Source organism: Budorcas taxicolor, chromosome 11 (genome assembly GCF_023091745.1).
Source record: "Budorcas taxicolor isolate Tak-1 chromosome 11, Takin1.1, whole genome shotgun sequence".
NCBI lineage: Eukaryota > Metazoa > Chordata > Mammalia > Artiodactyla > Bovidae > Budorcas > Budorcas taxicolor.
The window spans coordinates 62,278,745-62,336,510 of NC_068920.1; the positions used below are offsets into that span (position 1 = coordinate 62,278,745).

Below are 57,766 nucleotides of genomic sequence, written 5' to 3' on the forward strand. Positions count from 1 at the left end.
TTTGGATATCCTGACAAATTGTGCTGTCACCCTCCAAAGAATTCTGACTCTTTTTAGAGAAGAACAGCAGCACACTGGACTTCCCTGGTGGCTCAGCGGTAAAGAATCTGCCTGCAATGTATGAGATCCAGGTTTGATCCCTGGGTCAGGAAGATCCCCTGGAGGAGTGCATGGCAACCGACTCTAGTATTCTTGCCTAGAGAATCCTATGGACAGAGGACCCTGGCAGTCTGCAGACCACAGGACACGACTGAAGTGGCTAAGCAGCAGCAGCAGGACGGTGAACCCAAATCTGGTCTTAAACATATGGATTCAGGGACTTCCTTGGTGGTCCAGTAGTTAAGTCTCTGTGTTTCGATCTAGGGGATGTGGGTTCAATTCCTGGTCAGGGAACTAAAATCCCACATACTGCATAGCACAGCAAAAAAAAAAAAATCGTGGATTCAAATGTGTTTGTGCAACAGAGTAAGTGGGCTTGTTGCCCACTGTACATGAAAGCCCAAATATCATTTTGGGCATTTTTTTTTTTTTTTTTTGCTGAAAGAAAAAGGCTTTATTGCAGGGCAGCCAAGCAGGGAGTGAAATCAGTCCATCCTAAAGGAAATCAACCTTGAATATTCATTGGAAGGACTGATGCTGAAGCTGAAGCTCCAGTACTTTGGACACCTGATGGGAAGAGCCAACTCACTGGGAAAGCCTTTAATGCTGGGAAATATTGAAAGCAAAAGAGGAGGGCGACAGAGGATGAGATGGTTAGATAGCATCATCAACTCAATGGACATGAGTTTCAGCAAACTCTGGGAGGGAGTGAAGGACAGGGAAGCATGGCATTCTGTAGTCCACGGGTTTGCAAAGTGTTGAACACGCTTAGTGACTGAACAACAACAAGCAGGGAGACAGGAGGCAAAGTTCGGATCTGTCTCTCCCATGCCTTGTGACTGGGATGTTTATTCTGAAAGTGGCAACTTATAAAGGGAGGGGGCTGGGAAATGATTGGTGGAAAGTACGTTTAACTTTCTATGTAAATTTCAAGAGTTCTCTACGGGGACCCCTGGTGGTCCAGTGGTTAAGACCACCTTCCAATGCAGGGGGTATAGCTGGATCCCTGGTCGGGGAGCTCAGATCCCAGGTGCCTCATAGCCAATAAGCCAAAACATAAAAAACAGAAACAATATTGTAATAAATTCAATACAGACTTTTAAAATGGTCCATATAAAAAAAATCTTTAAAAAAAGTTCTCTATGCAGGTCCTTTAAGCCTCTCCTCTTCACGGATTGCATGTGCAGCTTGCGGGGAGCAGTTCCTGTGTAACACGTGGTGGATTTTTGGCCTGTGACCCCCCAAAGTTCACTCGCAGTCATTCTAGGCCCTCAGCTCATCTGCACGGTGCTCAGTCAGGAGGAGCTGTCAGCAAGCTGTTTGCTTAGCTTTCTCTGTGTGCTGTAGCTTCAGTCGCGTCCAACTCTTTGTGACCCTACGGACCATAGCCCACCGGGCAACTCTGTCCATGGGATTGTCGAGGCAAGGATACTGGAGTGGGTGGCCCTGCCCTTCTCCAGGGGACCTTCCCAGCCCAGGGATCGAACCCAGGTCTCTTACACTTCCTGAGTTGGCAGGTGGGTTCTTTGCCACTAGCGCCGCCTGGGAAGCTGGTACTCTGCAAAACAAGCTTGGTGCTCCTGGGGCACCATCTTGTTTCTATCTTGTTGCCACCTTAAGCTACAGGGTGTAGGGTGTGGTTTCATTTGCCTGTATGTGGCTGAGGTGGCAGGCTGCTGTGCGAATTCACAGACTGGCGCTTGTTTGGGACAAACTTGGGTGCCTTTGGCAGTGATGTGCGTCTTCTCTGTCTGCCCCTGCCCACCCTCTCTCACCTTTCTCTCCCAGCTCTGTGCCCTGGGGAACTGGCCCTGAAGGATTAATTCAGAGACTCGCCTGTCCACTGGCTTCCAACTGGTTTTGGCCAGTAGGAAGCATCAGTCAGAAATCAGTCTTGAGAGAACTCAGCTCTTTTCCTATGGGGTCCCAGAGGTACAGTTTCATCCTCTCAACTGAAGGCCACATTTTTTTTTTTTAATCAGATTTTCTCCAAGTAACTACTCTTCTCAAGTTCTAGTAACAAATCACTGCACCCTCCTAACCCTTACCCAGAGCTGGGCTGGCTCCAGGAACAATAGCCATCCCTTGCACGCATGCATGCTAAGTCACTTTAGTCATGCATGACTGTGTTCGACCCTATGGACTGTGGCCTGCCAGGCTCTTCTGTTTACGGGATTCTCCAGGCAGGAATACTTGAGTGTGTTGCCATGCCCTCCTCCAGGGGATCTTCTCGACCCAGGCATCGACTCCAAGTCTCTTAGGTTTCCTGTACTGGCAGGCAGGTTCTTTACCACTAGCGCCACCTGGGAAGCCCGTTATCCCGTGCAGCTTTCCCCAAATCCCCACCCTTTTTGTTCCTTTCTTAAATTCTTCTCAATTACCCAGCATGAGGATGCCATCAAATCCATCTGGGAACCCTGATACTACAGTTTCAGGACTTACTTTTTAAAAAAACAACTGATGTTTTAAAACTTTTCTATATTTTCCAAGCTTTTCAAAATTATCATGGTTTGCACTTATGAGTTGTTAAAATATTATCCAGAAACATCATACACATTCTTTTTTGAGGGTCATCTTGAGCAACTGGTGTTCCAAAGGGCACATTTTTGGAAATATTAGCACAAGTCACTTCTAGAAGGTACTCCCAAAATCTCTAACACTTATCTCTGGGTCAGGGGGTGTGAGGGTAGCTTCTTTATTCTATTCCTCCTATATATATTTACAACGAGCATGTGTCATTTTTACAAAAAGATAAAAACTTGAAAAATTTCTAGGGAAATGTATATATTTTGATGCTTAAAAGCGAAAGTGAGTTAACTTTTTCTGTAAATGACCAGATGGTAAATGTTTTAGTGTTGTAGCCAAGAGGCAAAATGAAGAATATTATCTAAGTGCTTACATAATCAGAGAGAAAATAAATTTCCATGAAATTTTCTATAAAGTTCATAATAAAAATAATCAAGTGCATTTCTTTTGGTAATATGGGCCTACTAATGGAAGAATTATTCCATGATTATACAGTGGAAGTGACAACTAGATTCAAGGGGTTAGATCCGATAGATACCTGAAGAACTATGGACAGAAGTTCGTGACATTGTACAGGAAGCAGTGATCAAGACCATCCCCAAGAAAAAGAAATGCAAAAAGGCAAAATGGTTGTCTGAGGAGGCCTTACAAATAGCTGAGAAAAGAAGAAAAGCTAAAGGCAAAGGAGAAAAGGAAAGATATGCCCATCTGAATGCAGAGTTCCAAAGAATAGCAAGGAGAGATAAGAAAGCCTTCCTCAGTGACCAGTGCAAAGAAATAGAGGAAAACAATAGAATGGAAAAGACTAGAGATCTCTTCAAGAAAATTAGAGATACCAAGGGAACATTTCATGCAAAGATGGGCTCAATAAAGGACAGAAATGGTATGGACCTAACAGAAGCAGAAGATATTAAGAAGAGGTGGCAAGAATACACAGAAGAACTGTACAAAAAAGATCTTCACAATCCAGATAACCATGATGGTGTAATCACTCACCTAGAGCCAGACATCCTGGAATGTGAAGTCAAGTGGGCCTTAAGAAGCATCACCATGAACAAAGCTAGTGGAGGTGATGGAATTGCAGTTGAGCTATTTCAAATCCTAAAAGATGATGCTGTGAAAGTGCTGCACTCAATATGCCAGCAAATTTCGAAAACTTAGCAGTGACCACAGGACTGGAAAGTCAGTTTTCATTTCAATCCCAAAGAAGGGCAATGCCAAAGAATGTTCAAATTACCACTCAATTGCACTCATCTCACATGCTAGCAAAGTAATGCTCAAAATTCTCCGAGAGGACTTAACAGTACATGAACTGTGAACTTCCATATGTTCAAGCTGGATTTAGAAAAAGGCAGAGGAATTGGAGATCAAATTGCCAACGTCTGTTGGACCACAGAAAAAGCAAGAGAGTTCCAGAAAAACTCTACTTCTGTTGCGTTGATTACACCAAAGCCTTGACTGTGTGGATCACAAGAAACTGGAAAATTCTTCAAGAGATGGGAATTCCAGACCACCTTATCTGCTTCCTGAGAAACCTGTATACAGGTCAAGAAGCAACAGTTAGAACTGGACATGGAACAATAGACTGGTTCCAAATCAGGAAAGGAGTACGTCAAGGCTGTATATTGTCACCCTGCTTATTTAACTTGTATGCAGAGTACATCATGTGAGATGCTGAGCTGGATGAAGCATAAGTTGGAATCAAGATTCCCAGGAGAAACAACAATAACTTTAGATATGCAGATAATATCATCCTTATGGCAGAAAGTAAAGAGGAACTAAAGAGCCTCTTGATGAAAGTGAAAGAGGAGTGTGAAAAGGCTGGCTTAAAACTCAACATTTATAAAACTAAGATCATGGCATCTTGTCCCATCACTTCATGGGAAATAGATGGGGAAACAGGGACAGATTTTATTTTCTTGGATTCCAAAATCACTGCAGATGGTGACTGCAGCCATGAAATTAAAAGACACTTGCTCCTTGGAAGAAAAGCTATGACCAACCTAGACAGCATATTAAAAAGCAGAGACATTACTTTGCCGACAAAGGTCCATCTAGTTAAAGCTACGGTTTTTCCAGTAGTCATGTATGGATCTGAGAGTTGGACTATAAAGAAAGCTGAGCATTGAAGAATTGATGTTTTTGAACTGTGGTGTTGGAGAAGACTCTTGAGAATCCCTTGGACTGGAAGGAGAGCCAACCAGTCCATCCTAAAGGAAGTCAGTCCTGAATATTCATTGGAAGGACTGATGCTGAAGCTGAAACTCCAATACTTTGGCCACCTGATGCGAAGAACTGACTCATTTGAAAAGACCCTGATGCTGGTAAAGATTGAAGGCAGGAGGAGAAGGGGACAACAGAGGATGAAATAGATAGCATCACTGACTCGATGGACATGAGTGAGCAAGCTCCAGGAGTTGGTGATGGATAGGGAAGACTTGTGTGCTGCAGTCCATGAGGTCGCAAAGAGTCAGACTCGACTGAGCGACTGAACTGAATGGAAGAATGGAATTAAAAAAAAAACAAACATGTCAATGAGCTGGGGCTCAAAGTTAGTGTTCCCTATCATCCAAATTGATTGCAAATTTCATCTGTAAGTGCTGATCTGTAATGAAATATTACATATTGCTTCTTTTTCTGTTGAGGTGTGGTTGATGTACAGTATTATATGTTTCAGGTGTATGATACAGTGATTCAGTTCTAAACGTAACATTTCATTTACAGTTATTGTAAAATATTAGCTATATTCCCTGTGTTGTACATAGTATTCTTTGAAAATATTTTTCAATACAGATAAAGATTGTTAATTGATATTAATCCACAATTTATGATTTTAATTGAACATATTTATTCTTATATGGAGAAGGAAATGGCAACCCACTCCAGTATTCTTGCCTAGAGAATTCCGTGGACAGAGGAGCCTGGTGGGCTGCTGTCCATGGGGTCACACAGAGTCAGACACGACTGAAGCGACTTAGCAGCAGCAGCAGCAGCAGCAGCATTCTTATATAATTAGATTTATCTCGATATTTGACTTTTAGTATGTCATTACACTGCAGATTAATCAGATTACCTGGAAGATCCTCAAGTAAAAGTTAACAACAAAGTTAAATGGATTCTGAAATATGGAACTGTTCTTTACACTTGCACCAATATCTGGCAAACTGCTGGAACTGCAGTTCAGAAATAATTCAGAAAATACATCTACTGCAGATTTATGTGGGAATGGACATCCTGCTTCTTGCTTTATCTTTTGACAGCATGGGAAGTGTATTGAGCAGCTTGCTATTACTTGTGATTCAGTTTGTTGAAATGACTTTATCACAGAATAAATTTCACATATGCCATTTTGCCTTGTAATTTTAGGTTGACCTCACTATGAAACAATATCAAGTCTGCAACAAAAACTAATTTCCAAAGCCACTCAGTGTTTGAACAAAGTAGTTGAGGACAGTTTCAGAGAGAAAAATGTTAATCTCAGCTCCAATCTTGAAAAAATTGCAAACTGCTGTGTGGTAGGGCAAGTCAGTATATTCAGCTTCTTTTTCTGAAGAAAATTCGCAGAACTGATGATTTTTAAGTCCATGAGAATAAACTAAGTTCACTGTTGACACTGTTGATCACTGAAACATGATGGATTCAAATATTTTCCACAAAGTACCTGCCGATGAATAATAGGATGAATAACCATGGACTTTACATACCTTTTCACTAGTTTTGTAAATTTGTTCATCAAAGGCTTTCCCTGTTCGACAAATATTTTTCCCACCATCAGATGTAACACATATTAGCAGATTCTACTTCAGGTTATACTGAATGAGTGTTTTCTCAACTTTGAAATATTCTTACCTCTAGCTGTTCCATGCAGATATTCATGAAGTCTACTTCTTCAGTAACTACAAACTCTGCTCTGGCTTCTTGAATAAACAGCAACAATTGAACAGTATCAATAAAACCTGTAGGTCCATCAGTTCTGGGAAGACCACTCAAAATCGTTTGCCTTGTTTTTTAATTATTGATCTCTCTGCGAATGTTTTCAAGTCATTGAGCAACTGTTCTCATTGGTACAACAGTTTTCAGTAAATTTTAGATTTTACAGGCTAGGAGGCAGAATCGAATAAATTATTTAGGTACTTTCTGCATATTCATTTTTTAATGATGAAAATAAATTTATTAAATATACTTTGGGGGAAAGCTACTATATATATATTTTTTACTATATATTTGTTAAATGAGTGGCTGCTGCTACAGTTTATTCATGTGTCATTTGTATGCAATCACCAGTTAGTGTGACTGACAAGGCGTCCAAACAACTTGGTTTCCTACCAGTCCCACTGACTAAAGCCAACTTTATCATGTTGAAGAAGAAAAATCACTAGAAATCAGACCAAGAAGTGTTCACCGCTAGAGGGCTTTTTGTTGATGTGCAATCTATGTGAATTCTCCAGGCAAGAATACCAGAGTGGGTTGCTATTCACTTCTCCAGGGGATCTTCCCAAAATAGGGATCAAACATGCATGTCTTGCATTGGCAGGGACTTCTTTACCATCTGAGCCACCAGGGAGGCTCTTAAATGGATTAGTAGGTCTCTAATTTGGAGTCTCTAATTTGGTAAAACATTTAACTTCACTTCTGTGCAGACCATCAATTAGCAAATGTCTTCTAACCTGACAATCATTTTAAAAACAAACCCTTAGCTGATCATGAAAACACACCTTTAAACACATGACTTTAAAACCCATTGTTTTGCCCACTTTGAAATGTATTTTTTTCACCCTGACATTGTCATGTCATCAATTTTAAAATAATAATTTCCTTATCACTGATTGATTGCATTGATGCTTAGTAACAGGAGCCTGTGGTCTATTCTTCATCATGAAAGTTTATAAAGAGTAACTTTGGAACTTCAGTAATGGGCAGTGAGAAGAATCTTTCCCCGTCCACCATAAGTCAGTATTTTTGGAAGTACCGTCTAAGTTGTTTGACATCCCTTCTGCCTAGGGACATTCTGCATCCCTTGCCACTGGCTAGGAGGTGTGAAATTTATCTTTCAGCAGAAGGATTTCAACTGGTAATTATGGAGAGATTATGAAATCTTCCTTTTCTCCTTGGACAGCCAACACAAGACAGAAAGGCTAAGATTCCTTCTGAGTCTCTAAAGATCCTTTTCTTTATTTTTTAAAATTTTTGGCCACGCTGTGAAGCATACAGGATCTAACCCCAACCAGGTATTGAACCTGTATGCCCTGCAATAGAAGCACAGAGTCTCAACCACTGGACCACCCAGAAAGCCCCTAAAGATCCTTTCTAAAAAGCCCATTCCATTGGCGAATCACAGGCTCATCTGGTCTTGACACTTTGTAAAGATCTTTTTCACCCACTCATCTCACCAGCTGAACTACTTGGTATAGATTTAGGATTCTTATTCCAAGTGGCTAGTGAGTGGTGAGTAAGGCCTCCAGCCAAGTCTTTGGGTGAGGTCTGGGCCTTTCATAAGTTACTTTGATAAGAAAAAGGAGTTGCAGAAAGACACCCGAGTCTGGGTGTTGGCTGGGAGTGAGGCATACTAAGGAAACCTCAGGTGCTGTACTGACTCAGGCTAGGAGCTGGGACCCTTTGCTGCAGTGCTTGCATCTGGAGAAACATCTCCTCTGGCAACAGAATACAAAGAAACCATAAGCGACTAAAAATAGCTACATGCATGCTGCAGTTGGGACAATTTACAAACAGCAAAACACAAGAAGACCAACAACCCAGCTGCCACTTCTGAGGTTCCCCAGCAAGTACAGCGTTCTGGGCATGATTTCTGCACGTGGTGCCACCAACGGGATGGGCAGACCACCGGGCCACCACTCTCCCCAGAGCCCTGGACCTGCCCCTACCCTCATCCATTTAAAGAACCAGCTTGCCGCTACCCCCGCAGCTACCCCCCACCCCCATGGAAGGAGTAAGGGAACCTGTTTTCTCTCTCCTGCTGCAGCAGAAGTCCCGATACAGCCTTGCCTAAATTTCTCATCTGGCCTCATTAATTTCTATTGATTAGAGTTCAAGGACCCAGGTTGGTAGCTACCATTTTGCGCAGTGCCAGCTGCAAGTGGAAATGCTAAACACCCCCCCCCCCCGGCCCGCCAGCCCTTTTTGGTTATGCCACCATCATCTTTACTGTAAGCATATTCTAAATTCCCATTAAGTATATTCTCCATTGAACCCCGCTGAGTGGAGTTGACAGCCGGCCCTGCAGTGCCCCCTAGCGCCAGCTTAGGGAGGCTGACCGGCCAAGACGTGAGTGCCCCTCAGCTGCGAGTCTGGGGCCACAGCCGCTCCGCAGGGCCTGAGGAGCGGAGGCGGCGGACATAAAGCTCCGGTTTCGACGGCGAGGTGGGTCCCCGGGCCCCACTCCCGCCGCGCGGTCGCCGGGCGGCCAGGCACTGGGAGGGCGGGGCTGGGCGGCGCTGGGCGGAGCCTGGACGGCGGGAGCGCCTAGTCCGGCTGGCGCCCTCGGAGCCGCCCGAGGCACCGTGGGGTCTCGAGGCCTGCGGCTCACGGGCTATCGGACACTCGGGCGAACACGATGCGCTCCCCGGGAGAGGGCAGCGGGACCGCTCCCGCGGGCGGACTCGGCGAGGAACCCGGAGCCCCCGCCGCGCGGGGAAGAGGGCGGGGACCGTCAGGCCGCGCGGGCTCTTTAAGACCGTATCCGTGCTAACACCGACTGTGAGTAACCTGGCCCCGGGTCCCGGGAGAAACCGTGAGTTGGCTTGGAAAAAATAGACGGATGAGAGTTCAGATCTCTGGGCGTGGAGTTTGGGGAAGTTATGAATGGCGGCCCGGGGCGGGGGAAGGGGTGTGGGTGGTGGTGTACGACTTTGATCCAGACCCTAGGTACCTTGTAAATGTTAACAGGGCTCCTGGAGAGGGCGGTGAGACTAAGCAAGGACAAGTTCCAAAGGGAGGAGAGCCCCCCCCACCTGGCTTCAGGGCCCACACGTTGTAGTCCTTCAAGATCTCGGTAAGGCCTATAGCTTGTGAACAGGTTGGGTGGATTCAAGATCCAGGAAGCGTTAGGCCACTGCGGTGGATGGAGAGGCAGAGGAATCCACCACCGTGGGCTGTTGGGAGGCCTGGTGCTTCTGGTCTTCAGGAAGTTTCCTGGGCTGAGAGATGGAGCTGCGGCTGCCTTTGGGCCTGGCTCACCAATGGGGCATCCCGCAGCCCCCTAAGGATCTCAGAGAGCACAAGGGCGGGGGTGGAGAGGTGACTGGTGGCTCTGTGTCTCCTTGGCTCCCACTGGGGGTTGGTCTACCGGGCCCTGGGAAGAGGAGAAGCTGAGTGGTCTGATGACACAGGGTGTGCCGAATGAGGATTGTGAAGTCACAGAGGAAGTGGGGTGCTACAGCCGGGCCTGGGGCTGACCTGGGGCAAGAGAAGGAAAGGTGTTGCCCAGGCAGATCTGTGGAAGGGACTCTGGGATTAGCGGGGCACACCTGGTGCCCACGGTGGACTGATGAGTCGGGTGAGGCCACCCTGGCCCAAGGGTCCCCCTCCCCCTCCTCCTCAGAAACGCAGACAGTTCTGTGGTCCACATTCTGGAAACCTTAACCACCACCCACACCATGTGGAAGGAAAGCAGTTGAGAGACTGGGTGGCACATCTGGTTGCTCCCCTTTCCCTCCTCCAGACTCCTCCCGGGCACACCGCCCTTGCTCTGCCTAGCCCCAGCTCTGTGAGCTTTCTGTTCCTCCTGAGTAGCTGACCTCCAGGACCTGGGGTTCCCGGACTCCGGGGAGTGTGCGCCAGAGAGCAGAGGCGTCCTGAAGAGCACCACTGACCCCCACCCTCCTACTTCTCCAGATGCAGGGGCCTCCATGGCTGTGATAAGCCTTCTGTTCTTGGCAGTGATGTACGTCGTCCACCACCCCTTGCTGGTCAGTGACCGGATGGACTTGGACACGCTAGCCAGAAGCCGGCAGCTGGAAAAGCGGATGAGCGAGGAGATGCGCCAGTTGGAGCTGGAGTTTGAAGAGAGGAAGCGAGCAGCGGAGGAGAAGCAGAAGGCAGAGGACTTCTGGAGAGGGGACACTTCTGGTGACCAGCTAGTGCTGGGGAAAAAGGACAGGGGGTGGCTGTTCCAGGTGGACGGCCAGGAGGGCCCCCTGGGCTGGATGCTAGGAAATCTGTGGAATGCTGGCCTCTTTTGCATTTTTCTCATTTTTGAGCTCCTGCGACAGAACATGCAGCACGAGCCAGCCTTTGAGTCCAGCAGTGACGACGAGGAGGAGGAGGTCCGGGTGGTGCCCATCACCTCCTACAACTGGCTCACTGACTTCCCCTCCAGGGAGGCCCTGGAATCTTTCCACAAACACCACGTCCAGAACGTCACCCGGGACCTGCCCTGCACCTGCGAGTTTGTGGAGAGCTTTGTGGATGACCTCATTGAGGCCTGTAGGGTGCTCAGCCGCCGGGAGGCTCACCCACAGCTGGAGGACTGCCTGGGCATCGGGGCGGCTTTCGAGAAATGGGGAACCCTCCATGAGACCCAGAAGTTTGACATCCTGGTGCCCCTCGTCCCCCCACAGGGCACAATGTTTGTGCTGGAGATGAGGGATCCGGCCCTCGGCCGCCGCTGTGGCTGCGTGCTGGTGGAGTCAGAATGCGTGTGCAAGCGCGAGAAGCTGCTGGGGGACGTGCTGTGCCTGGTGCACCACCACAGGGACCACTCGGCCCTCGTGGGTAAGTCTAACAGCTCCATCAAGGCGGCGCTCTGCACCGGCTCCCACCTGGACGTGTACAAGACTGTACAATGGTTCCGGAACATGGTGGGCAATGCCTGGGCCCTTGTGGCCCACAAGTATGACTTCAAGCTCAGCTTGCCACCATCCACCACCTGCTGCAAGCTCAGGCTGGACTACCGCTCAGGCCGCTTCCTCTCCATCCACCTGGTCCTGGGGGTGCAACGGGAAGACACCTTGGTCTACCTTGTGAGTCAGGCCCCCAACCAGGAACAGGTCACCAGTGTGGACTGGCCCGAGTCCTTTGCAGCCTGTGAACACCTGTTCCTAAAGCTGGTCGGGCGTTTTGCTCCCGAGAACACCTGTCACCTCAAGTGCCTCCAGATCATTTTGAGTCTCCGGGACCTTCAGAGTTTACCCCAGGGAGCGTCCTGCCCCATCCTCACCTCTTACCACTTCAAGACAGCCCTCATGCACTTGTTACTGCGGCTCCCCCTCACAGACTGGCAACACGACATGCTCTCCCAACGACTCCAGGACATCCTCTGGTTCCTGGGCCGAGGCCTCCAGCAGAGGTCTCTCCATCACTTCCTCATCGGCAACAACTTTCTGCCCCTGACCATCCCAATTCCCAAGACATTTCGGAATGCTGAGCCTGTCAATCTCTTCCAACACCTGGTGCTAAACCCCATGGCACATTCACAGGCAGTGGAAGAGTTCCACAACCTTCTGGCCCAGGTGAAAGCTCTGCCCTGTTCCTCGCTGGCCGGGGCACATTGACTCATATACAGGCCATTAAAAAGGGGGAGACGGTATTTCTGATTCCTCAGGCGGCAAAAAGAGTTTTATTTCTCAGACACATCAGTGATATGTGTGACCTTCACCTTGCCAGTAGGGGGTTATGATAGATTAAGACACTTAGGTATACATGAAGCAGTTATGAGGGGTCCAGCCTGCAGGGGCTAATCTAGGGTGGGTCTTTGAAGTTTTCTTCTCCTGACTTAACTTTCATCATGACCCAAAGAGGGCCCAGGGAAATGGATGTTATGGGATTGCCTTGCTGCTAAAGAGTTGAGATCTGGAGGGGACCTGTGAAGTTGGGATGTGTAGTAACACTGGAAGTGAAAGAACCAGAGAATACCTCCACTCCAGCTTATTTGTGTGTGTGTGTGAATGACTCCACACACATCCCTTGTAAACTGGCTTCCTTACTGAACTCAGCCCAATTCACAGCCAAGCTGGTAGCACCCCATTTTATCCCAAATACTGTTATGGTAGCTTCTTGTTATTTTAGGATCAGAGTTTTCAGACCTTCATTATTTGAAGATATTTGCCATTTTCTTCATTTAGCCCTTTCTTCATGTTATGTGAAATGCAGCTGTTTTATGCATCTGAAAAAAACTCCAATGCTACCCAAATAACTTATTAGCATTGATTCACAAACAAATATTAAGTCGACAATGGCCTGTCCCATAATTGAGATGATGTGTATTCTAAAGTTAATGACATTGCCAACATCTGATGGCCAACTTCGTGCCTGGAAACATCAAAAAACCCTTAAGGAGGACAGTCTCTTGGGAGACTTGGAGATGAACAATTCCTGTTTCTGAGGGGAGTCACTTGTTTGTTAAATGGAAAGGTTTAGCTACCACATGTAGCTGTCCTTCTTTTCAGTCTGGTAATGCCTTTGTATTCTCTCTTCAAAGATGACAAGGTATTATTTGAACTATGTTTGTGGGTTTGCAAAGCGGGGTCATTGCAATCCAGGCCCATTGCCAGGGCTGGACAGGAAGGGGCTGTGAAGCTGATCAGCTCTAACAAAGCCATGATTCCGGAGATGTGATTGGTATATTTCCCCATCTTTCAAAACCCTGGGTATCCTGGGGAGGAGCATTAAGAAATGTGACTCTAGCTGTGGGTGTGGTTGTTTTGGAAATACCAGTGCTATTCCTAGCCAGCACACCAGCACTGCCAGGAGAACCGGGCCCCAAGTTTACCTTGACCTTGGGTGGTTGGACCTCTGGGGGGGTTAGATGCTGGCCGCAGAGGCTGTGCTTATAGAATCCACACCCTCCCTTCCACAAAAATAAATGACAGGGGTCCCAGATGCTGATGCCAGCCAATATTTAGGGCCCCCACTGCTGCACAATAGCTGCTGTGTTCTCACGCTGTCTGTTGGTATCGGCCAGGTACTGCTTTCAAGTTCAGATGCAGTGATGTTGGTCCTCTGCTGGTGGGATTCTGGTGTTTTAAAAACATCCATATGCTTTTGTTTAGAAAGTAATTTGCTGATGTTTTACTTCCAAATCAATAAAGGAGACTATTTTCTGTATCAGCTGGAATCTGGTGCAGTAACACATAGCAGATCAGCCTGTTTCTTTCATCCAGGGCCTCCTGGTGTTTCTCAGTGTATGCGGAGCCAGTCTGCCCTGTGGCTTCCCATCAGCGTGGCCAGTAGCCAGGAAAGAATAATTCAGAATCTTAAGGAACACCTAAGTTACATATTTTCAGGATGCCCACACCAAAATATTCAGCCACATTGAAAGGTCTTAATGTCTACAAGCAATATATATAGACTCCAGAAGGCATATGTCTGTCAGGTAGAAAGAAGGTGGATCCAGGACTGGGTGGTTTCTGGTCTAGGAGGAGACACGGAAGAAAATGTAAAGTTATGAGTGGGCAGAAGAATACAAAGCGAATAGTCAGCAAAGCTTGGGTGGGGCAGAGTGTGTAAGAGAGTATAGGAAAAACAAGCACTAATGGGAAGAACAGAGCTGTTGTGCTCTGGGAACATTTCTACAATAAAAGGGGAAACTTCCAGATATTTAGGAAGCTAAGTTTTATTCTCAAACAATATCTGGCTAGTACCCAGGATACAACAGCAGTTATAGTAATGGGAATACTTAGTGTTCACTGAGCATTGCCAACGGCCCAGACACATCTGGTAATTCATTTAATCCTCACACTATAACCCCGTGAAGTGGGTGCTTTAACCCCTCATCTTACCTAGAAGGAAGCTGAGACTCAGAAGGAATACACAGGGACTTTCCTGGTAGTCCAGTGGTTAAGACCCAGTGCTCTCAATGCAGGGGGCCTAGGTTTGATCCCTTGTCAGGGAACTAGATCCCACATGCTGTGCCTGAGAGTTCACATGTCACAACTAAAGATCGTGCATGCCACAGCGAAGAACCCAAGTGCCACAGCCAAATACATTTTTTTTTTAAGAGGATACAATTTCTCCCAGTAACATAGCTCGTAAGTGGCAGAGGCTAAAAGAAAGTACCCATCCTACCACCTTCCAGCATAGTCCTGGGAATAAATCAAGATGTAGGGTTTACAGAGTTTTGAAAAGCAAAAAGCACTATATTAATTTTAAGATAAAAGGTGGTATATTATTGTCTGGGAATTCTGGAAGATAGAAATTGTTGGTTCTTCGTTCAGTCTTTAGGTCAGGAATTTCTTTCCACATAGAAAAAGGCATTTGCTCAGAGCCATTTCAGCTACATGTTGAACCCCAGTGACTTGGTGGTTTATACCAGGAACTACATTATGTACACTATGATATGAGCCAGCTGCAGGCTGGAAGATCTGGGCAAATTTAAGCTGAAAGGTTGTTTGTACAGATAGCCAACTGAGAACACTATTATTCTCACCTAAACTAAGGCTGTTTGGCATTCGGCTTGAGGAAGCAGAATCTGGGTGAGGAGTGAAAAATAGGAAAGGGGAAATGGCTCCAGCAAGTCTCTGGCCAGTGAGGGGTGGGGGAGGGGCCCCAGTACTTTCACTCTTGTAGACAGCAGAGCTGAGTTTTGCACACCACTGATGAATCCATCTCTTGGCACCCGCTGTAGTCCTAATGCCCCCAAACAAAGACGGCATTCACAACGGGAGGTGCAAGACCTGTCTGCAGCAGGCGGGCCTGGCTCAGAGATGCAGGGGGTGGAGCTGGCATTGCCTCCCTGCATGTGGAGCCCCCAACAGTCTGCTCAAGAGCTCCGTTATAACCAGCGGACAGCTTTATGGGTCTGCTAGGAGCCTTCCTCTGCCACACGTTCCAAGCTGGTTCTTCAGAGGCTCTAGGTTCAGTACCTCCCAGCCTCCCCAACCCCCCCTGCTCTTAGATGGTGCATGCAGGGAATCCAGAGGATCACACCCATTCCCACTTCCTGTCACAAATGCACATAGAGAACGATAGCTGGGACCCTAGTGTATCCTGAGTCCATGCGCTCACAGGATCTATTATCTAATTCCTCATAAAGCCTTGTGAAAGGGGGGTACTGGCATCACTGCTTTATAAATGGGGAAGAACATGTGGCCCAGAGGTGAAGATGCCCACCCCAGGATTTTAAATTGTCTTCCAACTTTGCTCATTCAATATGTATTTAAGCACTTGCTGTGTCCAGGGCTAGCACCAAGCTCTGGGAAAACAATGGTGAGCAAAGACACGCTTTGACCTCATGGAGATGACAGTCTATGGAGGAGACAGATACAAAATAGTCACCCCAGCAGATGTAAAATTAACAAAGGTAGGGACTTCCCGGAAGTCCAGTGTATAAGAATCTGTGCCTTCACTGCAGGGGGCACGGGGTTCCATCCCTGGTCAGGGAACTAAGATCCTGCATGCTGCGTGGCACATGGCACAGTGCAGCCAAAGAAAAACACAAAAACAAAAAACCACAAGGGTGACAAGTTCTACTGATGCCTCCAGTAAGGACGCTTGAGTGTATCAGGGAAGGCCTCCCTGAGGAAGTGACATGAGCTGAAACCTGATGGGAGTTAACTGGGTGAAGATGAAGATGAAAAGGATCCTGAACTTAGGAAACATCACCCTGGGCCGGGGGTCAGAGCAGGTTTGTGGCTGCTGTGGACCAGCAGGAAGGAAACATGGATGAAAAGAGATGTAGGATTGAAGAGACTTTTAGCAACTAAAGAGAGTCCAGCAATGGATCGAGCAGATAGAGTGAGGGAGAGGGAGGTGCCCAGGATGGCTCCTGGGTGCTGATTTCGGTTCCTGGGTAAACTCATTTTATTTCTTCTATCGAACATTGCCTTATACGAAAGATTTGAAGGTGGTCACTGGGAGCACAAGTTTGTGCAAAAAGTAAATCGGCCTAAAAAGTCGTTTTCAACGGGTAGTACTTTTTTTGGTTACCAAAATGACTGAAGGGCATTCAGTGAGCAGATGGTGTCAGGGACACTGAACAGTCCTACAAAGAGGGCAAGAGTGTCACATGCTAAGAACTGTTTCACCCTGAATGCCAACAGCACCCTTGCAAAGAAGCACTGTGTAAAATGTCATGTGTTAAGAAATTATAGGATGCTCTAGGAATATTTGAGGGAACAGCCTTTTCTCCCATAATACAATTCTTTGGTTGCAATGAGTGGAATGGACAGACAGGCAGCACAAAAACACCTGTCTCACTTCCAATCTTAACCTTACTTTTTTGGGTATAAGATAGCTAGGAATCTTTTCGCAAGAATATATACTAGCGAAAGTCTTCATTAAAGTACACACAACATCTTCCATCAGTTCTTCCCCGGCCTGCAAACGCTCTGCATTCCGGCGTCCGCTCCCTCTCACCTCCATCCCACACCCAGTCCATCACTTTCCCCCTCCTTAGTGAGTGCTCTGCTGCCCTCACAGCACAGGTCGCGATGGCAAAATCAACCTTTGTTTCCTTGGTCACCTGCCTCCTCCGTTAGTGAATTTCGTGAAAGCAAAGGTGCCGCCCGCTCAGCTCCACGCTCGGTTCTTAGGGCCCAGTTTCGCGTCTAGCGCTTGAAAGGACGGAGTCTCCATACTATTTCGTGAGGTGGGGGCGTGCGCCACAGATCCACTACAGTCCACCCTCACGACTCGAGCCGAGAGCCCTCAATACTGATTCCTCCCTTCCACGCGGCTGGGCCGACACTCCTCGCGCGGAGGACCAAAGCGGTCTGCGCAGGCGCGCCTCTGGCCCCGCCCACGTTGGCGTCATCACGGCCGTTACGGCGACCTGGCGTCTCGGCGCGCAATTTAAAACCAGCTCTGGCGACGCGGAGGACAAGATGAGACCTCCCTGCCCTGGTGAGGCTGTGTGGCGGGGAGGCGAGGCGGGAAGGGCGCGGTGCGAAGCGGGCGGGTCTGAGCGGGGAGTGCGGTATTCTCGGCCTTGTCGTTGGTTTTGTTTTCCCGGGGCTGAGCGAGAGGCCGGCAGGCTGGGAGAGGAGGGCCGGCGCGGGGTGGGCAGGCGGGCAGGTCCGGCCAATCAGGACGCGGCGTCGGCCCGGGCTGCTCTTCCGGCCTTGAGCCGGATACCAGACTCCTTTTCCTCGGGCTCTTACACCTTGGGCGGTGTCTCTTCGTTAAAAAAAGAGGTTTTCCCGGAGTGCACGTTTGTTCAGGGCCATAGAAGTATGGAGGTTACCGCTATATGGTTATTACGCTTGCATTTATTTTTACATCCTTTCAACAAGTACCCAGTGTCCCCATTGGGCCAGACCCTCTCTCAGATGTAGAGATCGATTACAATAAACAAAATAGATAAGATCCCATCCTCTTAGAGCATGTGCTTTAGTTCGGAAGAGAGGAAACTAAATAGTTACAGATGAGGCTGAGTGCTCACTTTGAGAAGAGCAGACTCGGGGGAGGAACTCAGAGATCTTTAAGATTCTGGAAAACGAGTTCCAGGCAGAAGGAGCAAGCACACAGAAAAGTAAGCGAGAAAGAGCCTTACACGGGCAAGGACCATGACATTGTAACTGAACATCGAGTGACGTCCGACCGGTAGGCGGGGCTTTGTAGGTCTTGTGACGAGGTTTGGAAATTGAGAGTTACTTTTTTTGGACGTGGTAAGTGACTTACCTGAGTGGGTCAGGTGAAAGGGTCAATAATCACTTGGATAAGAGTTTGACACTAGGGGCAGTGATACGAACTGCTCAGGGAAGTGGCCTATGGACCGAGAAGTAAATTTGGTCATCATTACTGTATAGCTCCCAGCTCGTTGGTGGCTCAGATGGTAAAGAATCTGCCTGCAATGTAGGAGAGGCAGGTTCGATCCCTAGATCAGGAAGATCCCCTGGAGAAAAGAATGGCTACCGATTCCAATATTCTTGCCTGGAGAATCCCATGGACAGAGGAGCCTGGCGGGCTACAGTCCGTGAGGTCACAAAGAGTCTAAGCTCCAGGCCTGAGCGACTAACGCTTTCACTTTCATTGTATAGCTGGCAAAACCATGGAAATAGGTGAGAACACCAGGAACACCCTGTAGAGAAAACACTTGGGACCAATGTTTAGAAGCTGATTAGAAAAGGAAGGGCTGGAAAAACTCAGAAAAGAGTGGTATAGAAGCCAAGAAGCCTCGGAAATCTCAGAGGCAGAGTGTTGTCAGCTCTTTCAGGTTCCGTTGACTCTCAAGAGGGACGAGGCCTGAAAAGTGACCATTGGGTTTGGCAGCATGGAAGTTGTGGGTGATGATGATGAGACAGTTTTCATACAGTGGTGGGCATGGGAGCCACACCAGAGGGGTTGAAAAATGAGTAGGAGGTGACGAAGTGGATATACAAAGTGTTTTTGAGCTCAGTAATCCATCTGTTGAAAGAATGGATGCATAATGTTAAAGGGAAGGAGAGAAATTTGAGGAAAGACAGTTCTGAGAAATAAGGTGTGGCTCAAATTTCCATTTTAAGTTTCCCTCTTAGATTCCTCCTTTAATGCTTTCTATATCTGTTTTTCTTCTGAGGTCCAACTTCCTTCCTTAGATTGGTTGCAGTGCCCACATTCAAGTAGTCACAAGTCCTCTTGATTTAGCTTCTAAAAGTGTCTATTGCGTCCTTCATATGTTTACTTTCTTTTGTTTTGCCCTCAGCTGAAGGTTCTGTTAATCATACTCTTTAGCTTGTGGGACGCTATCAGGGAAACTTATAAAGCTGTATTTTTAATTCTCTTTTATCCCCAGTCATCATTCCTTTCCTTCCTCTTGCTTGGGCAGCCTTTTAAATTTATATCATTATTTTCTTTTTGGACGTGCTGGGTCTTCGTTGCTGCGCAGGCTCTCTGCTTGCAGCGAGCAGCAGCTGCTCTTTGTTGTGGCGTGCGGGCTCAGTAGTGTGGCTCCCGGGCCCTAGAGCCAGGGCTCAGTGGTGTGGCACAGGGCTTCACTGCCACTCGGCGTTGGGATCCTCCCGAGCCAGGGATCACAGCTGTGTCCTCCATCCGCAGGCGGGTTCTTTACCACTGAGCCACCAGAGAAGCCCGTGGGCAGCCTTTTAGTGTTTGTTGTGTGTCACTGATGTGTTTTTATGAAACTAATGTGTTCTTATCTAACATGTGTTATATTGTGGGGTTTTTTCACATCACCAGTTCTGAGCCAGCCGAGGTATACATTCTTATTCTCATTTGGAGGATGAGGAAGCAAACCTTTAGAGCATTTACTTAAAATTTCTCCAGCTGGTAAGTGATGGAGCTGGAATTTGAAGCCAAGTCTTGTGATTCTTAAATCTGAAAACTGCCCCCAGGTTCCTTCACCTCTCCCCTCCAGTGATCGTTCCTTGGTCTGCTCTCCTCGGCGGTGGCTATTCACCCTGTTGTCGTTCCCTAGACCTTATCTGCCACTCTCATCCCAGTGCGCCCTGCCTCTCACACACGCCTGTCGTTCCAGCTTACTCCTCGTTCTCCAGCTCCAGCAGTCCTTCGACCCAGCAGACCTGTGCTCTGCTCTTCCCTGTCTCTCACCTCTCTCATGCCCTTGTTCCCTTCCTACATAGCTTACATTCCGTGGTCAATCAGTGTAATCACTTCCTTTCTTAACACCCATAACCCCTTACCCTCTTCTTGCCTCTTACACTTGCTTGTGACAAAATCACAACTCTGATTAATCCCTACTCGGCCCCAGGCCCCTTGCACCCTGTCATCCCAAGGGGACCCTAAAGATGCCCAGCAGCCATGCTGTATTCCCTGGTTCACCCAGTGTCCTTCTAGATGATGACTTTCTCTTTGTTCCTGGCACTCTGGGAAAGCTGCTCTTGTCAGTAACCTCCAGGTCGCTGAATCTAACGGTCAGTTCTCCATCCTCGCTTAATTTGACCTGTCAGGTGCGTTTGATGTAGTGCTTTACTCCTCCCTCCCCTGAAATATATTCTTCACCTGACTTGTAGAACACCACCCTCTCCTTCGCTTGTTATACATTACCCATCTCTTCACTGACTCCTTGTGGTTTCCTTCTCTTTAAACTTGGAAGTAGTCTAGGACTTAGCCTTTGGCTTTTTTCTAACTGTCCTCATGTTTTTGGTCTTCTCATCCCCCACAGCTTTGAATATCCTTTCTGTGCTTACAACATCCACATATATATTAATAGATCCAGCCCAAAACTTTTCCCTAAACTCTACATGTAAATATCTGACTCTCTACCCCAGTTGAATGACTAGTAAGCCTCTGAAGCCCAGCAGGCAGCACACTGAGCCCCAGTCTTGCCTCCTTTCCCCGCAGATATGCTTCTTCTGTAGTCCTACTCTCTCGGGCCCTGGTAACTCCCTTCCATCAGTTGTTTAGAGCGGTGTTGTCACTACCCTTTATTCTTCTGTTTCCTCTCGTGCCGCACATGTAATCCATCAGGAAATCATTTTGGCTCTACTTTGAGACTATATCTTGTTTGACCTCTGCCTACCACCTCCACGGGCTTCCCTGGTGGCTCAGACGGTAAAGAATCTGCCTGCAGTGAGGAAGGCCTGAGTTTGATTTCTGGGTCCGGAAGATCCCCTGGGGAAGGAAATGGCAACCCACTCAGGTATTCTTACCTAGAAAATCCCATGGACGGAGGAGCCTGGCGGGCTACAGTCCATAGGGTTGCAAAGAGTTGGATACGTTTGAGCAGCTACACTTTCTTGCTTGCTTGCTTGCTTTCTCTCTCTCTACCACCTCCACCATCCCCTCTCTGGTCTGAGCCACCAGCATCTGTTGTCCTGGGGTTGGTTGTTGTTTGGTTGCTTAGTCGTGCCTGGCTCTTTCAGCGCCATGGACTGTAGCCCACCAGGCTCCTCTGTCCATGGGATTTCCCAGGTAAGAATACTGGAGTGGCTTGCATTTCCTTCTCCAGGGGATCTTCCCGACCCAGGAATCAAACTCGTGTCTGCTGAGGAAGGCTTTCTTATCTCTCCGTGCTCTTCTTTGGAACTCTGCATTCAAATGGGTATATCTTTCCTTTTCTCCTTTGCTTTTTGTTTCTCTTCTTTTCACAGCTATTTGTAAGGTCTCCTCAGGTAGCCATTTTGCTTTTTTGCATTTCTTTTTTGGGGGGATGGTCTTGATCCCTGTCTCCTGTACAGTGTCACAAACTTCTGTCCATAGTTCATCAGGCACTCTATCAGATCTAGTCCCTTAAATCTGTTTCCCATTTCCATTGTATAATCATAAGGGATTTGATTTAGGTCATACCTGAATGGTCTAGTGGTTTTCCCCACTTTCTTCAGTTTTAGTTTGAATTTGGCAATAAGGAGTTCATGATCTGAGCCACAGTCAGCTCCCGGTCTTGTTTTTGCTGACTGTATAGAGCTTCGCCATCTTTGGCTGCAAAGAATATAATCAGTCTGATTTCGGTATTGACCATCTGGTGATGTCCATGTGTAGAGCCTTCTCTTGTGTTGTTGGAAGAGGGTGTTTGCTATGACCAGTGCGTTCTCTTGGCAAAACTCTATTAGCCTTTGCCCTGCTTCATTCCGCATTCCAAGGCCAAATTTGCCTGTTACTCCAGGTGTTTCTTGACTTCCTACTTCTGCATTCCAGTCCCCTTTAGTAAAAAGGACATCTTTTTTGGCTGTTAGTTCTAAAAGGTCTTGTAGGTCTTCATAAAACCATTCAACTTCAGCTTCTTCAGTGTTACTGGTTGGGGCATAGACTTGGATTACTGTGATATTGAATGGTTTGCCTTGGAAAGAAACAGAGATCATTCTGTCATTTTTGAGATTGCATCCAAGTACTGCATTTTGGACTCTTTTGTTGACCATGATGACTACTCCATTTCTTCAAAGGGATTCCTGCCCACAGTAGTAGATGTAATGGTCATCTGAGTTACATTCACCCATTCCACTCCATCTTAATTCACTGATTCCTAGAATGTCGACGTTCACTCTTGCCATCTCCTGTTTGACCACTTCCAATTTGCCTTGATTCATGGGCCTAACATTCCAGGTTCCTGTACAGTATTGCTCTTTATAGCATTGGACCTTGCTTCTATCACCAGTCACATCTACAACTGGGTGGTGTTTTTGCTTTGGCTCTGTCTCTTCATTCTTTCTGGAGTTATTTCTCCACTGATCTCCAGTAGCATATTGGGCATCTACCGACCTGGGGAGTTCATCTTTCAGTGTCCTATCTTTTTGCCTTTTCATACGGTTCATGGGTTTCTCAAGGCAAGAATACCGAAGTGGTTTGCCATTCCCTTCTCCAGTGGGTACATTTTGTGAGACCTCTCCACCACGACCCGTCCGTTTTGGGTGGCCCCACACAGCTTGGCTTAGTTTCATTGAGTTAGACAAGGCTGTGGTCCATGTGATCAGATTGGCTATTTATCTGTGATTGTGGTTTCAGTCTGTCTGTCCTCTGATGCCCTCTCTCAGCACCTGCCGTCTTACTGGGGTTTCTCTTACCTTGATGTGGGGTATCTCTTCACGGCTGCTCCAGCAAAGTGCACCCTCTGCTTCTTACCTGGGACGTAGGGGAGCTCCTCTCGGCTGCCGCCCCTGACTTCGGACATGGGGTAGCTCCTCTCGGCTGCCGCCGCGATCTTGGTCATGGGGGAGCTCCTCTTGGCCACCGCCCCTGACCTTGGTCGTGGGGGAGCTCCTCTCGGCCACACCTGCGCCACGCAGCACTTGTGTCTGCAGGTGGGTCCTTTGCCACTGAGCCAACAGGGGAGCCCCTGGTTGTTGGTAGTTCCCTACTAATTGGTCTTCCTGCTCGTCCTTTCGGTCTGTTTTCCACAGAACAGCCATAGGGATCTTCATGAAGCATAAGTTAGATCACTTTATGCTTTTCTCACCATGTTCAATCACTTCCCTTCTCATGGAGGCCAAAGCCTTTACAGTGGTCCATAAGTAAGGCTCATACACCCCTACCCGTTTTCCCAGCCTTACTCTGTTGGGTGCTCCTGAGCTACCAGGCCTCGCAAACATGACACCCTGTGAACTCTCTCACCTCCCCCACATTCCTCTTGCACCACACTGGCCCCCAGGTGTGCCAGGCATGTTCCTGCCTCTACTCGCTGTTGCCCCTGCTTCCACGTGACCTCCCACAGACATCCACATGGTCTTGATTCTGATGTCATGTTCTCGCTGAAACATTTCCTTGACCACTATATTAAAAATGACCTCCCACCTCCATTCCCCAGTCCCGTTCCCTTTCCATGCTTTACTTTTCTCCAGAGCTTGTATCTCCATCTAACATGCCATCTGTCTTCTAACTTCCTATTATGAAAATGTTCAAACATACCAGGGACATGGAAAGACTAAGACAGTAAATAGTCTCACACTCACAACCTAAACCCCACAGTTGTTAACATTCTGCCACGTTTACTTTTCTTCCCTGTCACATGGTACTTCATTGCAGGGGCACAAGTTCAATCCCTGGTCGGGGAACTAAGATCCTACATGCCCAGAGAAAAGAGACATTTTTCCCTTTGCAGTTAGTAAGTAATCTGTGGGTGACTCCTTGGAATATTCTATTTATTTTACATATTTGTATTGTTTATTCTGTCTCCCTGCTGGGATTAGAACCCAGTCTGTCTGACACGATAGCGTGTACCTCACCCTTGTCTCAGCATCTCATCTTCTCTGTCTTGCCTGGCATTGGGGTTGAACATGTCTGTTGTTCTGCTAGTCTGTGGGCTTCTCAGAGGCAGCGACTTTTTCTTACCCACCTTTACATCCCGTGCGGTGCTTTAGGCTCACAGTAACTGCCCAGTGAGTATATGTCCAGACTGGCAGGAAGCGTCAGAACCCCTCACTCGCCAAGTAACTCGAACTATAGAAGTTCTGTGTGTGTGTGTGTGCGCGCGCGTGCGCGTGCGTGCGTGTGCGTGCTCAGTCGTGTCTGACTCTTTGAGACTCCGTGGGCTATAGCCCTCCAGGCTCCTCTGTCCATGGAATTTCCCAAGCAAGAAGACTGGAGTGGGTTACCATTTCCTTCTCCAGGGTTCTTCCTAGCTCAGGCATTGAACCCACATCTCCTGCACTGGCAGGCAAATTCTTTACCGCTGCACCATCTGGGAAGCCCATAGAGGTTCTGCTGCTGCTGCTAAGTCACTTCAGTCGTGTCCAACTCTGTGCGACCCCATAGACGGCAGCCCACCAGGCTCCCCCGTCCCTGGGATTCTCCAGGCAAGAACACTGGAGTGGGTGCCATTTCCTTCTCCAATGCATGAAAGTGAAGACGCTCAGTTGTGTCCAACTCTTAGCGACCCCATGGACTGCAGCCCACCAGGCTCCTCCGTCCGTGGGATTTTCCAGGCAAGAGTGCTGGAGTGGGGTGCCACTGCCTTCTCCGATAGAGGTTCTAGCCATAGAATATTGGAATTGGGAAAGATCTTGTTGGGAAAGATCTTGGTGGGAAATGCGCAGTGAACGTCCGCCCTGGGACAGGCTGCGGCCCCCCTTTAGACATGGGGAGTGTCCTGCTGGAGGTTTCCTGAGCCAGTGTTTCGTTCCCTCGCCCTCAGCCACGATGAAGAACTCTCCTGCAGGGCCCCGTGGATGCCACCACGGCACCGTGTCACCTGCAGAGTGGGCGTTCCCCACGGCCCTGCCGCGGAAGGCCCCTCTCAACACTCCTGGCACCCCAGTCCTTGAAGACTTCCCTCAGAACGATGATGAGAAGGAGAAGCTGCAGCGGCGGCGCTCCAGGGTCTTTGACCTGCAGTTCAGCACGGACTCCCCACGTTTGCTGGCCTCCCCCTCCGGCAGGTGAGTGGGCACTGGGCCGCCTCGTGTGCACCGCATCGTGGATCTCGCGCGTCTGCATCACCACAGTAGCTCATGGTTTCTAGGTCTGGATTCTCAACAGCGCCCACTTCGTTTGTTTTCCCTTTAGGGATGTTGGAGTTTCAGCTACAATGCCCAAGTTTACGAACACACAGATTACTGAACATTATTCTACCTGTATCAAACTGTCTACTGAAAATGTGAGTATCTGCTGGTTTAATCAGTGAAGATTTTGCAGCCTGGTCAGAGAGGAGATCTAGCCTTCTTGGTTCTGTAGAGGATGCACGGTCGGTGATGGCACACTTACATTTCCAGTGACTCTTTGAAGCTGGTGTTTTCAGTGTGGTTTTACTGTTTCTTATAGACCATTGCCACCCCTGTGACAAGTTGCCAGACCCCTCTAGTGTGACTCGAGAGGCAGCATACTAGAGTTAGTAGTGTAGTTCTGGAGGTAAACAGTAGATGGATCCTAGGCTTGTGGGCTTGTTGTGAGTCCCAGAATTAGCCTGAGTTGAAATTCTGTCTCAGCCACTTACACGCTGTGTGGCCTTGGCAGGTCACCCAACTGTTGTGCCACAGGGTCCTGCTCTGTAAAATGAGAGTGAGACTGTCCCTACCTCAGAGATGTTCTGAGGGGGCACTGAGCCCCTCTGTGTCAGCGCCTAGAACAGGGCTTGCACACGGGATCACTCAGGAATTGTGGTGTCACTCCAGACCTCGAGAACGAGACACGCACACAGGGACTTCGCGGCATCCACCAGGTGCTGGTGGGATTGAGATGTGGGCTATTCCTGTTACAAACTTAGCTTCCCCTCGTCAGGGCAGCGTTGTCTACATGAGCCTAGGCTCTCAATGACAGGCCTTTCTGCAATTTTCTGTTTTCAGAAAATCACCACCAAGAATGCTTTCGGCTTGCACTTGATTGATTTTATGTCAGAGATTCTTAAACAGAAAGATGCCGAACCAACCAACTTTAAAGTAAGAAGGATGTCCACCTGCCCTTGCGTCTGAGTGAATGCTGATGAAGACTAATATTTAGCACAGCACCATAGTGGCTTCTACAGATGCACGCGGGGCTTCCTCGTCTGGGGCACTGTATTACCTACTTTACCTTCTTTCTTAAACTGATGAAGAGCTGATGTCTCTCCACTACGTTCTGTTTATTCCCTATCAGTTTTAGGGGCATCTTTGTCATTTTTTTCTTAAGGGCAAGTAGATATTTGATGCAGATTACTGTGTTTTGCCAGCTCGCTGCTCCTCTCTCTGATCCCCACGCGTACACCTCTGCTTGTTTGACCAGGTAGCTGCCGGCACTTTGGATGCCAGCACCAAGATCTATGCTGTGCGTGTGGATGCCGTCCATGCCGATGTATACAAAGTCCTAGGGGGGCTGGGCAAGGATGCGCCACCTGCGGAAGAAGCAGAGGACCATGGGGCAGGTATACGGGCTGGGATCTGAGTATAAGGGGCTTTTTAGAGGGCGTAGCAGGTAGCATTCGAGTAACAGACTGGAATGAAGTCACAGGAAGTCAGTTCCCATTCTGTTGAAGACATGGACATTTTTCAGAATTGTATTTCAGAAGATAATCAAACACTAGATTTGCTTGTTTGTTTTGGAAAAGAGAAGGGCCTTATAAAGCTTTTTGATTTTATTTAGAAAAGATTTAGTAAACATCACCAACTAGGGAGCTTCTGATCTGGGGGGATGTGTCTGGAAATTGACTTGTATCAGAAGCCAGATACTTAATCTAGTAGCTTGGTTTCTCCCTCACCTGAGGATTAGATGTGCCTGCTGCTTTGAGGGGATGGTGTGTGTTCCCGTGATGATCACTCTTTAGAGTTTGAAGAGCCTGTATTGATAGATTTAGTCACATGCTCCAAAGCAGCCCCTACAGTGCACAGTCTTACTCCTTCTCACAGATGGAAGTGCAACTGAAACAGGAACAGCCAAGAAGGCCCCAAAGCCAAGGAAGAAGCACTCGTGCAAAACCATCGAGCAGAATGTAAACAACCTCAATGTCTCCAGCGCTGATCGAAAGTGCGAGGTGAGGAACTGTGTGCCCAGTGTGGTCTCTGACTAATTCAGAACCTCAGAGGTGGAAGTGCGCTGGTCTGTGCTTGTTCAGGCCTCAGGGTAGTAAAACATTCAGCTGGTCTCTCTGCAGTGTCATCCTTCAGCTTTTCAGTGAAGACAGAAGAGGGCAGGTCCCTGTTTTCCCCCATTTTCAGAATGATTGAGGAGATGGCAAATGCCTGAGAAAACCAATTGATTAAAACATGTATTTTCTTCTGTAGTACATGCAGCAGCGGTGATGACAGCTGACGTTTATTGTGTGTCTACTGGGCACATCTTGCTGCCCTAGGCCTGTGACAGCCCATTCAGTCCTTACAACACCCTTGCTCCATTTTATGAAGAGGTAATTGAGGTGCATGAAACTAAGCGGTCTGCCTCCAGAGTCCTTGCTGTAAACAGCCTTACCCGATATAGCAAATCCAAGGAATCTGCTTAAAGGAATGATTCCAGAGGCTTCTTTTTAAATTAGCAGTTAATTTAAAGCAAACAGATGTTGCTACAAATTTTTTAAAAAATTTGTTATTGAAAACAGTTTCAGTGAACATTCTTGTACATATTTGCATTCTTCTGGGAGTATATTTGTAAAAAAAATTCTGAGACGTGGAATTTCTGTTGCCCTCAGAAATGGTTGTATCAATTTACTTTCCCACCAACAATGGGCTCAGTTATTTCTCTTACCTGCACAACATTAGTAGATGGTGATTAATGTCACGAGAGTGGAATTGATCACCAGGGGAACAAGTGGACTTGGAAAAAGGGCTAGGGCTCTGGGGTACCCCTATCTTAAGAGTTCAGAAAGCTGACTAAGAAATGCCCAGTGACTGGGGGGAAACTAGGAGAGTGTGGAATTGAAATGAGAGTTTCAAGGAGGAGGAAATGGCCAACTGTGTCAAGTATGGCGGCCTTAGGCCTTGGTGAGCTTGGAGAAGGGGCCCTGGGGAGGTGCAGCTCAGGCCTCCAAGGAAGAGGAGCTCCTTGGCTGAGTTTGAAGGAGGGGCCTGGGGCTCAGGACCCAGACCCCTGAGGAGGGCGTCCCTGCTGGTACTGGTGTCTCTTACTGGCTCTGGATAAGGTTGGTCCTGTGAGTGTCAGTAGAAAGCTCAAGCGAAGTTCGGCTGCTGCCACAGGTGGGCCGGCTGCTGCCACAGGTGGGCCTGCTGCTGCTGGGGCGGGGCGTCGCTGCTGGCTGACACCCCCAGGAGCGGGAGTCCTGCCGAGAGAAGCGGTTCCTCTCCTCCTCCCAGCCCTACCGCCTCCCTCTAGTGCCTCCTGTCGGTGGAGCCCAGTAGGGAGCTGCTGACACAACTGAGATGTGGCCTCCGACCCAGCATCACGGGGCAGAGCATAGGTGGTAGGTTTGGAGCTGAGTGGCAATAGTTTAATAACTGGCAGAGAGCCAGAGTCTTGTAATACTCACTTTCAAGAAGATTCTGTTGGTCGGGGGACAGGGAGAAAGGAAACGTGAAAAAGGTCACCTGTTGAGGAATTTAGGTGAAAGTTAAACATAGATTCTTACGACTACTTCAGCATCTTTGTAGGTCTGAAAATTTTTTCGTAAAAAATTGGGAGGGGAAAACAAGTGGGGAGAGAGGCAGTTTTTTGGAAGAGTTTTGCTGTAAATTGGGGCAGAGTAATAGCACGGCAAATGCAGGGAAAGTAAGGTCCAGAGTTTGTGTGGGTTTTTTTTCTTTTCTTTCCTAAACAGTGATGTAGTATTTATTGACATGGGAATATTTGCAGAATATATTCTTTTTTTAATTTTTAAAAACTATCTTTCAGGTATAATTTATTTACAATGTTATATTAGTTTTGAGTGTACAACATAGTAATTCAAAATTTTCGTAGGTTACACTTTAAAGTTGCTGTAAACTATTGGCTGTGCTCCTGTGCTGTGCTTCGTGTTCTTTTGGCTCATTTATTTTGTACATAGCATTTTGTACCGCTTAGTCCTCCACCTCTCATGTCCCTCCCTCCTCTCCACTGGTAAACACTAGTTTGTTCACTATATCTTTGAGTCTGTTTCTATTTTGTTATATGCATGCTTTGTTTTATTTTTTAGATTCCATATATAAGTGATAACATACAGTATTTGTCTTTGTCTGGCTTATTTCACTAAGCATAATGCCCTCCAGGTCCAGCCATGTTGCTGCAAATGGCGGATCATCTTTTTTTTTTAATGGCTGAGTAGTATTCCATTGTGTGTATGTGTGTGTGAGTAAATGTGTTTATACACACATGCATATACACACACACACACACACACACACAGCCTCTTCTTTATCTGTTCATCTGTTGATGGATACTTAAGGTGCTTCCATATCTCAACGACTGTAAATAATGCCACTGTGAACACTGAGATGCATGCATCTATCTTTTCAAGTCAGTGTTTTCATTGTCTTCAGACGTATACCCAGGAGTGGAATTCCTGGATTATATGGTAGTTTGGTTTTTAGTTTTATGAGGAACCTCTATACTGTTCTCCACAGTGGCTGCTAATGGGCCTACAGTCTCACCAGCCATATACAAGGGTTTCCTTTTCTCCACAGAGTATTTGTTGTTTGTGGTCTTTTCAATGGCAGCGACACTGACAGGTGAGAGGTGATGGTTTCACTGTTTTGACTTGCATTCCTCTGATGGTTGGCAGTGTTGCACATCTTTTCATGTGTCTGCTTGGCATCTGTGTGTCTTCTCTGGGAAAATGTCTGTTTACGTCTTCTGCACAGTTTTTGATTAAGTTTTGTGGTTTTTTGATTATTGAATTGTATGAGCTATTTATATATTTTGGGTTTTAACCCCTTATCAGTCGTATCATTTGCAATTATTTCCTCCCATTCAGTAGATCGTCTCTTCATTTTGTCAGTGGTTTCCTTTGCTGTGCAAAGCTTTTACGTTTAACTGGGTCTCATTTGTTAATTTTTGCTTTTGTTTCCTTTGTCTTAGGAGACAGATCCAAAAAATAATGTTGCAATTTATATGAAAGAGTGTCTGCCTATGTTTTCTTCTAGGAGTTTCATGGTTTCCAGTCTCACGCCTAGGTCTTCAGTCCATTTTGTTTATCTTTGTGTATGGCGTTAGTGTTCTGACTTCATCCTTTTGTATGTAGCTGTCCAGTTTTCCCAGCACCATTTGTTGAAGAGGCTGTCTTCTTCTCATTGTTGGTTCTTGCTTCCTATGTCATAGATGAATTGACCATAAGTGCATGCGTGCCTTTCTGGGCTTTTTATCATGTTCCATTGATCGCTGTGTCTTGTCTTTTTCTTTTTTAATCTTACTTCTTTTACTTTTGGCTGCAGTGGGTCAGACAGCAGAGCGTGGGCTTTCTCTAGTTGGTGGCGAGAGGCAGCTGCTCCAGGTGCAGCGCGTGGGTTCTCATTGCAGCTGCTCCAGGTGCAGCGCGTGGGTTCTCATTGCAGCTCGCTGCTCTGCGTGGGCTCTGGGGCCCATCAGCTTCAGTAGTTGCGGCTTGCAGGCTCAGTAGCTCCATGGCCTGTGGAATCTTCCCAGACCAGGGGTTGAACCCATGTCCCCTGCATCGGCAGGCAAATTCTTAACCACTGGCCTACCTGTGAAGTCCTTATGGGTCTGTATTTTGTGCCAATACCATAGTGTTTTGATTAATGTAGTTTTGTTGTATACTCTGGGAGCATGAATCCTCTAGCTCTGTTATTTCTCAGGATTGTTTTGGCTATTCAGGGTCATGTTTCCGTACAAATTTTATGTGTTCTAATTCTGTGAAAATTACCCTTTTTTTAAAAAATAGGAGAATCAGCAGCGTGTTTACTTGTTGATGGCACCCATCTAGTGGAGAGGGAATTACTGATGATGCAGAAAAGGGAGGATAAATGCTAGGGTGGTGTTTGAGTGGGTGAAGAGGTCAAGGAGTGGACAGCTTGGATGGGGCTTGGCGGAGGAGCACAGAGGCTGATGAGCAGTGGGGCTTGAGTGTGTGCACGTGGGCACCTTCTGGGTATTCTCTTCTGGCCGTGTCTCCCCTTCCACCCACTCCTGCCCCTGTCAGTGAAGTAAGCCAGGTCTTCTGCTGACAGCGAGCATAGAGGAGGAATGTGTTGGAGATTTGAGGAGAGAATTAGGTAGGAGAGACTCGTCCAGGAGGGTGTTGAGTGGAGGGGCTAGGGAAACATAGTCTGATGGCCAGTCAACACTTTGGGTCTCCTTGAGATCTTCCTGGACCAGGGATGGAACTGGTGTCCCCAGTATTGGCAGTGGATTCTTAACCACTGACCACCAGGGAAGTCCCTCACCATCATTCTTGCTCGTGCTTCTGGTTCTACACGGAAATGTTCAGCAGCATGGTTGGACATTCTCTTTTCCGACCACCGTCTTGGTTCCCAGGTAAGCCCAGTTCGGGGGGCCTGAGGACACGCGCACTGGCCTCTCCGTTGTCCTAGAGAGCGCAAGAGCGAGCAGTGCCGCTCCCTGCGAGCCGCAGCTGCCGGGCTGTGGCCTATGCGCGTGAATCAACAGGGTGTTGAAGAAACGCCGAGCTCCCCCACGCCGGAAAGCCTTTTTGGCTCTGTTACCTCCAGTAAACTTGTAATAACTGAAAGAATGGAAGATACAGAAGGAGGAGGGGATGCACACAAACCTAAAATTTGGAGTGTCAGCGGAACTCCCAGTTTGTTGAGCGCACATTCTCTGGATGGCGGCAGAAGATGGGGAGGCAGATGTTCTGTGGGAGGTTCTGGACCAGCTGAGAGCCCTGGTTTGCGTGTGAGCTGATCTGGTTTGGACAGAGTTCTACTGTGTGCAGAATTCTTGCTGCCATGGGGGTCCAGCCTGCTTAAGCTCCAGTTCTTCAGGCCAGGATAGCACAAACAGAGTGTGTGAGGAAGGTCAAGGCTCCTACTCAGGAGACCAGAGTGCCTGGAGGTCAGAGGTTTCGGAAGAGGTGAGGTTTGACTTGGGCCATGAAGGGTGGGTAGGTGTTTGCCAGGTGGTGACAGGAAGGGGACTCCGGGCAGAAGCACAAGCAGAGATCACAAAGCAGAGAACGTTCTGGTTCCTTCAGCAGCTGGACAGTGTCCAAGTTGGACTAGAGGGGAGGATTTACTCCTGAAATGACTCTAGACTTCATCCTGCAGTCTGCTGTCCACCAAGGCCTGTTTTTACTGCTTCTCTCCCCTGCTGGGACCCTTATTTCGAAGAGTCCCTTTCTCCAGACTGCACAGCCGGCAGCGATTCATTTTCCCATCCAGTCAGTCACTCAGAGATGTAAGTCCAATCTAATTCACATGAAAGAACCATTGTTCTTACACTGATAGGATCTAATTCTAGGCAAAAGGGAGGAAAGTTGTCTTAGTGTTTTCAGCTGTTAATGTAGGTCGATGTGCAGATTTCGTGTTGACTCTTTGAAATGCTGAGTTTCGGTAACTACCTGCTGAAGACCTTGGAGGTGTGGGATCCAGGAGGAAACCCATTGCTGTGGTGAGCCTTTGAGGAAGGGCATGGGAGTAGCACCTCTGGTGTTTCTAGGATAAGGAATAGGAGAGAGCAGAGACAAGGGTTAACTCAGGCAGGGGCTATATTAATGGCAATGAGGGTGGGAAGGAAGAGGTAGGTGGTAGAGACGGGCCCACCAGAAAGCCCACCAAGCCTTGTACTGACTGGGTGACGGGTGAGGAGGCAGAACACAGAGGTGCCACGTGTGCTGTTCTGGGACTCGCTTATCAGGAAGTGAGAACAGAGTCTCAGTTCTGGTGAGGTTGGGCTCAGGGCTGAGGGGGCCAGTAGAGAGCCGGAGAGCCATGTCCACCCTTATAATTAAGGGCCCTGTCTGCAGAGTAGCCTTGTCCTAAGCCGTCAGGAAGGCCTGTGAACCCAGTACCCGGCCTCTTCCCTGTCACTGGCCTCCTGGAGAGTCCGAGGCGCTCCTGCCCTCCGGCCACGCATGCCTGTGTGCCTGTGCCTGGCCCTGTCCTCCCTGCCCCATTCTGCTGTGGGGCTTGATGGCACATGGTTATGCCCCTCCTGCACCCTGACCTCAGCCTTGGGGGTCTTCTGACCTCCTCTCCCCTGATGACTGCCTGTCCTTTGCCTGGATCTCTTGCTTGGGTTCTTTCTTCCACATCTTTGAAAATATTGTTCAGAGGATTGATGGGATTCTGTGAATCCCTCACACAAACTTTTTATAAGTCAGAGGAATTTGTTGTGATAGCATTCTACTAGAGATAGATGTTCAAAAAGTGGCGGTGGAGGGGCGTCCCTTGTGACCCAGCGGTTGAGAGTGTGCCTGTCAATGCAGGGGACGTGAGTTCGATCCCCAGTCCGGGAAGATCCCGTATGCCGCGGGGCAGCTGAGCCCGTGCGCCGTGACTGCTGAGCCAGTGCTCTGGAGCTCTCCAGTCACCACCACTGAAGCCCGCTCACCTAGAGCCCACGTTCCAGAACAAGAGAAACCACTGCAATGAGAAGCCTGCGTGCAGCAGTGAAGACCCAGCACAGCCAAAGAAATAAAATCTTCACAGGGCCACACCTGACTGTGGAGAGACCAGGAGAAGGTCCCTGTCCAGGAATACTGTAGGCAAGCACGCTGGCGTGGTGTCAGCTTGTCACCACTTACTGTGTGCCTTTCTCCCTTGAGCGCGCACAGCCCTTTGAAGCAGGTGGGCTTTTACCTGGTCAGTTGATCAGGTGCAGAGACATTTTGATCCCATAGATGCAGCTGCGAACGAGCAGGGTCCAGTGAATGGGGTTTCCTGTTTCCTTTGGCTGTGTCCCATAACCCTGGGGGTCCCCTCTGTTTCTGCACTCAGGTCGACCCCATGTTCCAGAAGACGGCAGCCTCGTTTGACGAGTGCAGCACAGCAGGCGTGTTTCTCTCCACCCTCCACTGCCCAGACTACAGGAGCGAGCTGCTCTTCCCTGCCGACATCCAGACCCTCTCCAGCGGGGAGCCTCCCGAGCTGCCGGATTTGGGCTGGGTGGAAATGACCGACTTAAAAGGTGAGTCCAGTGCAGCCTCTTACCAGAGCAGCTCAGTCATCAGAGAGGTTTCTGTATATAACCATGGCTAGCAAGCCCACTGTGCTCTTGTGTTGCTTATTTACCCAGAAGTTTCCTCTGGAAAGACAAAGTGGGCTTTTTTTTTCCCAGGAGAAACTCACTTTTAGCCTCGCTGCAGCATGGAGTCTTGCACAGTAGTAGCCAGTGCTCATGGTTATGTGTCCTAAAGCCTTCTGTGCGCTGTGGGCAGCTGGCTCTCTGGAGGGTGAGAGTTTGGACTGGGGAAAGGGGCTGTAAGAGACCAGTTGCGCCAGAGGCCTTGTGTGCACTTGTTATCAACCCAGGGGGCCCTGAGGGGAAAAGGGCTGTGTGAACTGTCTTCAGAGTCCTCCACGGTAGTCTGAGAACAGACCTGTCCTGCTGTCGGTCCCTTACACTGGCTTAGCAGTGATTTCTGCTGCCCCCTGCCGCCCATCCAGCCTGTCCCCTCCCAGTGCTGGGGGATCCTCTGAGGATGTGGTAGGCAGTGTGAAGGCCAGGCACTAGCGTGGGACAGTTTTGTGGTACATGGAATTTATCCTCCCCTCTGCAGGACCACACCGATATTATGGTGCCCGTCCTCCTCCTGTCCTTGTCTAGAATTTGCTAAGAATTACTGTTTAGTACTAACAGTTGTCCAGGGGTGTGCACTCAGATGAGGCTCTAATCCTGTGAGGTGGGTAATCTGTACCTGGTCTGGTTGTTGTTTAGTCGCTCAGTCATGTTCAACTCCTTTGGGACCCCACGGACTGCAGCCTGTCAGGCTTCTCTGTTCATGGAATTCTCCAGGCAAGAATACTGGAATGGGTAGCCATTCCCTTCTCCAGGGGTCTTCCCGACCCAGGGATCAAACCCATGTCTCCTGCATTGCAGGCAGATTCCTTACCACTGAGCCATCAGGGAAGCCCATATCTAGTTTATTTTGGGGCTAAAATAAGTGACGTTGCACAATTGTCTGTGCAGTTAGTACGCTTTAAGGATGGGTTTTTGGTTTCCCAGCTCCAGCATGGGACACAGAGTCCATTTCAGAGTTAAAAAGTCTGTGCTTCAGGCTTCTGCTCTGGCGTTTTCCCCGATTCCTGGAACACCAGTGTGGAGCCTACCTCTGGCACCGGTGTGTGCCTGAGCACACGTCCTCTCCTGGGAGAGCGGTCAGCACACAGGTGGGCGGCCGGCCAGCCTCTCTCCGAGGACGGGAGGTGGCCGCGCCTCCCCCTCCACAGGGCTGCTCTGTCATCTCCAGGGGCTGAGGCATGTCTCCAGCCTGTTCTGATCCTTCTTTGTGATCTTCCTGTCCTCCCAGCGGCCCTGCAGCAGTGTGCAGAAGATCGCCAAATCTGCCCTTCCCTGGCCGGCTTCCAGTTCACTAAATGGGACAGTGAAGCACATAATGAGGTGTGGTCAATTTCTGGACTTCTAAGGGCCCTGGGCATTTCTCCAGCAGCTCGTGGTTTCAGTGAGATGCCCTGAGATAAGTTCTGCCCAGTGGGAACCAAACCTGTGGCATCATCTTTATTTAGCTGGCAGTAGTACAGAAAGTATTTGCTTTGGCTCCTCTGTAGGGACTAAACACTGGGGCAGGGCTGGGAGTGGGCTGCGCGCTGCCCTCTGCAGGCCCGTTAAACAGCTGGAGTAGCGTGCAGGGATCAGCTTCGTGTTTCTTCTTGTCTGCCCCCCAGGGGAAGGCAGTCCTTCCATTCCTGGGTGCACAGTCTTATCAGATTTACTCTGAAACATGGCTGTCCCAGTGGCCTCTGGTCTCTTAGGCTGCTGTCAAGCGCAAGGAATTTCCTGCTCTTCAGAGTTGAGTCCCTTGGCACAGAGTTTCCTGAGAAATTGTCATGTGTGAAGTTTTCCTCTATTTTTAGCCTGACCCCCTCTAGTCTACTTACTACAACCTCCAAAATAAATGGTCTCCACGGAAAACTGTTTAAACATGGGGTTAAAGGATGCAGATTCCGGTTTTGTGTTTTACAAAATGCGCCTGACGACAACCCAGCTCCATCCTGTGCCGCACAATATAAACTTCCTCAGCGCTCTGCTGTTGAGAGAACCCTGGCTCCAGGGAGGCGGGCGTGGGGCGGAAGGCACCTCCAGTGGGGCTGGTCTCCCTGCAGTGGCGGGGTGGTGATGGCTGTGTGGGGGACTGGGGAGCTCTCCATCTCTTGCAGTCGGTGTCGGCCCTGGTGGACAAGTTTAAGAAGAACGATCAGGTGTTCGACCTCGATGCCGAGGTGGAGGACAGTGACTGCGAGGACTTCCCCAACGGGCCCCTGGAGGATGACTTCGATGCCAATGATGAGGCAGACCAGACCGCCGCTGGGGATCGCACCATGCTCCGGAGCTGGAAGGAGCCCTGCCAGGTTCAAAGCTGCCAGTAAGGCGCTCAGGGCCGCGGGAAGCGTTCCCATAGCAGTTCTCCCAGATGTCCTGCTGGGACAGTCCGATTTCGTCTCTGTGGTCTGCTGGGCTCGTGTGTCTTGTCACACAGGCTGAGCCCTTCTGACTCATGATGGAAGCAATCTGCCTCTGAATATCGGCTCATATACTGGTCATAAGCCTGACGTTGCAGGAGTCGATAAGCATGAGACTACGACATAAAAAGCTGGGCTATAGTAGCTCCTTCAGCGGCGGCGGTCATCACCACTTCCATTTTGGTAGCACAGACCGTGCTCCCTTTCAAGACCCCGGACGTGGTCTGGCTTTTGGCTGAATCACTCCATCTCAGTTATAGGCAGAAAACAGGTTTACGTATTGATTACTGAGAAAACGTGGGCTCCACCTAAAGGGCAGAGGGGTCTGAGCAGAGTTAGTTATCAGATTGGTAGACTGGGGGTGAGCAAAGTAAGGAAAACTAAGGCAGCAGGTAAAATTGAGCATATGAGATTGAGGAGATGGTAGAATTGGTCTCTGATAATTAAGATTTTTGATTACTCTAGTAAGCATGATAGGAACATCTGAACTTCCTTAATCTTTATTATGTGTACTTACTAGGTTAGGTTATGTTAATTTTGAGTGTGATCTGGAAGCAGGATCCCAGAGTCCTGCTGTGTGAGGGCCTCTAACGGTCTTGAATGGGCCTGGGTATACCAGATTCCACGAGACTAGAACAGACAGACCTTCTGATGGCCCTGTGCCCATAGCAGCAGCTTGGCAAGTCTGGGGTCTGGGACAGCCCAGCTGGTTCAGTGTGGGTGAAACTAGAAGCTGTCCAGCGTAATTTCCCACCAAGACAGAATTCCTTCAGGAACCTTGCTGAGTGTGTCCAGGCTGAGAGTGCTCTCTTGACCCCCTTTGTTTGCCCACGTGGGGAGTGATTAGGTCAGCAGTGCCTCTTCAAATCTGAGTAGAAGTCAGGGGGCTTTGTGGACTTAAAGGAGAAATTACCTCCGCCCCCCAGACCCTTTAGAAACCACCTCTCTTGGTGTGTGTATTACCAGCCTGTGGTTTTGTCCCTGTTCCCATCCTGTCTTCTGAGAAGTGAGCAATGGTAGGCAGGTTGGTGGGATGGACCCTTTTAATGTCATTTTCAAATGTCAGAGAAGAGCTGTCACTTTTTGTAAACAGTGAGGTGGCATCTGGGGAACTGAGGTAGCGAGGGTTTTCCTCACTTCCGTTGTTATAACCGTATAACCCGTAGATGGTTATTTTGAACACATCTTGAACAATTGTCTCCATTTCTCTCCCCAGTTGGACAGAATATAAGTTTAGACTCCATCCTGCCGAGCGCCTGCATTAGGGGCACAGGGCTTAGGTCCTAGTCCAGGGTCTCGTCTGCCTTGAAATGCCTGCCCCTGGTCTGGTGCTGGCCTTTCCTGGGAGCTCGGCAAGTGTGTGACTGAGCTAGACCCGACCCTGCCGTGGATGGCTGGGAGATGTGGGGCAAGCATCCTCATCTTCGGGGCCTTTGTTTTCTCACCTGTGAAGTGAGTGATTGGGGCCTGATGATAATAGTACTGTAGTATCTGATGTTTCCTGAGCTCCTGATGAGTCTGATTGTGCCAGAAACTCTGCCGGGTTCCTTACCTGCATATTTCACACAATTTATATAATATATAAAAATAATGTTTTAATCCTTACAACAACCCTATAGGTCCTGTTACCCCATTTTACAGGTGAGGAAACAGGCTCAGAGAGGGTGAGTAAGGGTAGAGCTGGGGAGTTACCCAGCACCCTCGACCAGTCTGGCCATGTGTGATGACCTCTGGGTGGAAGGCTCCACCCCGGGGAGCTAACTCAGGAGTATCTGGGGCCAGGAATGCCTCCTGACTTTCCCAGAGCTGCTGGAGCTTGTGCTGTACGCAGGGCTGACAACACTGTACTGAACTGCAAGGCCTTTAAGAGCTTCTCTAGTTCAAGGTGGGGTGGAGCGATGCCGGATTATAAACACCAGTGCTTGCCGGAAGCCCTGTGCGACTGGCCCCTGGATGGCAGCCCTTTGACCGCCGTGCACATCGTACATTAGTAAGGATGTGACTGAGAAAGCGCTTGGTGACCTAGGGCGGCTCAGTTGCCCTCCATCTTCTGCAGCGGCGGGCCGTGTGCGCTCTGTGATCTCCTGGGTGCAGGCGCTCACTGTGGTTAGAGGCCTCGCCCGTGCTCCAGCCCAGACCACAGCCTGCTCTGTGCTCGCAAGGCTGAGGCCTGCGGCTGCATGCTGCCTGAGGTGCTGGGAGACAGTCGAGAGAGAGGAGACCTTCAGCCTGCAGGTGTTGGTGCAGCACGACGGAGCTGGTGCCGAATTGAAGGGAAGGACTGTGGTTGCGGTAGGCTGGGGTGGGGGTAGGAGAAATGAACACTTCCTCCAGAGGGGAGGAGAGAAGCCTGACAGAGGGTAGACTGGGTTAGGCTGCCTGCTGAGCTGGGGAGTCGGGCGCCTGCCACATAGCACTGTATTGTATTGAAGAATAATTAAAAGCCTCCGGGGCCTCCGTCCAGTCCTGGCCCTCAGAAGTCCGACTCTCAGAAGATAGGAGCCAGAGTCTTTATAGCTTTGCCTCTAAGTTCCCAACAGACTGCCAGCTTAGCTGCCAGCATTTTGACAGACGAGTGCCCGAGAATTTGAGTGGGGGTGCTCCCAAAGCCACCTTCTCTCTCGCCCTGGGGAAGTACAGCAGAGTGCAGTGCAGCTGTTGCTCACCATAGGAAGGCAGCTACAGACTGGAAGTGGGGGTTTTTTAGTATATTTTAATTTTAAAAGTTGTTTTCATTACACCTTAAATGTACAGGTACAGTTTACTGGATAAAATTTTAAAAAAGATTACATAGATGAAAGCAAAGTCCTTTTAAAGCTTTTATCTTATGCCATAAGGTTTGATATAAAGGGGATTTATAGGTATGGCTCAGTACAGGTGAAAAGGTCGTCATTGTCTTTACCTTTAGAGGGCAGTACAGCAGCGCTAACAGGCCTTCTGACCTGGCAGGGCCTGTAGGTGAAACCTACCCGACAACGTTTTAGTTACCTTGCAGAAAGGGTGAAACACCAATCCAAAACTGCCATGCTGGACGGGCCAGTTAGACCCTTCATACACAGCAAGAAATACAAGCTAGATGGTTTAACAGATAGGTTATCGTCCCCCAATCACGTGGGAGACATAAATTAGTTGTTTTCACTTTCGGTAGGAACTACAGCAGTGTTAGCGGAGCCCTCGTTTATGGAAAGATGGTGAAGAAGAAATGTGACAATCATGTCACGTGGCAGGAAGCCTTGTGTGTGGAAAGACCCTGAGGCTGGGGTTCAGGGAATGGTGTCCAGTCCCCAGCTCTGGCATTTTGCTAGCCATGCAGTCTCATATAAAAGCTCAGTTTCTTTCTGTTTTCTCAACTCTCAAGTGGGCAAACTTGCGTTTTATGAAGCACTTTGAAACATCTGAAGTACTTGCATAGATACGATCGTGTTGTGGCAAATGAAGAGAAGCAAAGCCCTGGCTGAGTAAACTAGAGGCTTACTAGCGATGTGCTTATGTTGGGCTCACTCAGCAGTGTTGCTCATTTGTGGAGAAGCAGTGTCTTCAGCTGGGCCGCGTTCTGCTTTACGCGTAAATGCACGCTTGTATTGTCTACATCGACACACGTGACCGCGTATAAGAACGGCTCTATGCATTGCAGAGACGAAGTGATTCCCCTCGGGGACGGAGACATTTGGACCTTGTGTCCCCTTCTGTCCATGAAACCTGGAGAGTACTCCTACTTCAGCCCCCGCACCATGTCAATGTGGGCCGGCCCGGATCACTGGCGCTTTAGACCTCGACACAAACGTACGTACTTCTAGACAGAGCTGTTAAGAAGAGAGAGTGCAGATAACCAGCCAGTCAGCCTTCAGCTCAGGAAGGGGAAATGCTCATCACAGTCTTGTACCTCCCAACAAGCTGTAGGAAATATACACGATAAGCAGCCTCCTGGTTGGACAGTCAGTTGGCCTGGCCCGGGATGAGGGATCAGTTAAGACTGAAGCCTCTAAGTGGGAAGGGTCTGGAGGTGTGAGTTACTGCACGGGTGGCACGCTGCAGCCCCCTGAAGGGCTATGCCAGCATTGTGTGTTCTGCATTCTCTCTCTGGAAAGAAGTGATTAATTAGCATACCTTTCATTGAGTTTTCTCAGCAGAAACGGATCGTAAGGGTAAATACTAGGTGTGAGATTGGCCTTCCTAGTGCTGTTCTGACACTCTGACACAGATGCACTCTCGCGGTCAGTAAGGCTGTCAAGTGGAGTCGCAGGATGGGTAAACGAACGGGCCAGAGGGGTGAGCAGTGCTGACATCTAACCCATTTCTGCAGGTGACACTGCTTCACAATCAGAGCACAGAAAGAAGAGCTCAAAGGACTTTAAAATTGACTTTGACGATGATATTGACTTTAATGTACATTTTCGAAAAACAAAGGTTTGTGCTAGATTTATTATCCTTTGTGCTTTCACAAATTCTTTGCACTCCTCTTCCCCTTTCATCTGTGTTTAAGAATTCATTGTAAATTTAACTCTTAGAGTAAATGGATAGTTTCATTCTCCCTCAGTCCCCGAAGGAATTGAAATAGTCCCAGACTCAGTGGCAGAGAGACTCACTATGAATAATGTCTCACAGAATCACTCCTTTATACAGAAGGGGGAAGACTGTTGCAGTTGTGTGTATATAGACCATTTTTATTAAAGATGCATAAAAACTACTTTTCTTTTTCTTTAAAATCAATAGGCTGTTACTGTTCTGACCAAGTTCACTTTGGAGAACCAGAATTGGAGAGCCACTACTCTTCCTACAGATTTCCAGTATGAGACTGAAAATCTGGTCCAGCTGCATCTCAAACCAGGCACCAGGGTAAAGCTGCTCTTTGGTTCCCTGAGGTCATGCTGTCGTTGCGCCCCTTCTTAGCATTGGAGGTATCACTGGCTGGTAGTGACCATTGGTGCCTCTGAGGAGGAGAGTGTGAGGAGGGACTCGTCTGAGCGCAGGGCAGTTGCCAGGAGATGGCGTGGGGAGGGCAGAGCTGGAGGGTAACGCTTGCAGGGCAGTTGACCTCCAAACACTCTGGCCTACCTCCTCACGGGAAAGGGGGATGAACAGCGCTTTGTCCAGGTTTTACGCGGCGTTGGTTATTCCTTGATTCTTCGATTCTCATTAGAGTTGTGGATTCAGAAGCCAGGTGCGCTCTCCAGCGCTCACAGCCTCGCCGCAATCACACCATACACTCGAGCCTCCTGTGAGGTGCGGGGGGTGCAGCTGCCAGTCCTCGGGCCCCCAGTGCTGCACCACGAGCCTGCACTCCTTCCATGCCTGCTCAGATGAGCGCTCTGGCCCCGCCGGTGTGCACTGCAGCCGCTGTTCGCTGCACTTGCCCGTGACCCCCGGTGACGCTAAGCAGCGAGCCTGCACTCCTGTGGCCGGGGTAGCCGGGCAGTGGGTCGCGCTCAGTCCCCTTCACCCGGACCCTCTGCTCATTTGCAGTCCTGGTTGCTTTCATCTTTGGTGTCAAGTCTACAAACAGTTGACAGTTTCCTCTGCCTTATTTTACCTGTCTCTCCACAAGTCTTAATGAGACATATACAGTTCCCTGAATTCACTCATATTGCACATTCTGTTTTTATAATTTAACACTGGCCATTTTCTTTCTAATCAATACTGTTCAGTTAACAGAAATGCTCTTAAAAATGCAGAAAGAATGAATATAATGTTATATGTCAGTTATACCTCAGTTTAAAAAATGCAGGAGGAGAGACAGAGTTGCAGAGGCAGCCACGGCCACGGTCAGTGTCAGACGCAGCAGCTGCTTGCTCGAGTCAGGAAACAGAGCCCTGAGGTGGAGGGGCAGAGCCAGGCTGCGGGGGGCCGGAAGGAAGGCAGTGGTACACCCCACCAAACTGACCCGGCCTCAGCCACTGTCCTAGCCACAAGCCACCTTCTCTTCTCGCAAGCCCTTACTGTGAACATTGAAGAGCGTGGCTTAGGTGGTAATTTGCATTTTCAGATGTGAAAATGGTTGAAACAAGGTCATTGCATCACTGCACTCCAGGAATTGTCTTTTTTGTATTTTGTGTGTTTTTTTCCATCATTGTTTCTTAGAGAGGAAAGAATTCTTGCTTCTGATTATCCACAGGAACAAGTTTCCCTTCATGTTTATCAGGGCGGGCGGGCAGGAGCCCAGGATTCCTCACCTCTTCCTTCCAGGAGAGCAGCACTAGAAAAGTGACTCTTAAATAGCAGAAAGTGGACACCCAATCTGGCTAGAGACGATACAGGTCAACCACCCATTCTCTTTAATACCTTAAAGAGCGACGTTAATAGCAGCCAGTGAATACATGAGGGGTCTCACACACCCTTCCTGAAACATTTCTAATAGACTATGGGCAATTTAGAGTGTGTCAAGAGTGTTCCACACGGAGAGGGATTTAGAAATCACCATATGAAGAAAAGTGGGAGAAAGTGGGCATTTCTTAATAAAAATCTGTTTTTTGTTTTTGGATTTGTATTATAGAAACATTGAGGTTTGGGGGCTACTTTTGGAGTATGTAATTATATTACATTATACTAAAATATTCAGTGTGCTTCTATAAACTGTACACACCTTTAATCCCATTTCATCCACCCCAGAGACACACCCTAGATGACGATCAGTGCCCTCAAGGCCTGCAAATCTGGAGGGCTGTGGTGGACAGGCACTCCCAGGAGAGGAGGCAGACTTGTTCTGTGAGACCCCTCAAAGGCAGTTTGTGGGCCGCGGGTGCGGTGCAGAATGGGGGGCTGCTGGGGAGCCGTCACGGCCCAGGAGTGGGGCCGGCTGCCTGAGAGTCACAACAGGGAGTGAGTGTTCTGTCAAAACTGGTCAGTAAGCAGCCACAAGTAGACTTCCTTTCAGATAGGCGTAGGTGGTTCTGTTTTTAGTGAAGGAACATGTTTTCAAATAAATTTGTGGGCAGACCTAATTGTGGCCTGGCTGCTCTGGCGTTTTTGGGATAGCTGGCGGCTAGGAGCCCCGCTGCCCTGGGCTTGCTCTAGAGTGGAGTTGGGCGGTGAGTTAGAAGTCGACTGGGTGAGATGATTTTCCAGGACCCTAATGTTCTGGGACATGCATCGTTGGAACTAAGGTCATCTCCCCAGCCTAGTTTACTAGCTGCTTTTCTAGAAATTACTCTCTGAAGCTGTACTTTGCTCCATTCAGTTACTGAAGATGGCCCGAGGTCAGAAGGCAGGGACCGAGCATTGTGAAGAAATTGGAGACTACGATTACAACAACCCTAATGACACCTCCAACTTCTGCCCTGGGTTACAGGTAGGCAGGGGCAAGCACCCTGTCCTCTTTCCAGTAGGGTCTCTGCCTCCCTTGTCCTTGCCTGTAGGGCAGAAGGCTGCAGGACATTCTGATCCGGTGGGGGTCTGTGTGAGCTTGCCCTGCCCCAGGCCTCAGAACTGAGCAGAGCCAGGGAGCAGCCAGACCTCGGCCTGCCTCACACTGAGCTCTGCACGCAGGAGGAAAGCAGACACAGTCCAATAAACCATCAACATGTAGACGGAGTGTTTAGCCTGTACAAAGCACTTATCTTGGCTATTTTGAGATTTCAGAGGAAAAGAAACACTCTTCCCACTCAGGAGCTAGAGTTTTGGGTGGGGAGACAAAACACATAGACAAGTGATGCCAGTGTGTTCTAATGGGGAAAAAGGTGTATGGAGCGGATCTCAGGAGACCACGTTTATAGCCCTGATTTTGGTTCACACATTGTGAACTTGTACAAACTGCTCCCCCCTTTAGACCTTGCTTAGACTAGATAATCTCAGAACCCCTTCTGTGACTCTGAATGAGATAGCCTGACAGAGGGGGAGGTATTAGGCCCCATGTGTTCCTGAAAGTGAGGAGAGGAGAAAGAATAGGAAGAATAGTTAATTTACTGTATTTGCTTACTTGGAAGAGAGTTAGCTGTTATTTATATTTTAGTGAAAATCTAGTTGGCCACTTGACCAGTGCTCCTCAAACTTAGTGTACGTAAGAATCACTGAGAGAGCGTATTAAAAAACCACCTCCTAGGCCCCACCCAGAGATCTGGTCTGTTTCTGCTGGGCTCGGTCCAAGAATGTCTTTGTCACCAGCTTCCAGCAGGACCCCTGCCGCTGGCCAGCCGGCAGGTCACGTCTCTGGGGTTTCAGGAATGCTGTCTGTAAAAGGAGATGCTAACTGTTCAGAGACAGAGGACGCTGTGGTGATGACCGTGTCCCTCTGAACTCTCACTGCAGAGGCCTTAGTTATCAGATGCCTCCCTAGTACCGTCTTTGTGCAACAGGAAGATGACTAGAGGACCTCGAAGCCCATGAACTCTCAGGTGCTCTGTTCTTGCTGGGTATGGGATCTGTTGCAAAGCTCTTTCTAAGCCCCTCACACAGCTCTGCCTAACTTGAAGAGCTATTTCCTTGCCCAGGCCGCTGACAGCGATTATGAAGAGTCTGATGACTTACTTGTGGGACCAGGTGGAACCCTTGACCATTCTGACCATCCACCTGCAACAGCGCAAGGCAGCAGTGAGGCAGCTGAAGTCCACGGCTCGGACATCACCACTTACAGGGAGTCAAACCTGGTAGCTGAGCCTCAGAAGGTAGAGACGAAGCCAGGACTTACAGCTGATGTTGTTTGCTTGAGAGCTGCTTCATTTGCCTCTTTTATGAGAATCCTATTAGTCTGAGCTTGATTTTTTTTTTTTTTCTTGATTTTAACCCGTTACTCTCCAAGTGGCTGATTGTTAAATAAGGCTGTAGAGAATGGGCTGATGCTGATTATGTTTGTGTGGAACCAGCCATCTCTCCAAAGATTGTGATAAACCAAATGACTAGGGACAAGCCTGCTATGCACGTGCAGTATGTGAGTGAAGCCTGCAGCAAGAGAAGTGGGCTGGGTTAGGTATTTAGCTCTGGAAAATACAGGCCAGATTCAACTCATATAAAGTTAACATGTCTCAAGCATCTATTCCACACCAAAATGGCAGGCTTATATATATTTGATTCACTTCTCTTTTACACTGCAGTTCCAGGATACCCTTAATGAAGGCTGTACTTGATCAAAAAGAAATTATCAGTAGATTGAAATGAGGGACTCTATTTTAATACGTCCAAAGAAAGCTCAAACTTGGTAGTGTAAACTAGGTTTATTCATTATTTCATCTCCAGACTTTTTTTCAAAGAGCCGATGGTAAATGCTTCTTTCTTCTGCTTAGTTTTATTTGTCGCATACCGTTTTCAGGTAAATAAAATTGAAATTCAGTATGCCAAGACTGCCAAAAAGATGGACATGAAGAAGTTGAAGCAGAGCATGTGGAGTCTGCTGACGGAGATCCCCAGGCAGGCAGATGCAGAGGTAACGGGTTCCCCTCGCTGGTGCCCAGCACCAAGGCGGGCGCGGCTCGCGCCTGTGCTCCAGCATCAGTAGCGCGAACCTGAAAAGCGCAAACCTTGTTCAGAAATACAAGGACGGCATCAGACCTCCGAAGCAGAAGTGGACCAGGTGTGTGAACTGGCGGGTCACACAGAAGGTGGTACCGATGGATCTTTTTTCTTCAAAATGCACCAGAGAAATTGTTTCGGTTTCATTCCAACCCAGGCTTTCCTTTTTCAAGTTCCAGCGTCATAGCTTTACGTTGCTGACAAGAAGTAAACTGGGCCCATTCTGATCCCGGAGTGTTCTTTCCTCTGTCAGGTAAACCACAGTGAGGATGGAGAAGCAGGACCCCTTGAGGAGGGGGCTGACAAGAAGCTCAGCAGTCTCACAAAGGACCTGCAGAAGAGGTGTGTGCATGCCAGCAGACTTGGCCCTGCCCCCGCTTCTCACCTCTCCTCACACCTCCCGTCCTCACCCCTCCCACTCCTCCCCAAGTTGTTGGTGTAACAGAGCCCCCCTCCGCACAGGACCTGCCATTTTCACACTTCTTGCAGTTTTTCCATTCCTTCTCTGCACTGATAAGTGAGTTACGGTAGCCCACCTTTAAAAAGGCATTTTTCTGTACCAGTGACTGGAACAGAACAGGAAAGATTTCCAAATAAGAAACTGGAAAAACCTGCTTCTTCTAAAAGGCATCTAAAATATTTCTTTGTTTCCCATTAGTGTATTCATTGGGCATGTGTGTTCATACTTGATGAAAGCGCCTTTGTCCCTGGAGTTGCAGTGACAGCTGAATACTTCTTGGCCTTTCTCTTTCACAGCCTGCCTCCCCTTATGGCCCAGAACCTCTCCATACCTCTGGCCTTTGCGTGTCTCCTACATTTAGCCAATGAGAAGGTAGGTAGACCTGGGAAGCACAGGGTATTATAGTCTGCCTGTAGGGGCTTTTCATTAGTCTTCTCAGTGGACGCTTCCAGGAGGCAGGTGCCCCAGGGAAGCAGCCTGCAAGCCCGGGAGACTGGTGCTGCCTGAAACGTGGTGTCCTTTCGTGTGCCCAGGACAGGGCTGGGCTGTAGCACAAGCTGTGAGCATCACCAGGGCTGGAGCTGGACGCCTTCATGGTGTCACTGCCAGCTTCCCTCGTGGATGTCGGTGCTGTGGGCTCCCCCTTGGGTGTGTTCTCCCAGCCCAGCCAGGCCCCCAAAACACAGTGCCACTCCCGAAGCTCAGAAGCACCCTGAGTCCAGATTCTGAAGGTGTGAGCGACTCCACCACTGGGCCAGCTGGAGGGTCAGCGCTGGCTGGGGCCTCGTGTCTGCTTGAGAGCGAGGCTTCATCACCCTCCCTCGACTCCCAGGCAGCCGGGGGCCGGGCAGACACTGCGGGGAAGCGAGAGTGACTGCATCACCCTCCCTCAACTCCCAGGCGGCCGGGGGCCGGGCAGACACTGCGGGGAAGCGTGAGTGACTGCAGGCTTCACTGGGTCCGCGTGCTGTGCCACCACGTCACCTCCCGCAGCAGCAGAGACAGCTTTGCTTGCTTTGCTACGATCAGATTTCTCTAAGGGGCCCTGGAGTGCTCAGCATTGGGAGAGTCAGATGTTCCCAGACCAGGACCTGCTGGGCTGACCTTTGGACTGTTTGAGGAGATCTCACTGGTAGCACGGGCTGACAGTTACTGGATAATCCACTGGGATCCGCAGTGACTCAGAGATTAAGCGCCACCAAGACAATCTCACACAACACCTTGTGCCAGAGCATGGTGCTTAGGCTGGTCCACCTTCTCCCAGCTTTTCATTCCTATCTGGACTCCTCACCAACCCCTGGTAACGAGCTGCCCCTCAGCCGTCATGTGGGAGGCGAGGTGTGTGCTCTCCATCTTTCTCAGGGGAAGGTGTGCCAGCACACATGCCTACCTCCAGTGCCTAGAGAGGGGCGTGTGGTCCCAGTACAGTTAGGCCTCTGTGTGCCAAGGGGCTTCTGACAGCTGTTTACCCTGAGGGGACAGCTGCCTAGGGTTGGTGGAGATCATGAGGTGGGAGGGTCCAAGAGGAAGTGGGAGGCAGGGAAAAAGGCCTGTGCAGAGATGGGGGAGAGAGAGCGGGTGTCAGGGCATCACCCAGGGGGAGGTTTCGGGCAGGGCAGGAAGGCCACGCATGGATGGGGCTGACGTACATGTGCCGTGGCCCCTAGTGGGCTCCCTGTCACTTCCCCCAGTCTCCCAGTTCAGCCGTTGGTCCTTTACAGAGATTGTCGCAGGAGCCAAGCTTGCATTTTGCTTTCCTTCCAGCATTCGACAGGTTTGGAGCCAGCTTTATCATGCAGGTTATATTTGCTGTTGACAGTGTCACTTATAATCATTGGGACAAGCCTGGTCCTTTGTAGTTGCCGCCAAATTTGTTTTCTGATACCTGTGTCTTCTGTACACCAGCGTTCACCTGTCTTTGATCTTCCTTCAGAACCTGAAGCTGGAAGGAACCGAGGATCTTTCGGATGTTCTGGTGCGGCAGGAGGACTGAGCTTGTGGGGACGGTCCTCACTCCCACAGTGACCAGGATGCCCACACTCTGGGCTGAGATGCCAGGGGTTCGAGGCGAGGCTGCCGTGGCTGCCTTCTCCCAGCGCACCTTCTCTCCTTAACTGTCTGCGAACCAGCTCCCTGACCAACTCTGTCCTCGATAGAAATTTTCTGTTCTGTGGTGACCACCTAGGAGGGAAGAGAGGGCAAGGACACTGTCCCTGATTACGGAAACCGTGTCCGCTCTTCGTATCCTCCATTGCTCTGTTCTCCATACTTTATTCTTGTAGAAAAGAATTCCCCAGTAGGCACTTGTCCTTTAATAGCTACCAAAACCTTGTATATAAAATACACCATATATGTGCTTATAAATGTGTATATAAGCTTAAAAATAAAATCCTTTGGGTAACTGGTTTGACAAACTAGCTGAATGCCCGCTACTTAAGTATCATACCTGGTTTTTACACTCAGGGATGCGGACTTGGTATCAGGCAGGAAATCCTTAAGGGCTGAGGTCTATCTTGTCGCAGAGTAGGGGTTTCAAGATTGGGTCCATCCGGGGGCTTCCCTGGTGGTCCAGTGGTTAAGAATCCGCCTTCCAGCATAAGGGACACTGGTTCGGTTCCTGGTCCAGGAAGATTCCACATGCCGTGGGGCACCTGAGCCCGTGCACCACAACTGCTGAGCCCCCGACCACAGCTGAAGCCCACACGCCCAGAGCCCGTGCTCCACGGTGAGAAGCCTGGGCCCTGCAGTGACGGGTAGTCCCCCCCAGTGCAGCGACAAAGACCCAGCACAGCCACAAGTAAAACAGATTTTCTTTCAAAAAAAAAAACGATTGGTTCTCTTGGGCCTATAGTTCTGCTAGAGGGTGATAAGAGTAAAAATTTCCAAAGTACCTTCTGTGGACAACTTTTTTCAGCCTTTTCAGCATCCCCTGTGAGGAACATACTATTAAGTATTATCCCTCCCATTTACAAGAGGAGAAACATACACGAAGGGAAAGTGACGCACATAGGAGCAGACGGCCAACTGCCAAGACCTTGGCCTTGAACCAGGAAGTCTGCTTTTAGATCTTTATTATTAGCTACTTGCTCCACAGGCTCAAGTCACAGGCTCCATACTTGGAGATGTTGATCCAAATAGTTCTATCCTTGGCAGGTCCGGGGTCTCTGCCAGAGCATCCTGTCACCATCCACTGGGTAAACAGCTTGGATGTTAGGTCAGAAGCAGTGAAGGATGTGGCTGGTGATTATTCCTGATAATAACTTGCTCCTAAACCCCAAAGCACACAAAACAAAAGCCAGTCCCAGGATTTCCCTGGCAGTCCTGTGGTTAAGACTTCACCTTCTAATGCAGAGGGTGCAGGTTTGATCCCTGGTGGGGGAGCTGAGATCCCACTTGCCTCATAACCAAAAAACCAAAACAAGATAGAAACAATATCGTTAACAAATTCAGTAAAGACTGAAAATGGTCCACATAAAAAATCTTAACCCAATCCCGTCTCCCGAGGAATGTACTTTCCAAATTGTGTCCAAGATGCCATCCAGGCTGCTGTATGGAGAGGTTTAGACCCGAGGACGTGCTTCAGGAGGAACAGCAGTGCTGCTGAGTGAGAATCCACACCCTGCCCTGGGGCTGGAGCCGCAGCACCTCTCTCCAGGTCGGGGGAGCGCCGGTCCTCTTGCTGCGATCGCCAGCCAAGCCCCTCCTCTGTCCAGCACATGTCTCTGTTGTGGGGCCTGGCCAGGGCCTGTCGTTCAGTTGCTAAGTTGTGTCCGACTCTGCAACCCCGTGGATTGCAGCATGCCAAGCCTCCCTGTCCCTCACAGAGTTTGCCCAAGTTCATGTCCGTTGAATTGGTCTGCCAATAAAACTGGCCGGGATGGTAACAGCTTCTTCAATGAATTCCCCTTCTCTCCACCCTGCTTCTTGCAAGCTTCTCCCCCTCCTTCACATGGTTGCTTTGCCAGGATTCATTTGGCCACTGGACTTACTCTTCATGTGGGTTTCTCCCGCATGCAGGCTAATACACTTTTTCTTCGTTAATCTGTTTTTTTTTTTTTGTTTGTTTGTTTGTTAAAAAAGATTTCAGATCAAAAGAGCTGTTGGGAAAGTTGGGCAACTGCATATAGAAATAAAAGCAAATATAAGTGGGACCTAATCAAAGACTTGGGCTTCCCTGGTGGCTCAGACTGAAGAATCTGCCTGCAGTGCAGGAGACCCTGGTTTGATCCCTGGGTGGGGAAGTTCCCCCAGAGAAGGGAATGGCAACCACTCCAGTATTCTTGCCTGGAGAATCCCACGGACAGAGGAGCCTGGAGGGCTATGTAGTCCACGGGGTAGCAAAGAGTTGGACACAACTGAGCAGCTAACACTTTCATTTTCAAAGATTTATGAAATAAAATGTTGGGATTGTATTTGTGTCTCTTTGTTAAGATTTTCACAGGAATAAATCCTCAAATCCGGGAGAAAAAAAAACGCTTTCAGATTAAATGGGACAATATGGCACTCGTACTTGTCGTCCCACAGGCCGTGGAGGGCCTCTCTCTTAGCGGGTTGATGTCTCAATCCTGTTCATTCTGGATTAAATGTCTCTGCTTGTTTGTAATTTCACCACCCCATCGTGGCAGTGACAGTTCAGACTTTGTGGTGCTGCAGTGGGCAGTTGGGGGTGCATTTCCAATAAAGATAAACTTCCTTTGTTCTTTGGGGATGGTCAGTTGGAAGGTTGCCTTGTGGAGCTCTGCTAGACAAGCTTATTTTATTTCCCCTGGAAGGAAACAACAGTCTCCCAAATTTCCCTGCTTATCAGGAGTCTCTGGGGGGCAAACGTCACGATTTCTGAATACAAGCCCAGAGTATCTTTCCTAACAGAAATCTTTTTCCTAGGGAGAGTTTTCCTTGGATGAGAATGGGTGGAATTCACATACGACTGGGTTTCCCAAAGTGGGATCTGGTGACCGTTCCTCAGGAATTACAAATATTGCAGAAGCAGGGAGCAGAGAGGCCAAGCCCTGGAGGGAAAGGAGATGAGGAGAGTGAGCTTGAAGAAAGAGCAGCGAAGCAGGAACCCAGGTCGTGGGGAGGCAGGAAGGCGGAAAGTTCCCATGTGCCAGGAGAGTAGGTTAGTGAGGAAAGAAGACACTACGTGGACACGCTGCTACAATGTGGGTGTCTTGGCCAAAACACAACTGCTACACTGTGTCAATATGGAGGCCTAGGATGGAAAAGAATAAACTGAGGGTTGGGGTTGACATATACTCACTGCTATATACAAAATAGACAATACGAACACACTGTATACAATGTGTGTGTGTGTGCTGTTGTGTCAGACTCTTTGTGACCCCATGGACTGCAGTGCGCCAGGATCCTCTGTCCATGGGATTCTCCAGGCACGAATACTGGTGTGGGTTGCCATTTCTTCCAACAAGGGATCTTCCCAACCCAGGGATCAAACCTATGTCTCTTGTGTCTCCTGCGTTGGCAGGCGGATTCTCTTACCCTAGCACCACCCGCAAAGCCCAACTGTGTAGCATGGGGAATTCTATTCAACAGTCCGTAATAAAAGGTACATTTACAACTGATCCACTTTGCTGTACAGCAGAGATTAACACAGTATAAATCAATTATATTCCAACAAAATTAATTTTTTAAAAAAAGGGAATCCCAGTTGGAAAGCCGTCTCCCTGCTCTTACAGATGCATAAGAGTGCTAATCCCATGGTACTGCCTCTGGGTCTCAGTCACCCCTTAAGCTAAAATCAAGACGGGAGTGGTACCAGCAGGAGACTAGTCAGGAGATACAAAGCTGATACATGAACACAGAAATTGTAGTGAGGACTGCTTACTGGGGATAAAGAATTGTTGATACTGAAAGGGTAAGAGGAGAACTCATTCTAAGGTGTCCGGTAAGTAAGTAGCAACTGCCAGAAGCAACCAGGCAAGGACTGGGAAAGAAAGCCACGGGCACGGGAAAACCATGGACAGGAAGAGAAAAACTTAAGAGACTTTGAACAGGAGTTCCTCAGAGCAGAAACTGACCTGGGCTGATGGCAACACAGCGAGGAGGAGGCCCGGGGCTCAGTGTTGGGAAATCCACAAACTGCAGCCTCAGGAAGGAATAACTGCTGCTGGGGGTGGGGTGGGAGTCGCTGGGAACCCTCACAGGATGGGGAAGCAAGTGATAGCGGCAGGTCCCTTTTCCTCCAGCCCTGTAGTCTTCCTCACATGCCTCTCCTTGGCATCAACTGACAAGGAGCGGCTGGCAAGGTGGAAATGTGGTTTGCAGTGCGCTGGACGCAGCATTGCCCCAAAGAGAACAGGTGGTGGGTTTGGAGCTGAGGATGGTTACTTAAAGGACTTCCCAGGCGACGCCAGTGGTAAAGAACCCTCCTGGCAATGCAGGAGACCTAAGAAACGGGAGTTCGGTCTCTGGGTTGGGAAGATCCTCTGGAGAAGGACGTGGTAACCCACTCCAGTATTCTTTCCTGGAGAATTCCATGGACAGAGGAGCCTGGTGGGGTACAGATCATAGAGTCTCAAAGAGTCAGACACGACTGAAGCTACTTAGCATGCACGCATGAAATATCCCCAGAAACGTTTTTTTTAAGAGAGCCTCTCTTCTATTTCCTTCTAACCACAGTTGAGACTGGGAGTGCAAGGTGAGCAGGAGGCAACCTTGAGCATGGAAGCCACATCCCAGGGATGCAGAAGATACAGACAGACAGAAGGAATCCAAGTGACCCCAGAGTGGCCAGGCCAGTCCCCCACAGCCTATGGCAGAATCCCTTTAATATGAAAACAAGAGCACTATGTGTTGAAACCACAGGGACGTTGCCCTTTCTGTTAGATGAAGCTGAGTCTCATCCTCAGTGATACAGATGGAGTCAGGCAGCTCACCCCTGAGGACACACCAAGAGCAGGCGAGAAGATGCGGGCCAGCAGGGAAAAGCAAGTCAAGGCGGCAAAGGGATCAAACAGCGGGGAATGAAAGCTCTTGTGAAGGGTTTGCAAGACTGTGGGGAAACTGGTTCTCTCTGCCCATTGCTGGTGGAGGTGGACGTTGCTGCAGCCTCTTTGGAGAACAATTAGGCAGAAGATATTTCATAACAAACATATGCACCCTCCAACTCAACAATGACATTTCTAGATCCTTCTTTTAGAGACATACTCAACTAGGTACACAGAGAGGCTTGTAAAGAACATTCTTTACAGCATTAATTAAAATATCCAAATAGCTAAATGTCTACCATTGATGAAGTTATTAAATATAAATAAACAGCCATAATTAATTAAAAAATTAAAACTAGAAGTACCATATCATCCAGTCATCCTTCTGGGTATGTGTCCCACAGAACTGAAAGCAAGCTCTCGAGGAGATATTTGCATATCCATGTTCACTGCTCCATTATTCGCTATAGCCCAAAGGGGAGGCACGCCAGTACCCACTGGGGACGGCCACACTGTAAGTTACCGCAGTTGCCGGGTGGAGGGAGTTGCCTGGGCAGTGGGCTGAGATCCGCAGGCAGGCCTCAAGTCTGCCAGCAGCTCATTCTGCGATGTGGGCAAGGCGCTTCCTGTCGCTCTGGCCCTTGGCTCTTCACATGTAAACACTGGGGTTGAATGGACCTTTTCCAGCTGGCCTGGTTTTCATCTGCTGAGAACAATGATCCCAGTGTGCCAGCCGGGCAGACGCACTCAGTCGGCCTCAGGAACTGCGGGCCTGGAGCAGCGCAGGGACACTGATGTCAGATCGCAGACGTCAGCACCCACAGCTGGCTGAAACGAACCGTGCCCTCCAGGCGCGAGTTACAATTAACTGGTTATCTGAAAGGACACATGACGCTGGATGAGGCTCCCTTCTCTGCTTTTCTGCTTACAGTGAGGTCAACTGTGTGCCCCCTGCCCCCCGGGTCCTGCCCCTGTGTCTCTCTGCTCAGCTGACCCTGGCTGGTCCCCCCACAGGGCACTGAGGGTCCGAGGGCCTCCAAGCCTGGCTGGCGCTGGCCTCAACTTGGCCTCGTGGAGTCCAGCCTCCCGCCGCTTTGTCCCGTCCTCTTGCGCTCAAGCATGGCCCCATCTGCTGTCCCTGGTTTCCACTCGGCCACTCTATCCTGCAGTGCACCCGGCCCTCTCGAGCCCAGAGCCTGTACTCAGGGCCTGCGCGAGCCGCCAGCGGGGGTCAGCGCGCCAAGTGGTGGGAGGGCTCCCCACAAGAACCCCTCAAGGGCAGCCTCGGAAAAGAGAGGTGTTGGGGAAAAACAGTAAAGAGCACGATCTTCTCCAAACCCGTTAAACTCCACAGAGGTAGCAGGAAAATGGTTTTATTATAGCTTAAGCATGAAGCCAGCGAAGGAAATCAAAACATCACCCCCAAAATATGCCTTTGGGCATAAACGTGCTTCAGAGTTGAAGGCAATGAAGAGGCAGAAGTGCAGAAAAGCTGCCTCTATCCTCCCCTTCTTTCACTTAAAGGCAGGTTGTAAATTCTCCTCTTACTGGAGACAGACTCTGACCAGCCCAGAGACAGCACCAGAGGAGTACACTGTGAGCAAAGCTCACTCCTTAGCCACTATCTCCTCCCATAAGCTTACCTTCCCATGTCTGGCTCCCTGGGCCGGCTTTCCTTTGTCCTGTCACCCTTCCACACGTTGACTGTTCTTTGTTGAGCATGCTTTATGAGCCAGAGCTCCAAGCCACCGCTGTGCGTTGCTTTCCATGTGGGTTTCTCCCCCAGCACGTGCACTGTACCTTTTGCTTCTCTCTCATTCCGTCTTCCCCTCCCATGCAGGGTGTGTGGGAGGCGACTAGGAAACATCAAGGCCTCAGGTGTGGTCAGCGTCTGCTCTCTCCTTTCATTAAGGACACTTGTATTAGGCAGGCAACTTGAGTTTGTCTCTGAGTGGCTAGAAGGGTGAAGGCAGGGCTGTTTTCATTAATTTTGACTAAAATGGTCCCTTGGGTAGAACTAACACTTTATTGAGTAGAGTTTTCCTCTTACACAGAACCTAACAGAAGATAGATTAGCAGGAGAAAATGCATACAATTTTAATTTTATGTGTATAGGAGTTTCCGAGAAAAGGAGTGAAAAACCCAAAAAGAAGTTAGACACTGGCGCTTATACACTTAATAAAGCGTGATAAATTGTGGAGGAGTAACTAGACAGAGAGAGTGGGTTTGAGTTCTTAGGGGCTATAATTGTGGGAAGGTGACTGGGAAAACTAAAGGTTTGTTTATTTCCTGACCAATGCAGCTACAGCACCTCCTTTGGGCTTCCCAGGTGGCACAGTGGTAAAGAATCTGCCTGCTGATGCAGGAAGACTCAGGAGATATGGGTCAGGAAGATTCCCTGGAGGAGGGCACGGCAACCCACTCCAGCAGTCTTGCCTGGGAAATCCCATGGACAGAGAAGCCTGGCTGGCTCCAGTCCATGGGGCTGTAAAACTGTCATTTTAGTCTTAGTGACTAAGCAACAAGTGAGGTCACCAAGTTCCTTATTATGGGAAGAGAACACCTTTACAAATGAAAATTTACATCCTGCCTTTTGGCAGAAAGGGTTAGGGCAGAGAATAGTTCCTGCGTGTGCTGTTTCTCACTTGCCTTCAGGTCAAAAGGATCCTTACTCTAAACTGGCATATTTTGGGGTGGTGTATTCTAAATCCCTCCAGCTCCCTTAGCTGGACAAATTATCACCAATCCCATATATTCTTGGCACCTGGTTTTTATACAGTATAGAAAAGCTAAACATATTTGGGTCTATGAATAAACATGAAAAACTGTACTATAAAGAAATGTTTGTCTCTGAAGATTGTGAGATGGGGAGCATCCCTGATGGTTCAGTGGTTACGGTTTTGTGGTCCTACTCCAGAAGCGAGAGTTTGATCCCTGGTCGGGGAACTAAAATCCCACATACTGTGCAGTGCAGCCAAGAAAAATAAATGAAAGAAAAAAAAGAAAAATACATGAATTTTTTAAAAAAAGATGGTATATAAAGCGAAGTTCTAAACACCTCTTTGAGTCCCTCATTTCTGAGTGCTCCCATGTGTATGTGTGACACTTATGTTAATAAACGTTAACAAAAGATTGTGAGATGGTGTGTGTTTTAAAAATTTGCTAGTCTGCTCGTAGAATGCTGGTGTGTGAGAAATAGTTCATTATTGTCCACTTCCTAGTTTTCTTTGTAAAAGAAAGTTTATAAATGGTTAACAATTGTAATTACTATATGCAATTAAAACTACTAGAAACAATATGATTGAAGGGAAACAATTATGCATAAAAAGTATGCGAGGAAAGTATGATGTGCTTTCTGTAAGGAAATGTATGAGGAATGAATGTGTTTTAGTCAAAGTTACTTTATAACTTTATTATAAAGTAGTATGACTGGTTTTTCCAGAATGAAAAGAGGAAAATAAACCAAGGGCTGAATGAACAGAAGAAAGCTGCAAAAGTTTTGCAGAAAAGAGATCTGATCTCATGTAGTCAAACCGAATAAGATTTGAGTGGATTTATTTATAAGGTTAAAAAAATGAGCCTTAAGGATAAAGCCGTGACACCATAAAATTCCTAGAAGAGAACATACACAAATTATTCTCTGACATAAATCGCACCAGTGTTTTCCTTAGGTTTCCCAAGGCAACAGCAGTACAGGCAAAAGTAAACAAACGGGACCTAATCCAACTTACAAGCTCTCGCACAGCAAAGGAAACCATAAACAAAGTGAAAAGACAGCCTACAGACTGGGAGTAAATACTCGCAAATGATGCGACCAACAAGGGATCAACTTCCAAAACATACAGGCAGCTCCTTCAATAACAAAAAAACCAACTCAATCAAAAGATATGCAGAAGACCTAAACACACATTTCTCCAAAGAAGGTGTACAGACGGCCAATAGGCACATGAAAAGGTGCTCAACATCACCAATTATTAGAGAAATGCAAGCCGAAACCACAGTAAGGTACCACCTCACACCAGTCAGCATGGCCGCCATTCAGAAATCTGAAACCAATAATCACTGGAGAG

The 57,766-nt window shown here is 48.7% G+C and overlaps 2 protein-coding genes across 2 annotated transcripts; both read left to right on the forward strand.

Annotated features, from left to right (window-relative positions):
- Nucleotides 1-9,183: 9,183 nt before the first annotated feature.
- ITPRIPL1 (ITPRIP like 1) lies at nt 9,184-13,679 on the forward strand. Its single transcript, XM_052647701.1, has 2 exons — nt 9,184-9,339; nt 10,477-13,679. The coding sequence occupies exon 2, from the start codon at nt 10,491-10,493 to the stop codon at nt 12,132-12,134; it is 1,644 nt and encodes a 547-aa protein (XP_052503661.1). The 5' UTR covers nt 9,184-9,339; nt 10,477-10,490; the 3' UTR covers nt 12,135-13,679.
- A 3,723-nt stretch (nt 13,680-17,402) lies between these two features.
- Nucleotides 17,403-49,133, forward strand: NCAPH (non-SMC condensin I complex subunit H). Its single transcript, XM_052647700.1, has 18 exons — nt 17,403-17,421; nt 25,043-25,286; nt 25,414-25,504; nt 26,190-26,282; nt 26,605-26,743; nt 27,225-27,349; nt 34,152-34,341; nt 35,684-35,775; nt 36,552-36,757; nt 40,489-40,637; nt 41,158-41,261; nt 41,568-41,690; nt 44,029-44,139; nt 45,278-45,451; nt 46,093-46,206; nt 46,546-46,634; nt 47,049-47,124; nt 48,686-49,133. The coding sequence occupies exons 1-18, from the start codon at nt 17,403-17,405 to the stop codon at nt 48,743-48,745; spliced, it is 2,199 nt and encodes a 732-aa protein (XP_052503660.1). The 3' UTR covers nt 48,746-49,133.
- Nucleotides 49,134-57,766: the final 8,633 nt, after the last annotated feature.

What these genes read in the sequence shown, in the direction of transcription:
- ITPRIPL1 (XM_052647701.1), top strand. Translation starts at nt 10,491, where the DNA reads ATGGCTGTGATAAGCCTTCTGTTCTTGGCAGTGATGTACGTCGTCCAC.
- NCAPH (XM_052647700.1), top strand. An exon ending in TACATTTTCGAAAAACAAAG is followed by an intron (nt 41,262 to 41,567) that starts GTTTGTGCTAGA and finishes TAAAATCAATAG; the next exon opens with GCTGTTACTGTTCTGACCAA. An exon ending in ACAAAGGACCTGCAGAAGAG is followed by an intron (nt 46,635 to 47,048) that starts GTGTGTGCATGC and finishes TCTCTTTCACAG; the next exon opens with CCTGCCTCCCCTTATGGCCC.